We start from the raw sequence: 54,138 nt of genomic DNA, 5'->3' as shown, positions 1-54,138 counted from the left end.
CTCATATCCACTCTTCACCCTGACAACCTCCTCCATGCCCAAAATAAAATACACACATCCAAACAAACACAACACCAAGCTGTTATTACGTCACAGTGAATCCCACGCAGCATATTCCTGTCCACACATCTTCACTTGCAAATGTTCACTGCAATGAGTTACTGGTCTAGTTTGGGATTTCTGGCTTCTGTGATGCAATCAATATTGGATCATCAGGGCCTCCTCCCAGTTATCCCATTGTTGCCCTGTGTCATGGAGATCCTGTAGCTTTGGCACAGCACGTCTGGCCCTTTCATGCATCCCAAGCATTTGCAGATGGTATCGATTATGGGGTGGACCAGTTCAGAGCCCTGGATCTGGGCCTGGGTAGTCGCTGAGCTGATCAGCACCACCAGGACGAACTCTCCAGCACCGCTCCAGCTAGACCACCCAGTGAAGGTGGCCTGCAGAAGACGGGGTCTGCTCTCATGCCCTTGAGACTGCCTCATCCACACCCACTCCTCCAAAGCCAGCTCCACTGTGCTGCCCAGTAATGGTTGAGGGTCTATGCTCCCAAGTGCTGCAGCCTGTGAGGGGCCGGCTCTGCACTTCCCCTCTCACGCCCCTGAGGCTGGTTCACCTATGCCTTTCACCACCAGGGCCAACTCCACTGTTGTCCAGGTGAGGTGCAAAGCCTGCTCTCCCAAGTGTTATAGCCAGTGAGGGGGCAGGGCTAGCTCTCCTGGCTACTGCAGGTGGCAAGAAGAGGAAGACAACACCCCATACCCATGCCACCTCATGCCAGGTGAGTGGGCTCTCCTGTGTTCTCATCTTTTGAGGGTGGCTCACCTGCAGCCCACACCACCAGGGCCAGCTCTACCATGGTGCCCAGGTAAGGTGCAAAAGCAGCTTACTCTCATGACCCTGGGGTCAGCTGTCCCATCTGCCTCAGGTGACCAGGGGCAAGGGGACCCGTCGGGGCTAACTCACCTGCAGCCCATCCACCAGGACCAGGCAAGGTGCAGGGCCTGCTCTCCCAAGTGCTGCAGCCTGTGAGGGGCTGGGCTAGCTCTCCTGCTCTCACAGTGGGACTGGTGACCCTATGCCTTCACCATCGGGGCCAGCTCCACTAAACTGCCCAGGTGAGGTGCAGGGCCCACTCTCCTGAGTGCTGCAGCCAATGAGTGGCAGGGCCAGCTTACCCATGACCCTGGGGCCAGTTCTCCCAACTGCCACAGATGGGGAGAGGGCATCACCTCGCACCCACATCATCTCATGGCAGATGAGCATACCACGTTATTTTTAAAAGGTAGAACATTTTAGTGAAATCACAAGAAAATAATTTTAAAAAACAAATGAGACTTTAAAATACAATGAGGGCTAAAATTTTGTATTTCTTCATAGGTTCCATTAAAAAAAAAAAAGAAGAATTTTCTGAAATCAGCAACATCCAGGACCTTAATCCACTTTCAAATCTTTCCCCACCAACATTGCAGTCACAGGATGCATACTGGCTTTATGCTCTTGGTAGGTGCGCACAGCTTGATCATGGGATTTGTCAAAGGCAGCAAGATCCCTGCAGAGAAGAGAGAAAAAAAGAGACAAAGGAAAGAGAGACAGAAAAGTCATGTCAAAGCTAAGGTTAAATTAAAGATCACAACAGAGTAGCTAGGTGTTACCCAAGTAAACCCAGTACTATCTCCATTATCAAATATGGCCCATAAGACAGCAGGTCACAGACATTTGGAGGGGAGTTCCATAGAGGAACTAGAGTGAAGGGATAGTTACTGTTATTTAGCCAGGTATGACTGGCTAAATCCTGGGCTTTTTATGAGAACGTGTGCCTCAATTATTTTGTCTTAAAAAAAAAAAGTTTTGCAAACTTAATGAATCCTTTTAAGAGTATAAACATTCTAAATTAAGAAAAGAATTTCTGAAAGCTTCATACAATGAGAGTAAAAAGACCAACCGTATTTAACAATAATGGCACATAAGTTCGGAGTGAGTATATAAAATGCAGTATTAGTCATTTCAAGTATGGCTACTAGTTTTATGATACAAGACAGACCATTTATTTTTCCCATAAAAGGTATGTTCTTAAATTTATTTCTTTAGGTGTGCCTGTGAATGCTTGTGTGTGTGTGTCTGTCTGCCATAGCAAGGTGTGGAGGTCAGAGAACAGCCCGTGGAAGCTGTTTCTCTGCCACTATGTGAGTCCCAGGGATTGAACTCAGGTTATCAGGTTTGGCAGTAGGTGCCTTGTCTGATGAGCCATCTTGCTGGCCCCAAAGGGTATATTCTTATTGGAAGTATACATCAGTCAATTTGAAGGTAGATGGGCATTAATTATGGAAAGCCTGTGAAGTCTGCTTTAAAATACCTTAAAAAGTAGTTTTGCGGCCATATTTCAAAAATCGGATAATGGCTTACACTGACAAAATGTTCCTGTACTTGGGAAGTGAATACCAAGGCTACTGGATTAATCATGAAACTTGATTCCATGATTATAATTTTTTTAAGAACATGGAGCAGACACCTAATCAGAGAACTTAATGGAGAAGTTCTTAAATTACGTCTTGTTGCTAAAATACATTTTCTCCTATTTCCCCAAGCATTCCTCTACTATACATCAAGAAACACTTGACTCAGAGAGCTTGCATACGGTGCAAATTTCTCTTTGTGCTTAGTTTTAGATTCTTTCTTTCCCCCATAGCCACTTGCCAAACTTTCTGCTTTCAAAACTCTTTCTGTGTACCTCAGACTGACCTAGGTTTGTCTCCTTTCCATCTTGCCTTGCTCTACAGTAGCTAACCACATGCTGTGCTCCTGACACAGCTAATGACGTTACTTTAAATTTTAAATGGTCACAAGTACTAATTCCTTATTTATGATAACCAAACTTGAATACACGTAAAAATTATGCTGTTGGTGGTGTTTTACAAAGTTATTTTCCCCATCAGGCAGGACCAGGTATTGAACCTAAGACCTCAGGAACACTAAGTGCTGTACCATGAAGCCACAGACCCTGCCCTTCTCAAAGCCCTTCTCAAGAAACACCCTCCAATTCTGCCTCCTGGTCCTCACATGCCTATGAGGCCCAGTCTGATTCAGACTTACTTGAACAGAGGTCTGGTAAATTTCATCCTTCCTTGTTCAGTTGCCATTTTTAGAGCCAAAGGAATTGCCTCCTCCCATTTTGATTGAATGCAGAGCCGTAACCATCTGGAAGGATGTACATGGGAGAGAAGGTAAGGACACAAGGAAACGACTGGTGCTCCTGCTATGCTATGGAAATGCACAATCCCATTACAACCACACCGCACAGCGCCATCAGCTCCTGCATGCACACGCGCACACAGCTAACAACCGGAGAAGAGAAGGAAGAGGAGCTGGCTCTGGGAAAAGTGTTAGGTTTGAACTATGGAGGTGCTTGCGTACGCTATAAAATCAGTTTCTGAAAGGGGTGACTTAAACCTAACACTACAAATTTGAATTAAGGACAGATCACAGAACCAAAGGTTTCCAGCTGTGTCCATTCAGAGTAGATTTGGCTACTTGGGAAAGAAAGCCTATCTATTTACCATAAAACTCTTGATTCTAATTTTTTTTTTTTTTTAAGTTGAGAGAAGCTGAAAACCAGCTCTAGCAAACGATTAATATCGTCATGGTACAGACGGCTGCAATTGTCTGTGTGGGTGAACGTGACATGGGACGCCCAAGCCTCATGGGCTCTCACACTCTGCTTTCCCTTTCTCCACTGTTGAAGCTATCATTTTGCTTTCTTCCACAGAGACAAGTTAAAATGATGTACCTGAATCGTATTTCAGAATTGCTAATGGCATTGAAGTTGTACACCTCTTGCATTCGCTTTATGTGCCCCAAGGGAAGAGGCGCCTAAGGGCAAAAGGAAGAAGTAGGATCATTTCAACAGGATTCCCTGGAAGAAAGGAGCTGGAGAGATTAAAGTCCTTAATACTTTATACTATAAAAATATACTGGACAAGGGTAAAAGAAACACATGCACGCTCAAACAAACCCCTGGCAACTAGTTCCTGAGAGGACGCTCTGGGACAAGCTATTTTGTGGGGAACTTAAGAGAAATGAAGGAGGAGTATGCTCTCCTCAGACTTTCTAGACCGTTCTAGCGTCCTTTAGGTTCTTCCCCACATCCTACATAACTTAAACTTATCCCACCCTTCAGATAAATCACACTTCCTTACATTTTCATCACTAGTTGCTTTTGCTGGTTGGCTTTATCTGTGTCTGTTCCTTCTGATCTCATTTTGAGATGATCTATATCCTCTAAAACTGGCAGCCTTTAACCTTTCATATCTCAGACACCCCTCCCCCTGAGATGAGTAACAGGGACTCTGTCCTTGGTGGGGTGGGGTGCGTTTATCATGTGAATACAAATACCTAGATATAATTTCAGGGGATGCCTGACCCTCCTGTGCTGATGTTAATCCACACTGAAAGGGGAAACAAGTTTGGAAGGAAAGGAGGTAAGTGATAAGCTCAGTTTGGACAGACAGATTTTAAGATGCCTAGAGAGGACAGGCTGCGGTCCCTCAGGAGCTGCTCCTCCCCACCACACCCCTGCTGTGACCTCCTTACCTGACAGGACTGCCTAGGAGCCAGCCACCTCCATTCTCACTAACTGCTAGGCCTGTTCCAAGTTAGCATATCAGCTCCCACATGGACACATTTCAATTCCAAATCCATCCTGCTAGGCCAGCCAACGAAAAGCACCTCCCGACACCCCTTCTCTCCCTGTTTTGCCACACCCCCTCACACCGCCCTATCAGGCTTTCCTCTCTGTCTTAGCTCACAACAGCACCACCCGAAAGTTATCAGGCTGATGACTGGCGCAATAAAAATAAACCCTCTTACTCTGACAGGGCCTCAGCTGCCTCAGTGTCTTCTGCTAGGTTTTGCATCGATCAATGCAACAATCTCAAAGGAAATTAAGATTCAAATCCCCACCCTCTCTAGGTCCTTCAGTGGAAGGCTGCCCTTTGGGCACAAGCTGGTCAGCATCTCCGTTCTCCTTGAAGCACCCTGCCAGTTATCTGGGTTTGGACTTAAAATCTGCTTGGATTCTTTTCTATCAACCTCCAAATCCAGCAAGTCACAAGAGTGCATTTTCATCCCATGCGGCCTTTCTTCTCTGGTCTGGTCTCTCCTCCCTCACGCCTCACAAGTAACATTAGCCCCCTGTAGCCTTGGGCATGCTAGGCTTCATAACCTGCAATCTAATCAAAGCGGCTCTCACTCTTGATCCCTCCTGACTAGAGCAGAGTCTACATTTCTTGGCTCAGGATCTGAAACGCACCGCACATGACGCCTCCAGGCTCCATGAGCTTCCTCGCCAGCCCCGGCTCCATCGGCTGGCCCTCCCTCAACCTAACCTGCCACCATTAAACACCAAATCTCCAGGGGTCTCACTCTTCTAGGGGTCCTTCCTTGATGATGTCTCCCGAGAGGACAGTTTTTCTTCACTAAGGCATCCTACCACTGCCAACTTCACGTTATCTCCCCTCCCAGTGGGTCATGAGCCTTCTAGAACAAGGGTCACCCTTTCTTACACATGTTTTGAGTTGGTACAGCACTAATCATAATTCAGTAAATGAGTAAATGCTCTTTTTAAAAACAAATTAAGAAGTGGACTACGTAATTTCTTTTCCCACAGTTTCTTCACCGGTATCTTCTTCTACACGGGGGACAGCACACATGCGGCACCTCCGTGTCTGCTTTAATCTCCAGGGTATTCACCTTTTGAAGCACCTGTGCTAGGAACTCGTTCAGCTGATGCGAGGAGAGGTCCTTCAGGTCAGCAATGCTGAATGAATTCAAGTCCTCCTCTTTGGCCTGAAAGAAACATTACCGGGTTATTCCTGCTCAGGTGCAATTTCAGAATGTTGCTAGCCTGACATAAAAGGTAAAATTTAAGAAAAACAAATGAATTTACACCTGGGCTTACATAATCCAACATTAAGCTACTACCATCTAAGAGGTGAAAGAATCCTAAGATCGGATACTTAAGAAGAGGTTAGAGACTGTTCACAGCAAGAATGTGGGAACTGCTGCACGACTTCGCTTTTCAGACACGTCTGAACCACTGGAAGACAGTGATTTCCAAAGAAACAAGAAAAGCATGTCTACTCGTCTGTAAGCTAATTCAATACAGAGGAGACATTTTATAGGGTCAATGAGAGAAGGGCAGGTGCTCCACGGACCCTAAGACTGGCTCTGCTTCTCACACTTGAGGTACACAGCTGCTGCTTTACAGCTGGTTCTTGTGACTTATCTCGGTGTTCTATGTGTATAATTTGTTGTTTTAATGTGTGCATGCGTGTTGTGTGCCTGCATGCACTGGCTGTGAACCTGCGTGCACATGCACGAGGAGGCCGTAGTATCTTCCTTGATCATGCTCCACTCTTGGGGGGTGTTTTCTCTCCCTGAACTTGTAGTTCCCAATTCAGTAGTCCAGGTAACCAGCTTATCCTGGGGGGGTCCGCCACCTCTGCCTGCCGAGCACCAAGATTCCAGCAGCAGGCCGCCATGCCTGCGCCTGACTTTTATGTGGGTGTTGGACATCCAGATTCCAGTCCTCAAACTTGATCAGCAAGTGTGTTAGCCACTGAGCCACCTCCCCAGACCCTGTGTGTGAGTGTGTGTATACATACACATATATACATCTACACACACACACACACACACACACACACACACACACACACTCAATATTTGGGAAAAACAACCAAGAAAGCACCTCAGGAGAGCACACTCATGGTTAACATCCTCACTGTTGCCAACTCCGCCTGCTCCTTCTGATAACTGAACTGTTTATAACCATCTGCCTTGCACTACTGGGCCCAAAGGAATATCAGAGCGAAGATGAGCAGCAGTTCTCCAGCACCAGGCCAGCTGGTTGAACTATTCACATTTAATATGAGGGTTCCAGGAGACTCAGGCTAAAGATCCTGCTTCCACAGATGGCTCTCTGGACATTTGTGAGCTAAGAAAGACGGAGCCAGAAGACCGAGGCTCATGTGCCAAAGTGTGCAACCAGGTTTCTCTCCTTGGATGCAAATAATTAAACCTTTGGAGACATTAAACAAGGCCCATTATTAAAATATCCTTCCGGCCGAATCCAACACCACTCCAGGTAAAAAACTCCTCAGTCAAAGCACATGTGTACGCAACCAACAATTCTCTGAGAAGCAGCGACTTACAGAACGCCATCCCCATAACTTCCTTTAGAGGAGAAGCAGACAGAGCCACAAACCACTGCACCCACAACACGTGATGTTGGATCTAAACTCAATCTCTACCTCTATGTCTCCATAGAGCTTACAGTTTACAGTGTTTTCAATGAGACCTTCCTTCCTCCTTCCCTCCTTCTCTTCCTTTCCCTTCTTTCATGATATGGCTGGCCCTGCATTCACAACCCTCCTGCCTCTGTCTCCTGCGTCCTGGGGTCTCCTGCATCCTGGGGTCACAGGTGCCACGAAGTTGGGCTAAGTTAGAGACTCTTTCACTGGTTTCCAGCTTCAATTTCCTGCCTTATTTTTTTTGCTTTGTTTTCTTCTTGTGTCTCTAAGTGTTTTCTTCCAGTGCCCAAATGCCCTACCTGCCCTGCGCTCAGTTGCCAGTACCTTTCCACACCAGTAAAACCACTTGAAGCAGGAATGTTGAATATCAGGAAAGCCCATTGCCCAACATAAACATAATCTGTTTCTTTAAACATAATCTAATTTCTTTCATTTTTTTCATTACCCTAAAGGCAATCTCTGTTTCTTCTACGCTGTGGAGCTCAGCATTCCGCATGTGGAAGATTGCCAGAAATGCTGGCCAAGTAAACTTTAGACATAAGTTTCAGAGAGCAACATCAACATTTGTTGCAACTGTCAAGAGAGAAGCTGTTAAGTTTTCTCTTATTTTCTATTCGAGACTCATTCAGGGTACATGCCCATTCTGGTTTCTCTAGGCGTACATTTTAGTGCCTATACCAGGGCACGCCCAGTCTCATTCCCCTAGGCATACTTTTTAGTACATAAAGCAGGGCGTATGCCTTGTCTGGTTTCCTTAAGCATATGTTTTAGTACATATGTATTTTAGTACTCATGTGTTACAAAGTTTTGTAGAAATGAACAGAACCAGCTACCGGCAGGCCCTCAGGTCCTCCCATTCCACAGCTGGCCTTAAATACTGACCGAAGATCATTTCCATTTACCTATTGGCGTACAGGCACCTCTACGTATGATGTACATATGTGTGAAGCATATCTGATGAGTGGAAGGGGGTGTGAAGACAGTATCAACCCAAGGAAACAACTTACAAACACAACTACTCACAGTTTGAAATTCCCCCCACATACAGAGGCATCTTTGTACAATTCAGAAAAAAGGATGAAAACGATCCATCACCACTTACAGTGACCCATCTTTGACTTAAGGCGATGCAAGCATTTGTCAGAGTCATATCGTAACTGCAAAATGGAAAAGACATTCAAGGTTACATTTTATAAATGTATCCTTTTGAATAAATGCACCTGTAGGCTATCTAATATATACTTAAAATTTTAAGTTTTTTTCAAAGAGGAAGCACTCCTAAGTATTTGCAGTAGGAAGTCTACTTGACTCACCTAAGAACCAAATCCAAAAGGGTACCATGCTGGATGCCACATTAAATAAAGCTGCTGGCTGTCCTTCAGAGAGCCCGCAAGCATCCCAGCACAACCACCACACCCTTGAAAGACTTCGACGGGGGTCAGGACCAGCGGAGCACACTAAGCATTTCTCTGCCTGGCAGCAACAGCTCCAGGCCCTCATGACAGCATGGAGAACATCAAGACCACATTCTCAAGGATTTTACTTTTGGGTTGTCCCAAACTTTGTAGCACAAAGTCAATCTACAAGCAAGCTAGGTAACAGGCAGTGCTCCACATGCCAGCCTCCAGAGTCCAAAGTCACCGTGTGATAACCTCATTCTTCTCTTTTCAGGAGATGGGATTAACCATTAAGCAAAACCAGCTGTGTCGGTACGTGCCCCCAACTTGAATGTGTCATGTCAACAAAATTCTTGCAAAACACCCCTCTTTATCTGAACACCGCACCTATCTGCTGTGAACTGCTAATCAGTGACGAGAGATGTAATTACCGATGGTAGGTGGGTTTCTATTTTTCTGTTATTCTTCTATTTTTGTTCCCTGTAGGGAATGAACAGGGAGCCCATTCACAATTCTCTTCAAGGAAGGTTCAGCAGTAAATAATAATTATAACTTGCTGCACCTAGACGCTGGCAGTAAGTACATCCCAAGCTCTCTCATGTTTGAATCCGAAACTCCAAAGCCCCGTGTCTTGATCCAGTCACCTCTAAATAGCACACCAGTCTTCGGCTGTTTAGAGGTGACTGGATCATATGGTACTAGTTTCCTCCTTAAAAGAATGGGCTGTTAGGAGAGGAGCCTACTTGAAAGTGGCTCTCTGTCTGCCCTACACCACCTCCTCTGTATTCTACTTCATCACAGCCTCAGAGTCATGTGACCACAGACAGAAACAGGAGCCGAACTGGGTCTTCCCAAACCATGCTGCAGAGCCAAGCAGCCACTTTATCTCCAAGCAGCAGTCTGGCTGCTCAGCGCTTATTTTTCAAACACCAACACAATGGGAAAGGTTTGGCTGGTGTCTTTCTTAGTGTTCTGAAACATCCTTCTCAGTATGGTTGAATGGACTAAGTTAGGAGTTAGCTCAGGGAAGGGAAGTAATTCCTACTCTTAAAAGAAGCCCAAAGGAAAGTACTGTGCTTACAAAGAAAGCGTTGGGCAGATTTGAGTCTTTCTCTCCTGGTGCGCAGCATACAGTAATGCAATAGGAAAAATGTTTGGCCATACAAGTAAACACACAACTTCCAAACACAGCACCAAGAAACTCTCAAGCTCAGACCCGGGCAGGCAGGCTAAGACGTGCCTCCATGGCGAAGTGGCTCCTAAGCTGGGGGTGGAATTACCCATGTAGAAGAAAGTGTGTGTGCTTGGGCACTAAGCTTGAATGAGGGTGGGGAGTCCGAGAGAGCCTGGACACCGGCCGGCTGGAGCAAAGGGAATGGAAGGTCAGGAGCTATAAAGTCCCTATGAAAGAAAGGACTTGGCTTCAGTCTAGGAACAGATGAGCACCAGGGAAGACGGTTAACAAGATGACCAATTGGTACAGTTGTAGATTGTTACTGCTTGTCTGTCTGTCTGTATCTATCTGTCTGTCTGTCTACCTACCTACCTAATCTATCTTTTTTTGAGACAGGGTCTCTCTGTTATGCAGCCTCGGCTGTCCTAGAGCCCATCATGTATTCCAAGGTGGTCTCCAACTCACAGTGATCCCCCTGCCTCTGACTCCTGAGTCACACTGTGTTTTTAAATATTCATTCCAGCTCTTTTTACAGACTGGTGCAGGATGAGGCCAGAAAACATGTAGGTGCACCAGCTCAGAGGCCACAGCAGCCTTCAGCAAAGAGAACTGACATGACAGTGGCTGACAGTGGTGAAGTGGAAATGGAGAGGAATGAGCGAGCCTGAGAAACATTTAAATGAGTGTGGAGAGCACTGTAAGAATCAGAGGCTGTAGGAGTCAGCAGTGGCCTCCTGACCACTCCCTTCTCAGCCCAGACCCCTCAGGAGGCTTTTCGAACACATAGGAACATGGTGTCTTTTTTCTACACCAACTTCTGGTGCTCACTCTGTAGCTCCAGTAAACTGCACTGCTTAGTGGGAGAGCAGCTGGTAAGGACTTTCTGTGTTCCAAAGGAAGGGCAACCAGGAGCCTCAACATGTCGCAGCCAGCATCCTCACGTGATGCCTGACGTCTAGAGCGTAGCTCTCTGACTCCAGGAGGGTGTTTAGTTGAAAAGACAGGGTAGGTAAGGCTCCAGGGATTCAAGGATTACTATTTATAAGTCATACAGTTTGGGGCAAGACACTTTGGTCAGCTAACCCTAAAATCACCACTTCTGGAAATAGGGGTAATAACTTATAATAGCATAAGGATTAATATAATGTTAATATATATTGTAAGATAGTAAAACGCTATTTTTCTTACTGAAAAAATGTGTGTGTGTGTTTGTGTGTGTGCATTTTAGGACAGATCTTGCTACATAACCCTAACTTACCCCAAGTTCAGGATCCTCCTCCTGAGGGCTGGGGTCAGAGGCAGCCATTATACCTAGCCTTCACAAAAGCTTCAGAAAATGAAAATAGCTTACTCTTCCCTAAGTCCCTCACCAACCTCATGTGGAAACAAGACACTCAGTGATGTTTACAGATCTGGTTGTAAACCACAGAAATGGATTTTGGCCAGGGGAAAGGACTAGAAACCTAAGCCCCTTTGCTCCCTTTGCTGATTGGTAACAGTTTAAGCAAAATGCACGATCCTTCCAGATACTCTGAAAAAGCTAGGCAGGGTGAGGTGTGTCCAAACTGCAGCCCTCAGGCCTCCTGTGCTGAGATGGCTACACAGGTAGCCCAACACATCTGTAGATGAGTATGCTGTGTAGCAATAACAAAAAGGTCAATACTGGCCCTGCAGCAGTGGCTCATGCCTTTAATCCTAGCAGAGGCAGGTGGATCTCTGTGAGTTCAAGGCCAGCCTGGTCTACAGAGCAAGTTCAGGACAGCCAAGGCTACACAGAGAAACCCTGTCTCAAAAAACCAAAAAGGTTGAATATCCTTAGATTGGGAGGAGAAGAAACACATTAGAGGTGAGTACGCACTTGGGTTTGACAGGAGGCAGGCCAGGAGAATAGAGCCAGGCATTCCAGTCAACTTGATTGAGAAGATCCACCTGTGAAAAGGAAGCACACACAGTTTGTCAAAATGAACAAAGAAATGAGCAACTGAAAACAAACCTGTGAGTGATCAAACATACAACTTACTCTAATCTGCCACAGCAAGGTAATTCTTAAAACTCACCGATTTTCAAAATTCACATTAAGCAACAGATCATTATTACACCTGTATGTCTAATCATTATGTCTATTTTTGGAATACAAACGTGACATTTTGACATATGTAAACAACGTGGAATGATTAAATCTAGCTAATCAACATAAACTGATAGTCATCATTAGTGTTCTGAAAGAGAATTAAAATAGATAAACTGATTCTAACCGATACTTATGATTAAGCAATTCAAGAAGCCTAATGAGCAGTTTATGGAGAGACCCTGAGCATGAAAAACAAAAAAGATTTAAAGCAGACCTTATCTTTAAAGTGGGAATAGAGGAAACTCTTCCAGTCATCAGTGGTCACACTCTTGTAGGAAAAATTCTCAACATAAGCCTTTAAGAATCCTAGAAACACCTCTAGAAATAAAAAATTTAAAAGAAATAAAGTCAATTTTCAGAGAAAGACAATTCTATGACCCCACCACTACCACCACCACTGCATGGATGACACTGTTCTACTAACCACAAACAACAGAGAACACTCAAAGAACCAAAGAGCTTTTGACAGTGAAAGAATATTCAAGAAAGGAGGCAGGTCTCAAGCTGGACCTTTGAGGTCTATGTCAATTGATGCAGGAGAGAAGAGAAAGCCTCCTTCCAGCCAGGAAGACATAATGAAGATACAGAGCAAGAACAACCCAAAGCAATAACCCTCATGAGAAAACAGGAGAGTAAGACCTGACAGACAGAATGGAAGAGGAGGTGCCTCCAAAGTCAGCCAACAAAGGGCCCCCCAAGGCATCAGCACATATGTGTAAGAAAATCCTGTGATCTACTGACATCATGTGTATGCAAAATATTGAGCTTAAAAAAAAAAAAAGTAAAAGACAGATACGGAACAAATAGAGAAGCCAAACTCTCGCCTGAGAGGTATATATGTTTCAAGGCTCCAACAGATGTATAAAACTGCACAAACTGTACTGTACTACTGTTTTCCATATGGTAAAACTTAATTCATAAGTTCGACATGGGAAGAGATTAATAACGATAAATAATGGGGTTGAATCATCAAAACACACTGATAAAAAATAACATGAATAAATAAATTCTCTTTCCAAATACTTTACTAACCCTCTGTGGTTCTCAGGTGCCCTACTGAGATATCACAAGGAATACTAGTATTTACTGAAAGCCACAGGGTGCAAGACAAATGATGCTGGCAACTTAGATATTCTGAAGTGGAGCCACAACATGAAAAAGGGAGGGGGTAACCGCATGCTGAAGCTGTTAAGAACTGCAGTAAGCTGGAAGCTTACTATCCGTGAGTTCACATCCACGAAGTCTTGAGGAAGAAAAAGAGAATTGTAGTGACTGCTGTAACTGCAGTGGTAGGAAGTGAACCCACGGGTAAGAGAGCAACTACAGGATCCCTTATTCTGTTATTAAAATCATTGTATCTGCACGCAGAGTAAGAACTAGAGTCACATACATCCAAGTGTGTAGAGTAAGAACTAGAGTCACATACATCCAAGTGTTAATGGGGTGACCCTGGGCTCTCATTTGTTACTCATAAACTTCTGGATTACAGGAAGTGTGTCTGTGGATATTCTTAAAGTTTAATGGGATTAAGAAAGAAAAAAGCCAAGCTGCATTATACAGATTAAGGGGTCATGTAGAGTTTGGTGGATAAACATAACATTGGAAATCGATACAGATGTCTCCTGCACGATGAACTGGAAGTATAAAACGAATAGAAAAAGTTCACAATTCATCTCTACTCTTCTTATCATCCTCCAAAAGAAACATAAAAAACAAAACAAAACAAAACAAAAAAACAAACACCACCCACAAGCCAGACAATGCCAGCCTCTTACCTGGTCCACCAAGAAGTTGTTCAAGGTAGAAGAGTAATGCGAAGCCCTTCTCATAGGGAATGGAGGAATAGGCTACATCCGGGTCTACGTCCTTCAGGTCAACCACGAGCTTGGTGAAGGGATGGGACTCCCCAAAAGTTTTTATCTGCAACCCAATGAAGTAAGGTGAGTGTTCTCACAGAGGAGGGCTGCACCAGCAAGCCGGCAAGGGAGTTCTACTTCAGTCAGGGACCTAACAGGCTTCTAGGACCTCAACTTGAAGAAACGGTCTGTTACAACCCATGGAGTCTCTAACTACAAGAACGACAAGGTGGGCCTCTGGTATTTCTTGCTAATGGCTGGCTTCACTTTGACAAAAAGGCTAGAAAGATGATTTACTGTCTGAGCTATAGGTGTAGATTTCAGGAGAGAGCATTTAAAACTTTCCAAGTATCAGGGCCAGGTGGTTGGTGGCACACGCCTTTAATCCCAGCACAGACAGGTGGATCTCTGTGAGTTTGAAGCCAGCCTGGTCTACATAGTGAGTTCCAGGATAACCAAGGCCACACAGAGAAAACCTGTATCAAAAAAAACAAAGAAACAAACAAAATCACAAGTATTTCATATAAAAGTCAATGAAATGAGCAGCTATGTTAACAGCAAGGAACTTATGTGTTCCTCAGCTCCCAGTTTTAGAACAGGGTCACGAATGGCATGTGTCAGCAAACTGTGACATGGGACCTGCTGCACCCCTACACCTACACTATGGCTTCCTTGTTGCTAAAAACATAAGCTACAAACCCGGTTCTATACTGACCGCACAACGCTGGGTAAGTGCTTCTAAGGGCCTACCCCACTCACCGTATTTTGTAGCTCTCCCCATCCTCCCAAAGCATGGAAATGTCTGAACTTCTCCCCGAACAATCGTCCACAAATGTGACGCTCTAAGTAGACGGTATGTCCTTCGTTTAACCTGAAAAGGAACGAAGGAAAAAAAAAAGGGTACTGTCATAGCGGAGAGGACATAGCATTTCAGCCAGGCAGATATTTTCCTTTTGATCCTTCCAGGGAGGGAAGCAGTTATACGGCAAGGTCTCCACATCCAGCCCCTGCAGCCCAGAGGAGCCCAGGCAGCCAACTAAGACAATAGCAAGCCCACACCAGCAGGTGGCAGCAGACAGAACTAAGTGGCAATTTTGCTTTTGCAGAGTTCATGTGTTAAAATGAGGCAATGTCAGAAAGTAGCACACCTAGAATGTCACAAGTGTTGCAGAATCTTTTAAAACTCTGTGTATCACAGTGATCACAATGAAGAGAAACAAGATATGCATAGGAAACAGAGCAGTGATTGGGGAGGGTGGCAGGAGAAAAAGCAGCAAGGGCAACCAATACCAAAAAGAAGGAAGGAAAGAAGGACAGAAGGGAGGGAGGGAGGGAGGGAGGGAGGGAGGGAGAGAGGGAGGGAGGGAGGGAAGGAGGGAGAAAGGAAGGGAGGGAGGGAGGAAAAAATTAAGAAAGAAAGAAGAAAAGAAAGAAGGAAAGAAACAAAGAAAGAGAAAGGAAAAGAAAAAATCATCGTACCAAAAGTGGTCCCAAGTTTTGTTAGTCACTAGGTTTCCTGTCCAGCTGTGAGATATCTCGTGTGCAATAACCTGAAGGGAAGTGTGACGTGATTAGTGATCAGATCAGTTTCTTCATTCTATAACATGTCCTTATTTAAATACTTTCTTTTAACTTCACACGACTGGATGTTTTTAAAAACATATTCAAAATTACTTCAGGGGAAAAATATAATTTAATAATAAACCAAAAATGCATACAATACTTTAGAGATTAGAAACAACTACCACTAAGAAAAAAACAAAATATTAAATTAAATGAACATATAAGTCAATTAAATATTTCATACACAGAAAATAATAAAATCTTATAATCCTATATCATTTGCAGTTGGTCAACTTTTCTTTCATCTATCAAATCTAATTGCTACAGTAGTACGGGGATAACCCCAATTTTCTTTTACAATAGTATCTTCTTAACAATACAGTGGGTATTTTAACAACTTCTTGAGGATTAAGACTATAACAAGAAATTTTCACTTACATTGGAGAGTGACTTGTCACCTGCCTACAAAAAAGAAAACATCTTAGTATTTTCATCGTCAATTGACAGGTCACAGGATACCCCCTTTCCATCTCAAACCTGACCTGACGGGCCACCGTATGTCCACTGAAGTACCTCAAAAGGTTCAAGAGGGATGGAGAACACAAACAGTGTTCTTCTTTTCTCCCACGATCATAGAAAACTTTTCAACACCACAGGACTAGTAGGCTTCTCTGTAACTCCAGAGACTGCTTCCCATTCCCATCCTGTTTATCTATCACATTCTGTGCCTTCTTACTATTTTTTTTTTTGGTATGTGTGTGTGTGTGTGTGCTCATGTGTATGTGTATATATTCATGTATGGTGCGTGCGTGTGTGTGTGTGTGTGTGTGTGTTCATGTGTATGTGCATATATTCATGTATGGTGCATATGTGTGTGTTCATGTGTGGTGTATGTGTGTGTGAGGATGTGGTGGTATGTGTGTGTATATGTATGTGTGAGTATGTAGTATGTTAGTGTGTGTGTGTGTGTGTGTGTATGTTCATATGTGGTGTATGTGTTCATGTGTGAGGATGTGGAAGCCAGAGGACAACCTTAGCTGCCATTACTCACATCCGCCCTCCTTAGGTTTGAGACAGTGTCTGTCATTAGGCTGGGGCTCATCAAGATGGCTAGGGTGACCGGCCGGTGAGCACCAAGGATCTGCCTATCTCCACCTCCCTGGTCCAGGATTACACGTGTGTACAACCAAGCCCAGCTTTTTTACATGGGTTCTGGGAGGTAAGTCAAGTCTTCATAGTTGCGCAGCGAGCCCTTTAATCACAGCTATGCCGTAGCCCTTCGTCTGGGTTTATTTTTGAGGCCTCCATTGCGAATGAAGAGATGTTTCTTACCAGGAGAGTAGGCGTCACGAATGTAAGACAAGGGTTCTCCATGCCGCCATAGGGAAAGGAGGGAGGCAGAACCAGCAGGTCGTACTGGCCCCACACATAGGGCCCTCCTAGGTCTTCTGCAATCTTAAGCATAGATTCAGTCTGGAAAAAAAAAAAAATGAATGCGTACATAATCTCCTCTTAATGGTCATACTAGCAATTTCTTAAAAGTGCAAACAGCTTTCTGCGAAGGTTGCAAGTTAAGAATATCTACTGAAATGACAAACAGAAAGAAACAACTGCAACTGCACAGACGTGTGCTTGAACCCTGCTCAACGCTACCGCATCCCCGTCAAACCTTCACTGTACCGTTTTACCAGAATTACTGGGAAGGGTGTGCATGACCAACCTCAGAGAACTACTGGGAAGGGTGTGCATGACCAACCTCAGAGAACTACTGGGAAGGGTGTGCATGACCAACCTCAGAGAATTACTGGGAAGGGTGTGCATGACCAACCTCAGAGAATTACTGGGAAGGGTGTGCATGACCAACCTCAGAGAACTCATAAGCAGATTTTTCCACCTGCTCCTTCTCCGACCACACCAGAGTTCTTGGGCCAATTTGCCTGCAAAAAGGAAAAGCTTCATAGAAAAGAAATTCAAGTCAAATGACTCACCTGGGTCTAAGAAGGATCTAGATATCTTATAATAACAAACCGTTATAAAGTAAAACCGGACTGGCCACGTGCTGACAGGGAAGGAGGAGGCCAAATAGTGTGAGATAGCGGACCTGCTGTTAAACCTATAGCAATAGCTCTTCATGGAGGTACAGTCCAGGTTAAAGGAAAATGGAGGCATGAGTAGGCTTCCTGGCTGGGTGCGAAGACCTCTGAGCATATAGGCTCCTCTCTCAATTTCACAGTGCAGAAACCCAGAGACTGAACAAGATCATCCCAGGAGAGGGATAGCGCCTCGCTTGATTATGCTGGACAGGCACTAATGAAAAACAAGAAGTCCTGTCACACCGTGTAAGAGCTAAGCCTCATGGACATGATGCTCAATGAAATAAACTGTCAGCAAAAGGCACGCATGGCATGATTCTGTTTATATGAAGTAACTAACGCAGTTGGATCACAGGCGTGGAAGCAGAGCCCTGGCCAGCAAGGACTGGGGTTGGGTGGAGATGGGTACGAGGTTTCAGTTCTGCTCGCTGAGTTCCGCAGATCTGTTTCACACCACTGAGCCCCACTTAAAAATGGTTAAGACTGTAAAATCCATGTGGCTTTCACAACTGTAAAAACAGCACTCCTTCTACTTACTGTGCAGACTGAGTATCTAGAGAATTCATTAGAGTAGAAATTTGGCTTGAGAGAGGGACCAATCATTTTCTTTTTCTTTTCTCGCTTTTAAAATTATGTTTGTTCTTATATTTTGTACGTGTGTCTAATATGTGAGTACGTGTGTGTTGTGTGTGTTGTGTGTGTGTGGAGCGGTGCACACTCAAGACTGCCCGGCTTGCTTACAAGAGCCCTTACCCAAATTTGCATTTCTATGGACTACCAGTTTACAGTCTGTAGACCAAGCTGCGAGTGCCACCCAACAAAAACTTATGAGTCGCAAAAGCACACGCATTTTGATGAAAGCTGGAATTTTCTGATTGCCATATTTTTTTAAAGCAAAAGAAACTAAATCAATTTCAGTAAGTATTTATTTGTCCCAGCAGATACAAAGTATTATTTAAACACATGGTATAAAAATTATTAATGGAACTTTTTACATTTTCATACAGTCTTCTGAAATCCAGCCTCTGTTTACTTAGAGAATATCGCAGTTTGGGTGAGTTGTGTTTCAAACGTTTACCAGCTTCAAGCGACCACTTACAGACATCACAGAGCTAGTCTAAATGAGCTTAAAAGTAACAAGACACAGTTCCTGGCTGTATGACCAAGCAAGTTACTACAAACTCTTGAGAGTCAGTTTCTTCTTGGTAAAATGAAAACAAATGAAATAAGAAAAAAAGAATTCATAGGTACCCCAGAGCTAAATGTGTTAGAATTGCACCTACTAACAGTTTTCATCACTGGCTGCTCTGACAATCATATTCTCATTTACTGAGTGTATCCTACAAGCCTGGCGCTTTAAATCCTTTGATGTAGAATTTCTTCCCTTTTCCAGAAGAAGGAAATGAAATTCAGCGGCAGTGAGCTACCCAAAGATGGATTTAGTAACTACCAGAGCTGAAACCCAGCTCTGGGTTGCCTGACCTCTATTTTGTCCACTTTTTTGCAACTAAAAAGACTATGATGATTGTAAATATTCTACTTTTCAGTTGTTCAGAAATGAGAACAGAGTCAGGAGGAGGGCTCTACTTGAGTTTCCCTAAATCTGTCAGCCGGACATCCTGGGCAAGACACAACGTTCGACCCATCAACCCTGCCAGGAGTTCAGCTTGCCTATGGTTTCATCTTTCATAAACCTCAAATGCTGTGCAAAAACTCACCTGCTTTCTAAAGCGCCAACAACTAACGCGATCAGGTAGCACGGTATGGGAACCTACAGGGGACAAACAAACACAGCTGCGTCAGTGCCCAGGAGTGGTGCAGGCAGGCCCGGCAGAACAGATTCAGGTAGGAAATTCTTCAGATCCCCAAGCGCCACTAGGAACCTACTTTCCTTCGGTCCTTCTCAAAGAGTTCTACTCCTAAGGTACAAATAGTTCAAACATATGACACACACACACAAACAAAACAAAACAAAAAAACAGGTTCCCTTTTATTCTACGAAAGGGAAGGCTACTGGCAGGCAAAAACCAGGACTGCACAAATATAAGTGCTGGTATACTGAGCATCTCTCAAGAAGTAACACTAACTACACAGATGTTCTTCCTTTATATTTTTGGACTTTTTTTCCACTTCCAACTTTCCCCTCCTAAATTCCTTTATATTTTAAACCAGCAATAAGTAGATGCCAAAGCTATGACAGCACAGGTCCCGAAAGGAACATTGTCCACCATGAATTCAATTAAGAAAACACATCTTAATTGAATGTGTTTTCAGGTAGGCATACACAGACAGGTCCATTTTGTCCACTGAAGGTCAAAGATACAAGTTCAGCTAATGCCCAGCTTAGTCAGAATTTTAACTTCCAGGGCAGTAACACTGTCCTTTTCTGGTAACTCTCCCAGTTACAGACGCTTTCACCAGCCACGGTGCACACTGAGGTGAGGAGGCAATGAAAGAATGAGGAGTTGAAGGAACAGGAAGCCAGGCTGGGCACTGGTGGCACACTCCTTTAATCCCAGCCCTCGGGAGACAGAGGCGGGAGGATCTCTGTGAATCTGAGGCCAGCTAAGGCTACACCGAGAAACCGTATCTCAAAAAGAAAAGGACTGGATCCAGGAAGTGCAGCCAGGCATTCCCAACAGAGCCCACCCAGCGACCTCTTTTTGTAAGTGCAACAAGAGGGAAGAAGACAGAAAAGCTACTTTTTAAAGTCTACTGGGTTCCAGATTCCCTGGGTAGATGCAGGCTCTTTCAAGTTCACTACTGAGACAAAATCTAGACACTGATCTGACCTTACCTTCTGGTTGAATCTGTATATCTTCCTGTTGGGGTCTTCTGGGTCAGGGGCTTCTCCATCTCGGATTGCACTCATGAGAGCCACCAGTTCCTTTGGGACAGACACCTACTCAAAGCAAAACAAACAAACAAAAAACACCTCTAATTATAAAGCAAGGATCTGTGCATCTTACACAAAAAATGTAAAATGATTTTTTTTTCACCATGTCTTGACTACAAAATAAACAGACCCTGGGCTTAAGAAACACACACACACTCGAGTTTTGTAAATAGGATCCGCAACACATAAAACCGTCTAAACAATGAATGGGAACGAATCTTTCCATTTATCTAGGAATACTAAGAGCAGGGTTTGAGGAAAAACTACATCAGAACACCAGCTTGTTCCCAGCTAACTTAGTCGGTGAGTGGGTAACCTCTGTGAGCCTCCTATTCCCCACTGAATATGGGTTACATGTCATAGGTGCACTGCAAGGAAGAAAACAAAAAAAAATGAAAAGCCCAGCGGCACTGGAGTGAACATGGCAGCCACCAACTGTTCCCTCCCATGGCCTTTAAACAAATGCAAAAGATGACATACTCATGCCAGGGTGGAGAATATAGGTTTGGCCATCTTACATTTAGAACTTGGAGGTACAAAGAGTATTTTCTGAGGGGGAATAACTACAGCTCTGGCTGGAAACCATGAATCGTTTTCTCTGGAAATCACAAAACAGAGGGTCACTGAGGCTCGTTCCCTCAGCTCTGAGAACCTGAGAACCAACCCTGAGTGTCCTGATCCAGCCAGCTCTCACCCTCGCACGTGCTGGACCTGCCTGTTCTTGCACGGATCAGGCCTCCCAACTATAATGGACACGGGCACAGAGCAGGGCTCTGGAGCCAGAGTTCACCGGCCGAGGTCAGTTTCATCCTGGCATCATTCCTGGGGCAATGGTGGCACTCAGACACTAACACAAAGCGACATATCCATGACCATCTGAGGCGTGACATCATTTGGACTTGCTACGGTCACACAGTTTGGCGGAAGAGAAGAATCCAGCACTTAGAGGTCCTGTGTCTCCAAGCACGATAAAAAAATATGTCTGGGCTAGGGACAGGCTGGGGGACGAAGTGGCTCTGGTGCATCAACACTGGTCTTCATTTTATCTGCTTGGTCTAAGGGGACTCGGCCTCTGGAGGGGTGGTCACTGATTATAATCCAACCCCCGAGAAAAGCAGAAGCAGCGACGGTGGAACTGAACACGTTTATAGACAAGACTCTGCCCAAGGCATCTGCACACAGGCACCGAGGCTGCAGAATGCACTTCTGAGGGAGAAAATGGTCTCAAATTCTTATCCCCAGATCTAGAATTTTAATTTATTTTTAAAAATGAGAATAGTAGGATTTCCCTTTTACACACATAGTTTAAAACTACCTTTTCATTAGGGATTCAAAATGAGGTCCATAGACTCAGTAGAAATGTATTAAGTACAATATTTCTGTCTCTGAGACCTGAATTGTGTCCACTTATCATTTACACCACACTTACTTATTTAATTTGGTTGTAATCGGTGATGCTTACCTCTGCAGTGTAGGTTAGCTTCACAGAAGGAGTGTCTTGGCATGGGAGGATCGCCCGGCAATGGATGGCCTAGAAGGGATAAAGATAAAAAAGTAGCTATCTACTCCCCTTGCTAACAGAATCAAGTTACACAGAGATCATTCAAATCACAGTACTGATTGCACAGGTCTTCCTTCGAAAGATTAATACAGTTTTCTAGTCTTGTGGGATCTTTTTGAATAGCAAAAACAGATCTGTGGATTTTAAGACAGTCAGATTTCAGGGCTCAGAAGCTGGCTCAGCGAGTAAAATGCTCGTTAGGCAAGCACGGGAACCTGAACGTGATCCCCAGTACCCATGTGTGTCATTTGGTTTTTGGTTGTTTTTATTGCTGTCGTTGTTTGGTTCATATTGAAGCTAGGTCCCATTGCACGCTCCTGTCATCCCAGGGCTGGGGAGGTGGAGGCAAGAGGATCACTGCACCTCACTGGTGTGTCAGTCTAGCCAAGCTGATGAGCTCCAGGTGTCAATGAGACACCTTGTATCAAAAAATAAGGGAAGAAGCTAAAGAAGACACCTAACGCCAATCTCTGGCTTCCACATACATACATACAACACTTCCTGAGGTGTGCACACACATACACACTCCTCTTCCTTATCTCTGGTGAATATCACAATTCTGATGAAGCATGACATGAGGTGTTCAGCACTACTGGCAGTCACCTCCGAAGAGAAGCTCATAGGGGCCCTGAGGGAAAAGGGCTCTATAATGAAACAAATCTGCAAACTTATCAAATGGTCTTGGTGTGTCACAAGGAACATCAGCCTCACCAAGACCTACAATAAGATTCCTCACACTCGTTTTAACATGAAATTCACCTCTACTTAACATCCAACAGGATGCCAGCGTTTTCAAGAAAACAACTTGAGAAAGTTATTGTCCTGACATTTCAATCTGCAGCAGACTCAGAAAGTAAAAACAAGGAAAAGGAGACCAGCATTGCTCAGGACTGTCTGCACAGGCTCATTCTCACATGCTCTGGAATCTCAGGACTGTCTGCACAGGCTCATTTTTTTTTTTTTTTACAGGTTCATTCTTATATGCTCTGGCACATCAGAGTGGGAAACATGGTTCCAACAAAGAATGGCCACAGACTCTGCAATTTTATAGGCTGTCTGTGTCTGATCTATTACTACTAACAAAGAAGCCAAGCTTCATTAGGTCACTGTGCTGTACTTAAGTGAGTTTTCATACTAACAGCCCTCTCTGAAGCTGTGAAAAATCCTGGACTTCCGTAAAACCCCCAGGCTCTACAAAACATATTTTGTTTAAAAAAAAATGCCATAATGATACCTAACTTATACATTATGAGATGATTATAACAATAAGGTAGAAATTTGAAAAGACTCTACTGAAACATAGTTTGAAAACGTCAGGCATGATGGCACATGCCTTTAATCCCAGCACTTCCATACACACACACCCCCCCCACACACACACATATAATTGAGATATAGTACAATCAGATGAAGTAACTGTTTCTTTCTCCTGAAGTAGGACAGGAAAACACTGTCTGAGCTTTCTCTCCAGGCTGTGGACAGGTGGCCTGACAATGCTACAGGATTCTTACATGCATCTTACTGATTAAATCAAATTTGGGAAAACTTGGGAAATATCTGTCGACAACAGCTGAAAACATTAATCAAAGTCACATCCGCCTAGTCCCAGGCAACTGCAACAGATTCCCTTTTTTTTTCATTAGCAGAAAAGAAACATATTTATTAAACTTCCATAGCCCTAATTACATGTAGCATAGTTATCTTTCATTTTACCTGCACACATTGAGTGCAGAAGATAATTACTAACAAGTCTCTCTTTTTAAATGGTAAATAACACTGAAAACAGAAAGGGTAAATAACCTGTGTGTTATGCAGGCTTGCTGGTCACAGAATTCAGCATCAGCACTTGAATGCAAATTTGGATGCTGTTTTGAATTAATATGTGATGAAAGAAAAAGAGTAAATTGCATTTAATGTGATAGAGATTGGCTTCAACAAGCTAAGTGAAAACATATAAAATGGCTGTTGAGAAGAACAGGAAACTAAGTATTGTTGAGAGCCAAGACCATGGAAGCAGGTCATTGAAGACTTCAGCATTGTAACTATCAGACATCGACTTTTTTTTTTAAGTTCTTTGTCCTATTTATTTCCCAGTATCATTAATTTTACTCTCTCCGTTCTTTCTCCTACCCACCTCCAGTTATTCACAATATAAAGAAATGATAAATGCTTGATATGATTCATCAACTAAATTATTCCAATCCAGAAACTTCCCACTGTCCAGAGATACTAAAATATCACTGTGTGCTTTATAAATGTGTACGATTATTACATGCCAAATTAAAAATATTTAAAAATTTTTATGTAAACACATACAGTAAAACAACCAGTACTTGTCATTTTCAAGTAAATAAAAGCCAAGCTTGAAAGATGTGGGGAGCTGAGCTGAATGTTATCAGGTATTGATATAGGATATCTAGTAATAAATAAACAGAAATTTTAGAGTTTAAAGTGGACTTAAAATTAGGAGTTTGCCAGCAGACTAGAGGCAGCTGAACAAAGACAAAATAAACTGGAAACTAAATAAAATAATGTATTCTGAGTTCAATACGGAGACAGTAGAAACACTGAAACAAAGAATAAACTAATAATAGTAAATTTTATCTACCATTGTCTCACTGGAGTCTAAAGGGCAGAGTGAAGGGGCAGAAGCAGTACTGGAAGCAATACACGGAGGATGTGTGTCCGCATGGCTCCCTCACGTTGCTGATGGCCGCCGCACCCTCAGTTCTTCAGGGAAGGACCTTGGTCACCTTTGCTTGCTTTCTCTCCGCATGTTCACTACACACAGAGCCGTACTTGTAGGACTGCCAAACCGGCCAGAGACTAGCAGGGCCCCTTAGCTGTGTTTGTCTTCCCACACGCCCCGTTCCAGTGTACGGATCACACACATGCCGTTACCCCAACTTTTACGTGGACGTTGGGAATCTGAAGTCAGAGCTTCGTGCCCTGTGCAGTCGGCGCGTTACCGACTGAAGCATCTCCCGAGGCCCTGATGTGCATTTCTGTCTGACTGACACAGTCTTAGGGGAATTACTCCCTTCTCCTTTTATGAACAAAAGCGCCCTCCTAAGTTATTCCTGTTCTCTTGGGATTGAGCAATGAGCACAGAAGAGAGAAACAAGTTCGTCAGTGTAAATACACTCTTAGCTTCATCCGCGCCAGTTCTTGTCTGGGACATAAAATTATTGGGACACAAAGTGGAAACATAACAGACACAAACTTCTTAGTTTCACACTTTCAATGGTTTTCAGAAAAGCTACAAAAGACTGCCAGTTTATTATTACACAGATGAACTTCCTGTGTACTAACTGAGGTTATGTTGTTTTCCATGCATTTCAAAGTATTTCAGACATTTCCAAACCATTGCAACAGATTCTTAGTCTACCTGAAATCTGTTTCCTGTCCTTTAAATACCACTGCCAGAGAAAGCCTGGAATGGTCTATTTAAAGTTTACAGTTTTGAGAGTTACACACTTTAACATTTCTTGTTAAACATCTCATAACTTTATGTTATGGACAGTCTATTAGAAATACTGACTAAAAATCAGCTGTTATGAAACACTACAGGATACACAATTGGTATATTCTTGCCTAAACCTTTTTATCATTTTCGAGTCATTTTCTGTGGGGGGTGTTCTCTTGGGGGCGGGGGTGCATGTGCACATGCTTGTCTGTTTGGTTTTTGAGACAGGGTCTCATGTAGCCCAAGCTGGCCTCCATTTAGCTATGTAACCAAGGAGACCTTGTATGGTGATCCTCCTGCCTCTACACACTTAGCAAGTGCTGGGAACACCCGTACACAGCGCCACCACAGCCAGCTCATGTGGCGCTAGGGACCTGGCTCAAGGCTTCAAGTAAGCTACAGCCCCAGTCCTCTTCCAATTAATTTTCTTAGATTAAAAAGATATTTCAAGCAGTATCATACAAAGTAAATGTTTAATCATGCTTTGTTACTTTGCACATTTTAAACGGAATCTGAGATAAACACAAAAGCTATCAGAAGGGTATTAAGATAACTAAACATAGTAACACGCAAAGTACTTGACCCGATGCCTGGAAACGGAGCAAAGGTTTAATGAGGGGCTTTCTTCAGTCATAACTGACTGGATTATTAACACAATTAGGACTTCTTTCTTTGGAAAAGTTTTGAATTAATGCTTGTAACAGACTATCTCTAACTGTACGGTATTTTAACTCTATCTATAAAATAGAAAGGAGAAGTATTTGAAATCACGTCAAATTAAGAGTATACTTAATATATTTTGCAATCAGGAATCCAACCTCACAGGGTCCTCTTTTTCACTAGTAGCCTTTCTGCAACCAAGACGCATGACTTTTGTTTATTAATTTTTCTTCACATTTTTGGGCCATTCATTGAGTTCCCCCATCTCAATGGTAGGTTGTACTGTAGGTGCTTGGGGAGTTAAGTATAATTAAGTCCTGAATACTTCAATTTAGCTAGGTTGTTTCCAAATCAAAGAAGTCTGACTAAAACAAAACAAAACAGAATCAATAGCAAGATACAAACAAGAATATATATAGTTTTATGTAATATGAACAAAAGCGTGTGCTGCACGTGTTGGGAATTTTCTGTCAGCCTCTGCACATCTTTTTACCTGGCACTGACTGAAGAGATACGGATGCTGTTTCCCAGAAGTCTGTTCAGGAGTGAGCCACTGAAGAGCAGAGGACTTGGGAGACGTCTCAAAGGAGATTTCTATAACAACCTCTTGATTTCTGCATGAAACAAAGGCACTTCATTTCTTCAGTATTTTAAGAACCTATCTTTTTTTTTTTTACTGTCAACACCAATGCAAACAGATTACAGAAGTGACCATCAATTGCTACATATAAACAAACAAACGTTAGAAAAACAGAAAAACAGGAAAGATGTCTGAATTATTTTAAAATAACTTTTGCCATTAATCATTCGTGAAAAGAGGATGGCATCCATACTTGCTCAGAGCGATGGGAAGGGAGATTTCCATCGGTGACCCTTTGTAACCTTGTCTTTCTCCGAGGGTGTATTTGACTTCTTGTCCATTGATCACTACTTTTTCTATCGTAAGGTCTTTTGTATCCAAAGTCTAAAATCAAATTAAATAAGAATAGTTTCATGCATCAGAAAAATAGTAGAGAGTAGTTTACTACAGTAAGTATAAAACTAGTTACTCAGAGAGAGCAAAGTAAGAATTAAAGGCGTATGATAGTTTTAATTGTCAGCTGAACACAATCTAGACTCATCTAGGAAGAGAATCTCAATAAGGGGTTGTCTGGATTAGTTTGGCCTATGGACTTGTCTGTGGGAGGATTACCTTGACTGTGTTAATTGTGGTGGCAAGAGCTGCCCACTGTGGGTGGCATCATTCCCTAGGTTTGGATCCAGAACTGAATAAATGTTAGAGATGGGACTGAGCACAAGTAAGCATGCATGCATTCATTCTCTCTGCTCTTTGCTTGGATGTAACTGCTGCTTCAAATTCCTGCCTTTACTTTCCAATAATAATGGAACAATCCCCTTATCCCTTATAGTCTCTTTTGTCAAGATATTCACAGCAAGAAACTAAAACAAGGAGTCAACAATAGTGAAGGAACCTTATTTCTCAAAATTCTAAGCAACCTGAAAATTTTAGAGTTTTAGGATTTGCATATATTATTAACTCCGGGACAATCACATATGTTTTGGACTTAAGTAAAAATGTCTTTGATTCTGTTAAATGTTAATTTCTCTGTTATAAAAATTTTCACCTGTGATTTAAACTTCTTCCACTCTGATTCAATTTAATATATTAACATTTCACTACATAGTCTTTCCTAGAAAACACAGAGCTCAACTCCTACAGTATACTCTTCTGTAAAACTCCCAACTGAAACAAACTTTGGCACTAGCTAGGCAGAGCGTGAACAGCTACTGTTGAATAGCTAAACAAAAGCCAACTTTGGAAGGCAACACTGCCCAGCTGAGCCTGCAGAAGGCTGAGCAACCATACCTACTTACTATGGCCAATTCAGGGCAGCTGCCTTGGGTAGCAGCAGTGACAGCAGCAGCAGCAGCAAGTCTGAGTTCCTATCCCAGCAATCTCCCTGGAAACCAGCTGCTTTCACCATCTCCAACTAAGCTCTTTTTCTAGAATCTTCAACTTTCCTATTCCACCGAGCTGTTTCACAACAGCCTAAACAAGCTTCTCGAGGTACTTTGAGGACTCTGTTCTTCAGGTCACTAACTGCTCTATTTTCCTTCTTTTTTTTTTTTTTTTTTTTTTTTTTAAAACTAAAGGCACTCTAAAATGGCTGCTTCCACAGTGACTTGCCTCCTCCTCTTCACCGGCTTCTAGCACCTTGGCTACTGGAAGGGAAATCTCCTTGGTCCATAAGATCTTTTCTGGTAACTTGACCTGTCTACTCTAGCTCTTGTGGGCCTGGCCACTTGGCAGAAATGCCACGCTGGATTCTGACTCTCCATGGAATTATTCTCTGACTTGGTTTACACTTCTGCCTCTCTTCTCTTTAACTCCTGTATATTTGCACACCCCAATGTGAGCATGGGCTCCTGGATTTTCTTGCAATATTCTTTTTCCTCTCTCTCTTGCTCATGCCCACATATTCTGGCCAGACTCCTTCGTTTCGTTTGCTTTTTGAGATAGGGATCTCGTCTTGTAGGCCAGACTGGCCTTGCACTCTCGATCTTTCTGTGTAGCACTCCTACTGTGCGCTCAGAGATTACAGGGATATGCCACCACGCCCTGCTCTACTAGTCTTTGCCAGTGTAGCCTTGGTTCATGTTGTCAACTGGGCATCTGTAACTGCCTGTCACTCCAGGCAGTACCACCTCACACAGGCTTCTAAAACTGATGCCACCACTGTGCCCCCTCAGTCAGCTCCCTCCTCTGCCATCTATATTCTTTTACTAGAACTCCTCAAGATACCAAATGTCTGACACAATCCACAAACTGGTCTCACTTCCCAATCCTGCAGTCAAGGTTTCTTTCTTTCTACTGTCTTTTCTTTCCATCCAACTCCACCGGTCCTAACTTTACTGTGTCTCCTGTCTCCACCTTCTAAAGCTTCTTCCTTGTTCCTGATAAGCCAAGGGACTGGAAGCTGGAATGCCTAGAAGCAGCCACTCCCTAGTGACTTCAATTAAGCTAAAGGACGACCAGCCCAGAAAGTCACAGGGAGGTTGGAGCTGTGGCTCAGTTGGTAGAGTGCTTTCCTGCCATGACGTGGAGTCCTGGGTCCCATCCCCAGCACAAGCACCAGGGGTGGTGGTATACACCTACAATCCCAGCATGTGGGAAGTAGAGGCAGGAGTCTGAGAAGTTCAAAGTCAACCTATGTCCTAATGAATGAGGCCAAACTATGTCCCAGGGGGACTCTCTAGACTTGATTTCCATTTCTCTGGCACCTGCAATTTTTTTTGGGGGGGGAAGAATAGTTTCAATTTTATCTGAGTATTATCTATTTCCCTTCTCTCAATTATTTCTCTCAAATTGCTTTTTTGTGGCACACCACCTATTACTTCAACTAGAACTGGCTCATCGTCTCACACTTGCATATTTAGAATATATTATTTCACTAATAATGTTATATTATCATTGATTTTGTCCCTTCATGATCTAATCTTTTTTTTTCTGAACATGGAATTGATTTTAAGAATATAATTTGAATATCTATATTTGTAACAGACCTTAAAACAAAAAAGATGAATTAATTGGGTTATTTTTCCAATGGAACATATTCTATTTTCTATATTGCCTGAACTTTTCAAATCTGTTCACCATCAGAACAGTTGGTTATTATAATGACTACTGTTTGCGAAGCCTTCAAGATCTCCTGGTTAGTAGTTGGCCCTGCCCTCACAGGTAATGCCTACTGAACTATTATATTATGAGTAAGGATGTTTAAAGAGGTTTGCCTCCCCATGGGTTAGCTCAGTATCTGAAAACATTAGATGACAATTTATCCATGAAGCAAGTTCTAAACCAGAACAAGATAGAAGATACAATTTTAAGCTACAGAGCCCATCCCAGACTTCAACCTTTATTTCCAAATATCGTAAGACACCCCCCCCTTAGAATTTCACACATTATTGACCTCACTGTCATTAAAAACTGTAGTAAGAACACAAAGGAAAGCGGGTAGCTGAGGAGTCAGAATTAGACCACTCAGCAAATATTTATTGAACACTGACTAGTCACAATGCCAAGCTACCTATGTAGTCACAAGAAACTGCCTTGTATATCATAGGAAGATTCTGAGGAAGTGACTTACTATATGTCGCAGTGTTCCTCTGTAGATAATATGCAAAAAAGCTCTGTAATCCTGAACAGGTGACATGCAACATACACAATTCATTTCACCTTTTGCATAGGCTGCTGAGAAGTTCCATGTCAACATTAAAACACACTTCTTTGTGTGTGGTCCAGCTCTATGCCATGTCTTGATTCTCTTACATTTACTCGCTTCTTCTAGACTCCTTTTAAAACTCTTACTATATTGTGTATGTTATTTTAATTTTATTTTTCCCTGGTCCTAAGGATCAAATCCAAGGTGTCAGACATACTAAGCAAACCCTATACTACAAAGCTACATGGCCAATCCTTGCCTATGATTTGTTTCAAGACGGGGTTTCTCTGTATAGCCCTGGCTGTCCTAGAACTCACTCTGTAGACCAGGCTGGCTTCAAACTCTGAGATCCACCTGCATCTGACCCCTGAGCGCTGAGATTAAAGGTGTACACCACTACTGCCTGTTCTTTCTAAGTAACACGAGGTTTGAACAGGGAAAGGCTTATGCCTCTGTACTCTTTTTCTATTTTTTTTTTAAAACTTATCCACAGACTGCTTTGAGAAAACAAACAAACAAAAAGGGGGATCTGGGATGAAACCAAAATCAAAATTCCAAACTATCTTGATGTGATTTTTCAGCTCAGCCATTGTATTTAGTGGCATCCAGAGACTTGTACAGCAGAAAGACTCATTACCTGGCTCTCTCCATTCCCTACAGGCTAACCATGACACTCAACCCTGTGGGTCACTAACTGAAAAACACTTAAGCAAAAACTGAAAAACTTAAGGTAAGAAACAAATTCTGGGGTGTTACAAATTCTTAATACTAAGGTTCAGGATAAGTAACCTAAAACTGGAAAAGGATTTCTGAAAGGTGGGAATCAGTCCTCTTAGAGGGACCACTAGCCCAACCATCACAGACTCCAAGAATGGCAGAGACACATGGTGCTGGCCCAGAGCCAGCGGTGGAAGAGCATGATGACCTTTGGGGTGCAGATAGCACTGTTAGCCATGGGGCCCATATTAAGTTTAGGTGCTGCTTTCTAACTGACTTTGTTCCATTAATCAAATTCTGAGACCTCTGCATGCCAAGCACTACACCAGGAATTTGAGTTACAGACAGAAAAGAAAGTTTCTTCCCACCTTAAATGTAAGCCAGGAGTTGGGGCTCATGCCAATAATCCCAGCACTCAGGAGCTTGAGATAGAAGAATCAGAAATTTGAGACCAGCCTGGGTTACATATTGGGTTCAAGGCCAATCTGAGCTATAGAGAGTCTGCCTCAAGAAAGGGGTCCCTAATCTACCAAGGGAAAGAAGCAAGTTAACTTCAAATAAATCTAAATAGTACTAAGCATTTGCCCTCAGGCTGTTGTCATAAACAAGCCAAACAATTACCAAAAGATGTTACTTTGTACTCTTATAACCTCTTCTGCAGAAAACGGAACATTATAATTCCAGCCACTTTCCTAAACAGATATGCCAACCAGAAATCAAATTTTTAAAGTCTTACTTTTCTGTAGCTTCGAAGAACATGAGGATAACAGAGAAGTTTAGATAAGTTTTAAGGTTGGGACGTCCTGTTAAAAACTTGAGCCTTGGAACTCTTGCTTACTTTTTGAGCAGAGGTAGCTTTCTATTTCTACAGAGCAAAGGGCAGTGTAAGGTCTTAGGAAGCAGTGATAAGCCAGCAAAATTCACGTTGATAAAAGGAAACTGAATCCAAAGACTAACGTTCTGCCGGCTGGGGCAAAGCTACCTCTGCAATAAAAGATAGGAAGTAAGGTACTTCAAGACCAAAGTGCAGTCTATAAGAAAATAGCTACCGTCTTTGCCTGTAAGACAATATAGTCAGAGTTAAGTGCTCTTTTTACAAACAAACAAGCAACAACAATGAAAGATTTATTTTAAGAAGCAAAAATCACTGTTCTTACCTACATTTCTAATTTGCCCAGTTACTGACTAGATTAATTGCACTCCTAAATTCCAGCCCTGGTTGCTTGCTGATGTGCTTCGGTAGAGATAACCATACAACACTGCAAAACACAGTCCGGTTAGCAGGCTGAAAATAGCTGGTCCTTTCATGTTCCTCTTTTCTCTAAAATGCTCAGCTATGACTCCTCAGCCCCTCAAGGAAAAGTTCAAACCTGGTACCATCCAAAAACATAAGAACACTGACTATCGGTTATGTGGAACAGATCAAGTCGTTGAAGAGTTCATGATTCTAAGCAACTCTTTATTCAAATGGTTAGGGAGTTTATAGAAGTACATGTTTGTGCAATAATGACTTGCTCCTTGGAAGCACTTACTAAAAACTGTATTGGGTCATCCTTAGAAAGCTGGACTGTCCCGCCTCTCCTTAAACTATTAGAAGGTGATAGTGATAAGAAGCAAAGGAGGGAAGGGGCCCTGAAGAGCAAGAGTTGCACCTATTCTTAGAAAGCAGAGACTAGAAACCTCAAAACAGGGTGGAAAGGGCAGGAACCCTACCAGGCTTGAACCACAGGATGTGGGATCTGGGAGTCGGGTGAAACTGCAGAGTAAGGACGGTGCACTAGCGGCTGGGAAAGTACGGGACCTGGGGAGGGGGTTTTGGGACGTGGGCCAAGGAAGAAAGGGGCATAGGGTGTGGGGATAGTAAGCGCTGGGAACTGGGATGGGGAGCGGGACATCTCAGCAGTGGGTGAGGGGCGAGGCGTGGAGGGGGCACTTAGGATGCACCCTGGAAAATGGGAGGAGACCATCGTACGTGGAGGGTGAAGGAGAACGGTGCAGATGCAAAAGTGGGGCTGAGGAAGGGATGAGTGCGGGAGCTGACAAAGAGGTGCAGAAGCCCGAGGAGGGGCCACGCGGGGAGAGCCGGCGACCTCAGGGCCCGCGGGGAGCAGGGCCGAGAAGCGGGAGGAGAGCGACCCGGAGAAGTGGCGCTGCACACACGCCCCCGTACCAGGCTGCGCAGATTATCCTCCTGGGACTGGACGGTGAGCGCGGCGGTCCCGGTCAGCGCCCGGCGAGCGAAGTCGACGCTGCAGCGCAGGTGGAGGTGCTGCGTTCGGCAGACGGAGGCTGGAGAAGCCAGGGAGCACGTATCCGCGACCTCGGGCATGGTTCTGGGAGATCCGCCGCTCGTCAGCCAGCACCCCGGCGCTCTGCCGCAAGACTCTCACCGTGAGCCCGAGAACAGAGGGAAGCGCAGAGGGTAGGCGGCGCGGTGCACGCCGGGAAGGGGAGGCTCCCGGCCGCCGAGGAGCTCCGTGGCGGGCGGGGCGGAACTACCAATCCCATGGTGCAGCAGGCCAGGCTCGCGCTAGACAGCCTGGGATTGGGGGGCGGTGCGAGGGGACCGAGGGGCGGCTGCCGCAGGGCAAGGGTGGGCTAAGGGAAAGTGGCGTGGAGGCCGCTGATGGAATGTTTTCATTTTAGTTCATTTCAGTTGCAATAGAAGCCTTGACACCACAGAATCCAAAACCTATGGTTCGCGCGGCCTGAGGGCGGGGCGGTCGAAAGTAGATAAAAGGTCTATCAGAAACAGCAATACTGTGCAGTTCCTCGTTAGTATAGTGGTGAGTATCCCCGCCTGTCACGCGGGAGACCGGGGTTCGATTCCCCGACGGGGAGGCACGCAAAGCATCATTTTCTTCCTTCGGCTTGTTTTATTCGTAACTTAATATGAGTGATCAGATTCTTGAAGCTGTTCTTGGTTCTCTTATGTCCTATGTTGTTTAACAGTGAAACACCGTGAACAACTAAGAAACGAATTATGAAATGTGCGCTGGCCACAATGGCAATAGAACCATAGTCAGTCTGGCTCAGCTCCGCCTACTGTAAAAGGCAAAGGAGGGTTGAAAGATGCCTGGCAATTTACTTTTAAACAACTTTTAAGAAGACCTGAGAAATGAGAAACAACGTGTCAACGTGTCAGCAAAGCAGGCCACACCAGCCTAATCCCCGAAAAGGGACTGGAACATTGCAAACACTGCAAATTTTGTAAGACAGGAAAATTCAGCTCTCCTACCACTTCCCTAAAAGAGGACGAAGACTTCTCATTTTCTTCTCTTGCTTCACGCAGACTTTCTGCAAACACTCAGGAAAACTTGCAGATGTAAGTGCACCCTGCCACTCTCGGCTGCCTAGAAAGGAGCTGAGGGGAGGGAGATCTCCATCCAAACCAGTGATTAATGTACGCTCCGCTCCCAGACGCTGCGATGGCCCGGTGCTTAGCACAATACATGCAATTCTGGAGGGACGGGTATACCTCTTTGGGGGAGGGTCAGGAGTAACATAATGAAGGTAGATTTCAGATCCCATCTGAGATGGGACCTGAAAGACACAAGGAGAGGAGAAAGCGCAGGGAAAACAGCAGGAAGGGAGGCAGGGGTAGAAAGAGCACTTTGGGGTAAAGAACAATTCCAGGTATCCAAAATCTGACTATCTAACCTAAATCCCTCAGCCACTTATCAGAGTTTCTCCGTGTAGCCCTGGCTGTCTGTCCTGGAATGCTCCCTGTGGGGCAGGCTAGCCTCCCCTCAGAGATCTGCCTGCCTCTGTTGTAATCCGCTTAACTGCCTGATGTCTGCAACCCTGCTGCTGAGAACTACTTTAGTTCTTAGAGTGGCTGTAGCTCCTCTGTTAACACCTGCTGTTGGCGTTAACATGGCAGAAGCCATTTGGCCTCCAAGTCTCCATTTGATTTTAAGGTGAAATTAAGTTTAAGTTCTCAGGCCCCATGTGTCTGAGGCCAGGATACAATTCAATAGTTCAGTACTCGCTGCTTAGAATAAAACAATAGATGATAAATGCATGTTCTGCTTGAGTTAAAGATGAATGTGTGTTCTGTAAGAGTTAAGACCACAATGTCCTGCTATGTTCCTTACTCCCAGGAAGCTGGAAAGCCCCCAAGAGCTAGCTCCCCACCCTAAATCCCAGCTAATTAAAGTGCTTTGTCTAGTTACCTAGATACAATACAATACACCTGGAACAAAAATTATTATGTTTAGCTAGCCAAAATGACATAATAGTGTCCCTGCCCCACACCCCGCTTCCTACACCTGATTTCTTGGTTGTTACCTGGTTACGGTCTTTCGTATTAAAAACCTGCCTCAGAAATAGACCAGTATCATAGTCAGGCTCCCGAGTCCAGATTATGTCCCTGGCTGATCAGTCTTTGTTCCTCACTCAATAAACTTCCGTCAACGTGAGTCTGGTGTTCCAGGGGCCAGTGTTCAGCTCTTCTTGAACCCATAACACCTCTGCCTCCTGAGTACTGGAATTAAAGGCGTGCACCACAACTGCCCAGAATCCGTAACAGACCTTTCTCTTTTCTCTCTGGGCTGTGTGTGTGGTTTGATGTGCCTATTAGTTGCCTCAAATCTATATCTTTTCACCCCTAGTAGAAGGCATTTAGCTGGGCACATGACTATTTGCATTTTCTTTGCATTTAGGCCTTGCAATTAATTTCTGACCAATGGAACAAAAGCAGATTGTCAAATATGGTGTCTATGAAGTATCATTCACAAAAACAACAACAACAAAACACTATTCTGTCAGCTCTAATTGCATATTATAATGTGAGCTTGCAATTGTGTGCTGAGAAAGAGAGAGAGAATAGGAGAAGCCATGAACTATAACTGGCCACGTTGCTAGGACCGTGGAACCCCTCTGTATGTTGCTTCAGCTTCTTTTGAGAGAGAAATAAATTTATTTGTTTAAGACACGTGTTACTTTGGGATAGTCTGTCGTTCTTTGCCGAGAGCTTTCCCTAGCTGTAAGTTCAACAGTCCCACTCCAGCACTTGCCCATGTCTGTCAGTTTGTTGTTATTTGGCTGTGGGGTACACCGATTTTTTAATTGAAAAACTTTTCATATAATATATTTTGATCATGTTTCTGCTCCTCCATTTCCTCCCAGGTCCTGGCCAGCTCCTTCCTGACCCAACTTCATGTTCTTTTTTCTCTTTCTCTTTAAAACAACAACAAAGAAATAAAAACAAACCACAAGAAAACCCACAAAAATTGAAATTAAACAAAGAAAGCCAAAACAAAGCAAAATGCAACAAAAAGTCCACGAAAAATATCTTTGAGTTTGTTTGATGCTGACCAGCTACTCATTGGGAGGGCCTGCCCAATGTGTGGTTGATATATCCACTGGAGAAAACTGATTTTCTGTTTACCAGCCAGTGTCAGTGAGTTTGTTATCATTTTATTATGGCCTAGTGAGTAAGACTGAAAAATGTTCTTTATCAGATAGTCTTCTATTTGATATTTAGTGACCTCACTTCCTTGCTTAAATATTTCAAGATCTAAGGGAGAGAAAGCTGTTTTGCTTCAGGGGTGTCCTGTGCTACACTAAACAGCCACTTACAGACAGGGAACACTAGTTGGACACAGTGGGTTTAATACGAAGAATATAAAGTTGGGAGAGGAGGAAGAAGGAGAGACTCAGTAAGAGTTGGAGGTGCACTGGGGTATATATTTGATCAAAATAAAATTCATTCATATCTGAAGGACAAATGACGATAATGAAAATAACAACATTCCAAGATTTCACCAGTGTAGACATGCTGTAACGCTTTGGCATGCAGTTTGTATTAGTTTCTTTTAATCACCGTGACTGTAAAGCCGGAGAACAACTTAAAGAAGAAGAGATTTATGTTGGCTTATGGTTTCAGAGGGTTCAGTCCCTGGGTGCTTGACTCTGTGAACTTACACAGAAGATCAGGCAGCAAATGCTTTGTGGAGAAGGAGGCTCTTTATTTCACGGCCAGCTGGAAACAGAGAAAGACAGAAAGGACAAGACATCCCATGTACCTACCACCAGTGACCTAATTCCTCCCTACACCCCACCTTCTGAAGTTTCCAGAGCTCCCCAAAACAGTACTACCAGCTGGAGAACAAGCTTCTAAACCAGGACCCTTTAGGAAAGACACTTCATATTCATGTCATGGCTAATCCAAGAGATTTAGCAGATGAGAGTAATATTTGTTTTTAAAGAATCTTTGGCATTAAAAGAATGACCTATCACTCACAGTCTACAACATATACAGCTAATATGTTGTGTGCTTTTCAGATTTTTTGAATGAAAATTATATCAAAGGAATAAAAGATGAGACTTGTTTCATGTTCAAGGTCATTGTTCTGTAATGGTACAGGTTGTTATTTTTGCATTTGATTTTTTTTTTCAGAGTTGAGAACCCTGGTTTGCTTAGATTTGACATGGAAAGCTCTGCCAGTACATCTGGATTTCTCACTTGGACGTTCTTCAAGATCAGGTCAGCAACTGAACACAGCGGCTTTCTGCCTTATATAGTCTGGTCGTCCTCTGAGGAAATCTCACTGAGACGCCTCCTGCCTCTTTCTTGCAGAAATGCATACCCTGATTTACCCCCATGCTATTTAAGTCACTCAGCTTCGTACTCTATGTGACAGAGATTGAACAATCAATATAAACCTGCAAGTTGAGACCCAACAATTCTACTTGTTCAGTAGAAATGTTTCTGATCACTGAATGACAGAATTCTGGCCAGAGGCCTTTGCATCCAGTTCCTGTTTGCCTTTCCAGGCTCCTCCTCCCTTACCTCCAATGCTCTATGCCTCTGACTGTACCCGCCAGTTCCCTCCTGCATGCTAGCCTATAGCCTAAAGCTATTTCCCTTCATGCTTTATCTTTTCAACAACATTTCTGCCTCTTTCCTGTCTCCAAATCCTTCCTGGAAATTCCCTGGCTAGCAACTCTGGGTTGTTAGCCATATGAGAACTATGTAAGGCAGACCTGCCTGGGAGGTGAACTGAAGAGAAGATGTGGGAGCATGGCTTGAGGGAGTCCTGTATACCAGGAGAGGGCTGTTAAGATGATCCTAAGAGGGGCTGGAGAGATGGCTCAGCAGTTATAGAGCACTGGCTGCTCTTCCAGACAGAGCCAGGTTCAGTTCCCAGCACCCACGTGGCGCTCACAGCTGCCTGTAACTCCAGCTGCAGGAGTTCCAACATCTTCATACAGATTCACAGGGAGGCAAAAAATACCAATGCACATAAAATAAAAGAAATGATTAATTAAAACAAGAAGGCTATGCTAAGGGACTCAGCTAATATGTGTGGCTAGGAGCTCTTGTTTCTAAGTATCAACTCACTGAGGCATCTCCGAATTGAAAGGGGTTAGAGACCAGTAGCTTCTAGCAAGAAATGGGCTAGGTTCTGAGACAACTTCACAACTTCTAGCAGCAAGGGTAGAGAGCAGCTGGGAATATATTCAAACAGACCCAAGAGATGAAATCGTTTTAATAAGGAAAGCACAGGTTTATGCCTAACTTACATCAGCTGTAGACAAGAAGGGTAGGACAGCATATTATGAGAGTTCCTGGGGATCAGATCTGAGGGATAATTAGGTCACTGACAAGTTAAGGGCTTGGTCTTGTGGGTTGGCCTGAGTTAGAGTTCTGACAAGTTTCCCTGGAGACAAGAGACAGATATTTAAGCCAATGCTGTACCGGACACTCAGGAATGTGGACCAGCCTTTTCTGGGATAAATGGTGTTAGCTGTCTGTCTTACTGGTCTCTCCATCCCACCCTCTTACATCAGCCTTCGCTATTAAATTTAAGATAACTCACAATTTTTCTTCTATCATGTCTTATAAAACACTTTTCTCTGGCAGCATATAAGATCGAAGGGGGTATGCATTGAGAGGTATTGGCAAGGAAAAAAAAACATGAAATTTCAATACCACCTTCCCTTTGCCCTTTTTTTCCCCTTTTTTTTTTTGACAAACATGTCTTCTATTTCCATTTTGTAGCACTTTACTGATAATTATAAAGACAGAGTAGATGGAACCATTCTGAAGTGAGAAACCATGGCGGCTTGGACTGCAGTTACGAGCAGCATCGAGAAAGTGCAATCAAATCCAATGTGCATTTTCAAAGCAGAGCTGATAGGATTTCTGCTCAGATCAAAAATGGGTTATAAGAGAAGGGGAGGAGCCAGGCTGAGGTCAAGACTTTCGGCTTAAGAAACCAGGAGACTGTAATTTGATTAACCAAGATGGGGGTGAGGGCTGTTGGGAAAGTAGGCTTGGGTAGGGTCCACCTTTTACGTGGTAAATTTCAGGTGTCAGTTGATCATCTGAGGGGAGACACTGAGCAAGTTGGACGTGTGAGAACTGAAAGTCTCTGCGTGTTCAAGAGTTTCAAGATGACTTCACCGATTAGAATGTGGTGACGGTAGTGAGGAGGAATGTTGCAGATCCAGCGGTCAGTTATCTTGGACTTTCTTTAGCCTGTTTCAGCGACTGCTTACTGTCAAATCCTGTATCTGGTGTAGCATTTTTTTGTGACTACTAGACAAAATTCTTTGAATGTATCTGAAGACTGCTGGGCCTCTGGCCTCGATAACATCTTGATCCTAGGAAGGTTTTTGTGTTTGCTAAGCTTGGGGACATGTGATTGTCAACAGCACTTCCAGGGAGCTGAGACAGGGGGATTGCAAGTTGACAGACAAAATGTCTGTCTCAAAAATAAGTAAATGGGACTGGAGAGATGGCTCAGCAGTTACGAGCACTTCCAGAGGACCCAGGTTTGATCCCCGGCACCCACATGGTAGCCCACAAGCGTCTGTAATTCCACTTCCAAGGAGCCTGCACCCTCTTCTGGCCTCTGAGGGCACCAGGCATGCAAGTGGTACACAGGCATGTATGCGCTCAGACACATATAAGTAAGAAATAAGTAAGTGCAGGCAGAAACAAACAAGAAAGGTCCCCTGCTTTAAGAACCTCTGAATCCTACAGAAGAAAAGTTCCCTGCTTCACTGTGGTCACCCCACGCAACGGTCTCACCCACTTTCTTCGTGGAACCTGTATGGCTTCCACGACTTCTTCCATGGAAGAAACATCATTCGTAACCCAAGTTCGTGTTCTAGAGAATGGTCACTCATATTCCCTGAGAATAAACCATTTTCTTATTTCAGTGTAGTTGTTTTACACAGACTGTGTGGAGTCCTGAGGAAAAGCTGGGGTGGGCTATAGATGTGAGTTGGGGAGCTGAGCATGGAGAGGGCAGAAGAGAGAAAAGTGGCCACAGAGATGTAGGGGAAATACTCCTCCTATAGGACAGGCAGATCATTTCAAGAAAGGAGCTATCAGCTGTGTCAAATGCTGCAGCTCAGTAAATAAGATAAGGGCTGAGCCCTGACTGTTGTTGGGTTTAGCAATGTGAAAGTCACTGACACTGCCCAACCAGGGTAGTTTGAGGCATAGCCAGTAGAGTTGGGGCCATGAAAATCTAACTGAAGAAGGTTCAAGAAGAATGAGAGGCAACAGAAAACAGATCTCTGTGTGCTGAAGAATTTTGTTGTAGAGGTTATCAGGGGAAAGAATGGGATCATAGCTGAAGAGAAGAGTGAGCTCAAGAGAAGGATTTCTGAGATGGAAGAAATAAAAGCATATTGGTTGGCTGCTGGGAATATTCAGTAGATACCGATTACTGAGCATGAAGTATGGGGAAAAGCTGGATGATGTCTCCTTGGCCATCAGAGGCTGGAATCCAGGCTACAAGAGAAGAAGGTGGCTTTAGCCAGAAGACAGTACTTTACCCATAGGGACGAGAGTGGAGGCAGAGTGTGGTGCAGACACAAGTGTAAGTGAACTGAAGATGATTTGGAGACGTCCTTGTCTCATGTAGGATGCAAGGTCATCAGTCAAGAAGGAGTTGAGAGAGAATGAGGCTGAGAAGGTTACAAGGAGGATGGTAAGAAGTCTGTGTGAAAGAGGAATTGAAGCTGGGTGGATAGTTTGCATTCAGAGCACCTCTAAGGGACCCTGTAGGGCCTTCCTTGTCATAGGTGTCAACTGAGCCAGGCCAGCATCATAGGAATTGTCTGTAGTCAGCTACAGTTGCCTGGGAGTGGTTTGGCAGCAGAGTGTATAAGCCGGGGAAGGAAGGGACATTAGGGGTATGAAAGTGAGGGAGGTGATCCACAAATGAGGTCAAAAGATAGGGTCAGAGTTAGTAACCTGATATGGCCAGAACAAGGCAAAATGATTACGGATGGTCTGCTGTTCTATGTGCAAGGCGAGAAGAAAATACATTTGCCCATACCTACCAAAACAAAACAAACAAACAAAAAAAATGTTTCTAGAAAGAGTCTTAAGAAACTCATAGCGGCATTTGCTTGCAAGAAAGAGAAGTCTTTTTCTGGCTAAAAGGCCAGAGGCAGAGAGTGGCTATTCCAGCAGAAGAACCTTTAAAGCCTTTTGGAATTTTGATGTGAATTAATGTATTTACCTTTTTAGTTCAAGAAAAATGTATTGATGTGGAGAAAAAAATAAACTTGACCCCAACCACAAAGGGAAGGAAACAGCGGCAGCTTCCTGTTTACACACCTACCTTGGGGCCTTCCCTTACCCCAGCTGACCCAGATAACTTGAAGTTGCCTGAGGCCAGCGCCTTGTTCTTCCTTCAGCCTGACCTTTCCTCCCAGCCTTGGCAAGGCTCTTCTCTTTCCCTACTAGGCTTCTGATCTCTCCGAGGCGGTCCTAGAGCACTGGTTCTCAACCTGTGGGTCGAGACCCCCTGGGGTCAGCCATTGGGGTCACCTAAGGCCATAGGGAAGACACAGAGAGTTAGTTACACTATGACTCATGACAGTGGCAAAATTACAGTTCTGAAGTAGCAACACAAATACTTTTATGCCTAGGGGTGTCACCACGATATGAGGAACTGTATTAAAGGATCTCAGCAATGGAAGGCTGAGAACTTCTGGGCTAGAAGATGAAATTCAGTTCTTTCCTTAGATGTGTGAGAAAAGAGGAGAAACTGGCTCAACTACCGTTTTTGTGTTGAACTTACAAAACAGTTAAGGCAATCCTCACTCATTTCCTCTGTTTTGTGCACTTACATGCACATCTCCAGTCTCTTCACATGAAGAGAAGGCTTGGGGACTTGGGGAAGCCAGAAATGCAAGGCACAGAGACAGCATTCTGCCAACTCTGTAAAGCGGTGGAAATGGCCTCCTCCCAGCCACCGGCTGCTCCCCTCACCGTGCTCACAGAGGGCGGGGCTGCAGTCTCCCACACAAGCTTGCCTCTTTCCTCTGCCTGAGGGCTGCTGAGACGCCGACCTGAACAAAACAGGCTGTCAGGGTGCCCTTCTCTGCTCACAGGTGGTGACTTTCTTTCCCCACACAAAGTGTAGAAGAGGACCTTCACTGTGGAGGAGCCTCACTAGAAGGAAGCTCTCAGCCGGATGGTGGTGGTGCATGCCTGTGACCCCAGCACTCTGGGAGGCAGAAGCAGGCGGATCTCTGTGAGTTCGAGGCCAGCCTGGTCTGCAAAGAGAGTGCAGGACAGCCAAGACTACACAGAGAAACCCCGTCTCAAACAAAAACAAAAACAAATAAAATAAAACAACAGAATTGAAGGTCTCAGAAAACTGGAATCTTCACTTCAGCTCCCCCGTGACTTGTGTGGGTATGAAGCTGCTCAAAGGGTACTTTTGGAATTGGGAGGACATTTCGTTGCAGAGCTCATCAGCTATGTCAGGACTCATTCTTGGGAAACCCACTGCACTGGACATCTGTATCAGTGTTCCATTGTCACACTAGTGTGCTTTCCACATCCAAACAGTCAAGCGGTCTCCCCTGCTAGAGAGACATGCTCTCTGAGCCTGGCTGTTCAATGAATGAACAAATCGGTAAACGGATGGACGAATGAGATTTTATATGAGGATCTGGTCATTCTATGTATTTGTTTATTTATTTACGTACAGTGGTGTTTTGCCTGCATGTCTGTCTGTGTGAGGGTGTCAGGGCCCACAGAACTGGGGTTACAGACAGCTGTGAGCTGTCATGTGGGTGCTGGGGATTGAACACAGGACCTCTGGAAGAGCAGCCAGTGCTCATAACCATCTCTCCAGCTCCAAGACTCTAATTATTCTTATATTCACTGCCTTATGCGGGGTTGTCCCCTGAAATTTAAGTTGGGCATAATGATACCATTATCACCCAGGGAAAAAAAATAGCACCTACTAGATCCTCTCCTTACGTTCTTTTCTGGCTGCTTTAAATCTCACGCCCTGAGGCTAATGCTGTCTGTGATTTGCATATACCACTTTGACCTATTTTGCTGTGATATTTCTTTTATAGAAGTGGAAGTGCATTGTCTATACGTTCCACACTTAGCTCCTTCGGCTGAATGTTATGTTGTGGGATTCTTCCATATTGCTGTGTCCATCTCTAGACTGCTTTCTCACTGCTGTGTGGACATACCACACTTCAGACCCTGGGTTACGGTGACTCGTGTTCCCATGGGCATTCTGTAGGTCTTTTGGTGAACAGACTGTAGTCAGATGTTGATGTGGTGCTTTGGAGACTGGACAGCTCCAGAAGGGGCTCTGGCCAGCCCCGAGCCTGGCAAACATGGCCCTGGCAGGCCCTGCCCTTCTCCCATTCCCTCTGCCTTACTAAAAACCAACCTAGAGCTAGCCACCAAGGTCTGTTCCCTTATTGGCCACTTCCTCCTCCTGAGGCTGACTGCCAAGAGCCAGCTCTCAAAGTTTTGATGTCCAGAGATCAAAAGGCCCCTTTGGCTCACCTAATTAACATGCTCAAGTTAAATTAAACACCTCATCTTAACATTTACCTTTATAAACTGTCATTTGCCTAGGGGCCATGTCTGTCGTCTCTCTATCCAGAGGTAGTCCTTTGTCCTATTCTGGGACAAAACCCCTTCTCCTTCTCCCTTGCTTCCTTTTCCTTCACCCTCATCCTTTACCTCCTGTCTTTGTCTCCTATTCCCTGATCTCTATCTCTCTGAGGCAAACAAATTTCCTTTATGCTGAGAACTTGGTCTTAGGGGTTCTGAGCTGATACCAAACCCTACAGAACCTGTGTCTGGACATTTTCCACTTCATTTTCACCATTCAAGAGCATTCTTCTACAAATGCATCAGCTGCCTGGCTTGGGCAGAGGCAACCTTGAAGGCAGCAGCTATTGTCAAGTTATAGGGGAAAGGCTGTTACAGCTGTAGGTCTCCATTCTTCCCTGTTGCTTCCGCTTCTTTTCTAGGTGTGCTTGCTTTCAAGCTCAGCTCTTCCAGCATTGATGTGACCCAGAGATTTCAGCTCCCCTTTGGATTTCCTGATAATTATCCAGGGCTATTTCATCCCAAGCACCTGAAACATGAGGAGGGTTTGACCAGCCGCTGTAGGATTTCTGTGGGTTATTGGTTGGCTTTGAGACCAGCTTTTCTTGTCCACAGGGCAGTTGCTTCCTGCTTGCCCATGATGTGTTTGTATGGGTGAATACCCACTGTGAAGGGTTTCCTCCTACGTGTTCTTCTCATCTACAAGTCCACAGTTGAGGAAGCACAATTTTGTCATTTCTCACTAACAGCCTCTCTTACTTGATACAGAGTAGAACCAACCCACGCAAGGAACCCAGGAGGGCTAGGTCAGTGGCCAAGAACTTGCCTGGCAATCGTGAAGCCCTGGAAAACAACAAAAACCCTAATCCAGTCAGCTCTCTCTCTCTCTCTCTGTGTTACTGTCTCTGTCTCTGTCTCTGTCTGTCTGTCTCTGTCTCTGTCTCTCTCTCTGTGTGTGTGTGTGTGTGTATGAGTTTGCATGCACTGTGAAGGCCAGGGGTCAACCTCTAATGTCATTCTTTCAATGCCATCCATCTAACTCACTACCCTGGAGCTTGCCTAATAGGGAATGTCTGTGGGTCAGTGAATAATCCAGGGATTTGCTTATCTGTGCCTCCTCGGTTCAGGCGGCAAATATGTGTCACAGCGCCTAGGCTTTTGAGTTCTGGGATTGAGCCCAGGTTCTCCTGCATGCAGGACAAGCACAGAGCTGACTGAATGCTCCCTCCCCACCAACCTCCAGCTGCCTGGCCTTTCTCTTTTTCACACAGATATCTCTCTCTCTCTCTCTCTCTCTCTCTCTCTCTCTCTCTTTCTCTCTCTCCCTCTGATTTATTGAGACAGGGTTTCTCTGTGTTGCCCTGGCTATACTGGACTTGCTTTGTAGACCAGTCTGGCCTTGAACTCAGAGATCCACCTGCCTCTGCCTTCTGAGTGCTGGGATTACAGGCATGTTAAATATATATTTAACATATATATTTATTTGGTATTTATGTATTTAGTATAACTTGGAATGACCAAACAGAGATAACCAAACCTTCTCTCTCATCACCTCCGACATGTGGCATCCTCTGGCATGAGAACACTCGTGGTCCACCCTTCCAGTGACATCACAATGCAATGCACAGCACTTAGCTCTGAGTTCTACTCTCTGTACTGTGCAAGAGTTCTCAAAAAGAGGAAAAGAAAACTTACCCCTCCCGTTGGAGGCTTTGGACCCTGTGGATGAAACCACAGACTTTCGCGGAGTCCCCCAGACCCGGCCTTCTCTCCCTTCCAGAGAAGCTGTTCCTGCAGCCAAACTCTGCGTTGTCTCACTTTTGTCCCCGGTCTCCTTCTCCATAATCACCTTCCTAGTGTTGCTCCTTAATAGCCCAGATTGTGACCTTTCTTGACACCTATGTGTGCAAACACTTAGTGTCCAAGGTTCACCGATTCACCCTTTGCAGATCCACCTACTCCTTAGAACTTACCCCCCCAAATCCCCTAACTAGCACACACAGAGCTTTCACTATGTGAAATCAGGCACTCCAGCCTTACAACTGAAACATGTGACCCAACAAGGGTGGCGTTTCAACCATGGTCATACAGGCACTCTAGGTTTTTTTTTTTTTTTTTTTTTTTTCCTCTGCTCTTTTGCTGTGAGCAAGTGTCCTTTTACAGTTTGGCATTACGTCTTTTTTCACCAATGTTGTGCCACCCTCTTTATGCTCTTAGTAGTGTTTTCACTGTCAAAATATCCCACAGTAGCTTGGCGTGGCGGCACATGCCTTTAATCTCAGCATTTGAGAGGCTGAGGCAGGTTGATTTCTATATATTCAAGGCCAGCCTGGTCTACACAGGGAAGTCTAGGCCAGCCCTGGCTACATGGTGGGTCCATCCTACAAGTGGAAGAGCAAGACCATGAACCCCCATCTCAGAGCTCAACACTCATAACATGAATACAAGGCAGAACGGGTCCTGTATTAAACTCCATCTGTGCATGCTTGTCTGGGTTGTTGTCGTTGCGTGGAAACCGGTGGGCCAAATTGGGCAACTAAATTGCTCAACTAAGGTTGTAAGATTAGAAATTAGGAAACCTTAGGGCCGGAAAGAGAAACGGGATTTTTATAAAATGTGTTACTGTGAGATAATAGCATGGCTGTACACACACACACACACACACACAGACATGCACACTCACAGACACACACACACACACACACACACACAGACATGCACACTCACAGACACACACACACACACACACAGACATGCACACTCACAGACACACACACACACACAGACATGCACACTCACAGACACACACACGCACACACACAGACATGCACACACACACACACACACACACACAGACATGCACACTCACAGACACACACACGCACACACACAGACATGCACACACACACACACACACACAGACATGCACACTCACAGACACACACACGCACACACACAGACATGCACACACACACACACACACACACACACACACACACACACCAGTGCAGGAACTGGAATATGTAAACTCCATATGATGTTACCTGTGTTACAATGATCATTAGAAAGGAAGACTATCCTATTTGTTTGTTCTGATTCTTCTAGCCAAATTCGTTGTATGGAGCACCAAATTATTGTAGACTAGGCCACAGCAGTGGATTAATTAACAGCCATACTTATTTTGCTCTATTATACGCAGTTAACATTTTTAGCACTTTCTCTGTGCCAGGCAGGCCTGTCCTGAGTGCTCTGGACACATTAGCATATTTCAGTTAAGTCTGATAAGTTCCCCTAAGTTCAACACTGAGCCTGAGGCAGGGGGATTTACCCTCATACCCAATGCTAACCAAGCACTTGGCATGCAGTTCAAGCTAGCCTACAACTTGTAGCCATGTTCTGTCCTCAGCTTTCCAAGTGCTGGCAATGGCGGCCATCCTCCTGCCTCAGCTGCCCAAGTGCTGAGATTAGCAGGTGGAAAGCCAGCTTTGTGTGAGGAGAAGGAGGAGGGGCGAACAGCATGTGTGTTGTGGTTACGTGTGCTCTCGGTGGCCAGAGGTTGATGTTTGCTGCCCTCCTCAGTCGCTCTCCACGTTGTCATCATTGTCATTATTCTTGTTGTTGTCACCGAACCTGGGAGCTCACTGGTTGGCTAAACTGCCTGGCCAGCAAGCCCAGGAAACCCTCCTGTCTCCGCTTCCCAAGGGCTGGTGCTCACGGTTGAGCATCCGACTGAATGAGCCACCTCCCAGGCCTGGCTCAGAGCCTTGCTTTAGATCAGGCTGGTTGCCAGCCAAAGAAGGCAGCGTCGCCTCCCTTTTGTGATTCTATCCTGACCACTCTCACTCCTTCCCTTTTTGCCTGTCCTCTCACTACTCTGCAAGCTTTTGCTGGTTGTTTGTTTTTTTTTTTGTTTTGTTTTTAAAGAATCAGCTCAAATTCATCTTCCATGAGGAAAACTCTATGACCTGGTGCAGACTCAGCCCCTGTGTGCTGTATTTTCCGTGTCTTGTTGAGACTTTTACTCTCCCTTTTTCCCCCTTCCTAGTATTAAATAAAATAATCAAGATGTCACTGGCCTGGGGCTCTCTCTGTACTCTGAGGTTCTATGCAACAAACAACAACCTAAGGTATGTAAATATACTGAAACCCAATTTAGAAATATATTTTTGTAACAAATAGCTAGTCAGAGGCCAGTTCCTGGCAGCAAGCTCATCAGCCCTGCCCAGGTAAGACAGATGTTTCTTTTTTGTTAGTTCCCAAAAGCTTGCTGTTTGCAGCACCAGGCCAGGCTCTCTGAGCCTCTTCTAGCTCTCCCTGCTGCCCAATTCATGAATCATTCTTTGCTCAAATAAACAATATTGAATTTAAGTTGCCTGAAGTTTTCAACAGAAGCTCCCAAGCTGGCTTGCAGTCTCCCCTCTCCGGAACGGTACTGTGACCCACCACCCTGCCTTGGAATCATGTGATTCAAGTCAAGCCAAAGAGAACAACAAACAGCCACAGTTCAGAAGTGACCATGTGACCCACAGCTGTCTGACTGTGCTGACTCCAGAGTGGGAGACCGAACAGAGAGCCCAAGGCTGCCAGCCGGCCGTCTTCATGGGCTGTTGAGAAAGCAGCCAAATGCACAGAGCCGGGAAGGAAAGAGGGAGGGTTAGAGACTGCTAGGAACAGGACCTAACCCTCTGGGGAGTGGGCTACCTACATCATTCACTCACAAAAACCAGCGCTGGCCGAGGAGGTGGCTTATCAGTAAGTGCAGGATGAGGATCTGAGCTTAACCTCCAGCAATCAAGTACAAAACTGGGTGTGGTCAGGCATGCTCGGAATCCAAGCGCTGGGGAGGCACAGACAGAACAATCATAGGACAACTGGCCTCACCAAATCAGTGAGCCCCAGGTTCTGGTAAGCATACAGGATAGGCTGTGCCTAAGAAGGAATGATTCCTGAGGCTGTCACTTTGACCTTCACATGCAGTGCACACACACACACACACACACACACACACACACACACACACGCACACACATTTCCCCACCCCCATCATTTGCAACCAAAGGAGTAATAGGAATTGATAGATTTTTATTATCTATCTATCTATCTATCTATCTATCTATCTATCTATCTACCTACCCTCTTATCACCTACTACCAAAGTGTCTACCTCCTCAACTATAGTTCTTTATGGGTGGCAGATGGTTGGTACATTTGTTTTTTGTTTTGTTTTGAGTGAGTTTAACTTGGGTGTGTTTACAGGGCATTGAACTGACAGCAAGCCCTCTCAAGGAGTCTCATAAACTTAATTTGAAACATGACCTGGTCAGGTTGAAGGAAGGATTGAAAGAAAGGGACAGATGTTGGAAAGAATAGACTTAACGTGGCAGTGATACAGAAGGGTGGGGCAATGGTTAGGGTAAAGCATGGTGCCACTGTTAGGATTTGTTGAAGAATGCCACGAGCTCTGCAGATCTGGTTTTAAAGAGATTTACTCGGGGGAGGGATAGGAGAGAGGAATTAGAGGAGAGGAGAAAGAGGAGCATGGTCCCCCACCCACCCAGAGAGAAAAGTCAGGGGGAGGGAAGCAGAGAGCATGGAGCAGAGAGTGGGTGGGAGTGGCAGACAGGTTATATCTGAAGCCCCTGGCCCAGGTGATGACATAGGACATAGGTGGTGACATAGGATGTTGTCAGGACCCTAACGGCCCCTGAGGGCAGGCCTGTTGTCGTGCCTGCACAACATAGCAACCAGCCATTCTGAGTACGTGTGCCTCTTACTTTTAGGTAAGTTTTCTTTAGCGGCCAGCATAAATCAAAATTTCATTTTACCAGCTGATTATGATCTTGTCTTAATCACCAACTTTCGTCAGTTTATTAGAAAGGCAAAGATTAATGTAGTGAATCATGAACGGGTAAGCAAGGAAACCCAGAAAGCATCTTTTGTTGTTTGTTTTTCTTTTGAATCACAGTGTGGGTCAGGCAAGCATGATGACCACTACACTAGGGAGACGCCTCACGCTTTTATCACATCATACATTCAGGTCTTCGTCACAGGCTTAGAGGGACACATAGGTCGGCTCACATTGAAGGCTGGACTGCTGTGGGGGTGAGGGCGGGGTGTGATGGAGCACCAGCCATAGCAAAGGCCCCTAGTAAAGCAGAGACTGGGAGACTGCCTTCGCCTTCTCTAAGCACGGGCCAAGATGGCACCCCTCAGGAGACCCGTGGGCTCAATGACCAGCTCCAGGACTTGGTGGCAGGGTGGAGCAAGGACCTTCTTAGTCTCATGGCACATCTTACAAAAGGCAGCCCAGACAGCTGCTCTGGGCCTGTCTCCAGGGCAGAAAGGGGCACCAGACACACTGATTGCTGCACCTCCGCCCTCAGCCTTATCTCTAGCCCACAGGCTCCAGTGACAAAGCCCCTGGGTAGCTCATTCTCCAGGATAAGGGGACACAGCAGTGCTGCTGAAAACCTTGATGATGGGAGCATCTTCTATCAATGAAGGCCACTGAGATAAGCAGAAAGCCTGGCTGGATACTGAGTGCTTGAGTTGTGGCTAGCTCAAATGAGGAAGTAGGTTTTAGTTTAATGTAGCCAGTGACAGTTACAACTTAGGGGCGAGGGGCTAGCTCAAGGAACAAAGTACTTGTTGCAATAGGAACCTGAGCTTCATCCCATACTGTGTAAAAGCTAGACATGACAGCACATGCTTTTAATCCTAGTGCTGGGGAGACAGGAAGATCCTGGGGCCTGCTAACTAGCCAGGCTAGTCAAGTCAGTGAGCTCCAGGGTCAGCGAGATAGACCCTGCCTCACAGACTAAGGTGGTGAGTGACTGAGGACGACACTGGACACTGACACCTGGCCTTCACACACACACACACACACACACACACACACACACACACATACACACACTTTAAACAGTGTTTAGTGGCTCCTATAGTGGATAGCATACCTCTTTAGTTTTCTCTCTTTTTTCTTATTTCTCCTGTGTCCTTCTCTCTTACAGAAGAATGTGCATTCTCTATTCATTCTATTCAGACACATGGGCCATGTGTCCCAAACCCATGGATATAGAGTGTCAGCCGATATATATGTATACATGTATATACACACATTATATATAATATAATACAATATAATATAATATAACATAATATAATATAATATAACATAATATAATATAATATAAATTTTAAAAATACTATGGGGGTGGGGAGGCTCCGTTAGCTCTTGATGGTGAATCAAAACCAGAATCTAAAAGGAGTGAATGTTGTGCTGCCATTTCCCATCACTGCTGTTTTACATGACTCTTTTAAAGCCGTTACTTTGTAATAAGAAACTCTAAGAGCCTCGGTGGCAAAGTGCATATGAAGCATCCTGGAGCCAGGCTCCCTGGTGAAGGCTGGATTTTCCTGCTGTCTGGCTGCATGTCAGTTGGCTTGTCAACTGGTTGGCTTGTTAACGTCTCAGGAGCTCGGTTTTTCTCCTCTGTGAAACAGAAGTATTAGTACTTATGCCAGAGGCTTGTAATAAAGCGTAAATAAATTCTCTATGCAAAGCGGGTAGAAGCCCTTGCCTGTAATCCAAGCGCTTGAGAGGCTGAGACGGAATTGCGAATTCCAGGCCATCTGGATTGCATACTGAGATCCTGTCAGAAAGAAAGGGGTAGAGGAAGGGGTCTCGGGGGAGAAGAAGGAAAAGTAGCAACGCTCAACAATGAAGTTAATGGGTGTTAGTCTGTGTTCACCGATATCATTTACTTAAAAGAATGTCTTGCCCCAGAACCGTCCGTGAACGAATGAATGAGTTAAGTTTGCTGCCGCTAGATGGCAGTAGAGCCTCACTTGTAAGGACTGAGCTAACCGCAGACCTGTGTTTCAGCCGCTGAAGCACAGGGTGTGGAGGGAGCTGACCCACCCGGCAGTCTCCACACACTCCTGTCTCTGCCCTCTTTCCTGTCGTGAACAGTTCCCCTTTCCTCCATGTTCCTCCGCTTGGGCTGCCGTGACAAAGCACCACACCACGTGGCCTAAACACTCGTTCTCGCTCGGTGCTTGAGGCTGGAGGCGCATTGTCCTGCTTTGTTTTCTATTGCTGGGATTAAAACACCGTGCCCCAAAGCAACCTGCGGAGGAAAGGGTTTATTTCTGCTAGCAGCTTAAGGTCCATCACGAAGGGAAGTCAAGGCAGGAACCCAAGGAAGGAAACTGGAGGCAGAAACGGAAGCTGAGGCCATCTTACCCAGAGGTGGCACCGCCCTCAGTGGGCTGCGCCCGCCCACACCAATCATTAGTCAAGAAAATGCACTGTAGACATGACCACAGGTCAATCTGGTGGAGGCGTTTTCTCTTTCTGTTTTTTGTTTAGATTTATTTATTTTTATTTTTATGTATATGAGTGCTGTATCTGCATATACACCTGCACGCCAGAAGAGGGCACCAGATCACATTATAGGTGGTTGTGAGCCACCTTGGGGTTGCTGGAAATTGAATTCAGGATCTGGAGGAGCAGCCAGTGCTCTTAACCACTGAGCCACCTCTCCAGCCCACCGAGGTTCTTTTTTCCCCCAGACGTGTCAAGCAACCAAATAGCATCCGTGTTCAGAGTGGTAGCCGAGATACCTGGCAAGGCCTCCCCCTGCTTTAGAAGTCATCTGCTTGTGTTCTCACGGCCGTCTCAGCGACGGAGGGAAAGAGAGAGAGAACGTTTCCGGGTTGTCTCCCTCTTCTGTGAGAACGCTACCTCTAAGGGCTCAGTCAACCCTCAGGACTTCTCAGAAGGCCCTGTCTGACTGCTGGTTAAGACTTCCTCCTGTCGCTCCCCTACCTGTGCGTAAACCTAATCCTCACACCTCCTGCCGATGGCTCCCTTTCAGTCCCGCCCTGCTACCCTCTCAGTCTCTGTGTGGCTTTTCCAGGATTAGCTGCATTGGTCCTCAACGGAGGAATCTGAAGAAAACCACCATGTAACAGTTGTGTAGATTCACGTGTTCTGATAAGTTCAAGGCAAGTGGCAGCACCCTGTCAGGAGGAAGGGGAGCCGGCTAGCTCACACAGTGGTGTTGGTCCATTTTATTTTGTTTAATTTAGTTTAATTTAATTTTATTTAGGTTTTCCAAGACAGCATTTCTCTGTATAGCCTTGGCTGTCAGGACACTTGCTCTGTAGACCAGGCTAGCCTCAAACTCACAGAGATCCACTTGCCTCAGCCTCTTGTTCTTTCTTTAGTTTCCCTTCCTTCTTTGCCCTGCTCTTGAGCTAACCCTCTTGATGCTGGTATAGATGCTATTGCATTCCTCAGATCACTCATTTTTCCAGTTCCTTTGAAGGGGTCTGAACTTCTCTGGGCAACAGTTCATTCTAGCTTTTGCATCATTGAAACAGCTGGACTCAGACAGTCAACATGCAATACAAGGACTCTCTGCTGTCCTTGGATCATCCTGGCTCCATCTTTACCTAAGGGCAGATGCTAAGATCCCAGGTCGGGGCACGTTTGATAGCAGCAGAGACGGCTTTCCATGAATACTTAGGTGCAGTGCATAGTTTTGTGTCTTCTACATGAAAAACTTGGGCTGCAAAGACTGAGTCCTGGTTGTTCCCAGATTTCCATTTTCTCTTCTTTCCTTTATTTATTTGCTTCTTTGAGACAGTGTTTCTCTGTGCACAGCCCTGGCTGTCCTGGGACTCTCTTTGTAGACAAGGCTGGCCTGGGACTTACAGAGAGTGTGAGGGAAACTAGAAATTATAGGCTATGCTTACACAGCCTCATGCCAGATAGAAATAACAGAGTTTCACTGCTTAAAGGGAAAAGGCCGGGCTTGGTGGCACAGTCACCTTTATTCCCAGCATTGCAGAGACAGGGGCACAGTATTGTCACGCAATGTGTACAGACCCTTGAGTTTCCTTCGGTCATTTCTAAATGTCTTGTAACACCTGCCGTGGTGTGGATGCTATGAAAACAGTGTTTATGGAGTGAAGGGAAAGGCTCTCTCTGCGGGCGGCAGACATAACTTTTTTTCCTGAATATCTTCAACCCTTGTTGGTTAAATCCCCAGAGGCAGGTGACCAACTTGACATGAGGAGGAACTCTGTCCCCACTTGTCTGCATGCCCAGACGCAGATGGCAGCTCCCAGCCTCTCTGGATTTTGGGTATAGCTGGGTGAATATAGGTTTTGGCTGGTGGGAAATGGGAAAAAATATTGAGTTTCATGTCCAGGTTCTGTTTTAATTTTTTAAAA

At 44.6% G+C, this 54,138-nt stretch overlaps 1 protein-coding gene, 1 long non-coding RNA gene and 1 other non-coding gene across 4 annotated transcripts; 2 read left to right on the top strand and 1 right to left on the bottom strand.

Annotated features, from left to right (window-relative positions):
• Positions 1-1,348: 1,348 nt before the first annotated feature.
• On the bottom strand, positions 1,349-33,494 carry Lta4h (leukotriene A4 hydrolase). Of its 2 annotated transcripts, XM_060377925.1 has the most exons (19): positions 33,221-33,494; positions 26,944-27,074; positions 26,604-26,724; positions 21,886-21,954; positions 20,325-20,429; positions 19,246-19,298; positions 17,299-17,371; positions 16,767-16,907; positions 15,873-15,896; positions 15,351-15,421; positions 14,631-14,742; positions 13,791-13,935; positions 12,230-12,333; positions 11,743-11,813; positions 8,416-8,470; positions 5,752-5,847; positions 3,791-3,873; positions 3,097-3,201; positions 1,349-1,555 (listed from the first exon to the last, which is right to left on the bottom strand). In XM_060377925.1, the coding sequence occupies exons 1-19, from the start codon at positions 33,377-33,379 to the stop codon at positions 1,438-1,440; spliced, it is 1,836 nt and encodes a 611-aa protein (XP_060233908.1). In that variant the 5' UTR covers positions 33,380-33,494; the 3' UTR covers positions 1,349-1,437. The 2 variants fall into 2 exon arrangements, with proteins under 2 accessions (XP_060233908.1, XP_060233909.1); XM_060377926.1 differs by lacking the exon at positions 3,791-3,873 and having other exon boundaries at positions 33,221-33,488.
• A 129-nt stretch (positions 33,495-33,623) lies between these two features.
• On the top strand, positions 33,624-40,223 carry LOC132652424 (uncharacterized). The gene is made up of 4 exons (XR_009589980.1): positions 33,624-33,836; positions 34,003-34,375; positions 37,454-37,540; positions 39,370-40,223. It is a non-coding gene; the product is annotated as an uncharacterized LOC132652424 (long non-coding RNA).
• On the top strand, positions 33,820-33,891 carry Trnad-guc (transfer RNA aspartic acid (anticodon GUC)). The gene has a single exon. It is a non-coding gene; the product is annotated as a tRNA-Asp (tRNA).
• Positions 40,224-54,138: the final 13,915 nt, after the last annotated feature.

Source organism: Meriones unguiculatus, chromosome 2 (assembly GCF_030254825.1).
Source record: "Meriones unguiculatus strain TT.TT164.6M chromosome 2, Bangor_MerUng_6.1, whole genome shotgun sequence".
Taxonomy (NCBI): Eukaryota; Metazoa; Chordata; class Mammalia; order Rodentia; family Muridae; genus Meriones; species Meriones unguiculatus.
This window is presented reverse-complemented; position numbering and strand designations above follow the sequence as displayed.

Excerpts from the sequence above, each read along its gene's own strand:
- Lta4h (XM_060377925.1), bottom strand. The coding sequence starts at position 33,379 with ATGCCCGAGGTCGCGGATACGTGCTCCCTGGCTTCTCCAGCCTCCGTC. Across the intron at positions 13,936-14,630 it reads GGGGAGAGCTACAAAATACG|ATAAAAACTTTTGGGGAGTC; the intron begins GTGAGTGGGGTA and ends ATTGGGTTGCAG. Across the intron at positions 3,202-3,790 it reads AATTCTGAAATACGATTCAG|ATGGTTACGGCTCTGCATTC; the intron begins GTACATCATTTT and ends ACATCCTTCCAG.